The 72,089-nt window shown below is 35.9% G+C and overlaps 2 protein-coding genes across 2 annotated transcripts; one reads left to right on the top strand and one right to left on the bottom strand.

The window, feature by feature from the left end:
* Positions 1–24,021: 24,021 nt before the first annotated feature.
* LOC128245785 (uncharacterized) lies at positions 24,022–35,323 on the bottom strand. Its single transcript, XM_052964018.1, has 8 exons — positions 34,311–35,323; positions 33,736–33,818; positions 32,790–32,879; positions 31,392–31,509; positions 30,999–31,067; positions 30,539–30,679; positions 29,997–30,345; positions 24,022–29,592 (listed from the first exon to the last, which is right to left on the bottom strand). The coding sequence occupies exons 1-8, from the start codon at positions 34,485–34,487 to the stop codon at positions 29,528–29,530; spliced, it is 1,092 nt and encodes a 363-aa protein (XP_052819978.1). The 5' UTR covers positions 34,488–35,323; the 3' UTR covers positions 24,022–29,527.
* Positions 35,324–42,061: 6,738 nt separating this feature from the next.
* LOC128245532 (uncharacterized) lies at positions 42,062–53,364 on the top strand. The gene is made up of 8 exons (XM_052963729.1): positions 42,062–43,074; positions 43,567–43,649; positions 44,506–44,595; positions 45,876–45,993; positions 46,318–46,386; positions 46,706–46,846; positions 47,040–47,388; positions 47,793–53,364. The coding sequence occupies exons 1-8, from the start codon at positions 42,898–42,900 to the stop codon at positions 47,855–47,857; spliced, it is 1,092 nt and encodes a 363-aa protein (XP_052819689.1). The 5' UTR covers positions 42,062–42,897; the 3' UTR covers positions 47,858–53,364.
* The last annotated feature ends 18,725 nt before the right edge of the window (positions 53,365–72,089 follow it).

The raw sequence follows: 72,089 nt of genomic DNA, 5'->3' as shown, positions 1-72,089 counted from the left end.
ATCAGGGACCGTGATTACGAACAGTTTCAAGTCAAATTCTTTCTCAGACTCAAAAAAGCACTTATTTTAATTCGTTTTACAAAAATAATATGAACAACTGTATAATATCGAATAGTAATTAAATTCAGAAAATGTTCAACAAAACACGCCTCTGACAGTGAGGGATGACTGAATACCCATGTATCACGAAACAAGCTCCTGAACTAAGAACGATGTTCTTACACGAGGACGTAGCGGGAGTGGACGTAACTCTGCTGTACCATGTTGTCAAGGCCAACGTTCAATAACTATCGTGTGTGGTAATGTGTAGCGTTGTAATCGACACGCACGCTACTTATAGCACGGATAAGCTCCGCCCCTTTGTTTACGTTTCGAATAATGTTAACCTATTATAAACTTGTTACACAATCTTTCGTTGACATAATATAAAATGAATGCAATTGTAAGCACTTCACAAACACTTTCAGATCATTGAGGATCTATTGTCTGTTTCCTCGTCCGTGTGGAGCTATTCCATTTAAACACTTTGTATTTAATTGGCAGTTTATTATAGATTCTGCTCACTTTAAAATTATATTCGTGAAATAAGTCAAAAATAAATAATGAAGTGTCCAATCCTTTCCTTTCACTTGTCACATTTTTATAGCAAACAGACAAAACAAAAACGTCTGCGTATATTGTGGATATAACCTTTATAAAGGTACCGAGTACAGGACATTCTTCCTTCTTGTCAGAGAACTGGACATGTCCTTAACGAAGACAATACCACCGCCAAAGCTTAAAAGAGGGATTATTTCATTAAAGTGAATGAAAGTCATGCGACTTTGGTTACAACGGTCTCCTAGTTTGACGGAAATAAAAGATTATAAGTATCTTCCATGGCCGAGAGTGTAAGATAGGTTCATTCCGACCCGAGCGTAGGGTGTTTTGCAGAAACGAGGTTTATAGAATGCCCATTTATAATGTGAGATACCCATTTTTTCAAAACTGTGGGGTAATACTCAAATACATAGGAAAACTTATCTCTAACTCTGATCAACAATAAGGACAACAACAACAACAACAGCAGCAACAACAACAACAACACAAAGATTATAACGAATTGGATCAATAGTTGGAAGCCCAAATGTCACCAAAATACTCAGGGCAGATCTCAATCTGAGTCTTAGTTTATTTTACCACAAACGAGCATCATACTTCAAAACACTGTATGCTGGTACCCATTTAAAACCTTTTTTTCTCATAGTTGGTTAGATAATAACCTTAAGTCTCTATTAAAAAGAAAAAATAATTTTAGAGCAAAAAGTGTACTTTTGCTCCAAACAATGAGTTGTACACGATTACATTTTTTGGCTGTAGAATATGTTTTCATTGAAATATTTGCAACGTTTATAATTTACATAATTATATAACATGTATAATATCTTAAATCGTTGTATGCCGTCATGAGGTAAATTAAGTTGAGATTGAGATTAAGAATTTTTCTTGAGTATTTTCCCTGAGCAGACAAGCAAATGTTCAAGTCAAATATTCGTCTCGAAAAATTACCAAATAACTTAGCGTAATAGTATCCACGGACTTCCCACTTTGCTTTAGGCAGATAGAACTATGTCGGACGAGGATTTTTGACTTTTCAAAGTGTAACACTGTTTCTGGCTATCAGTCTGTGGCGGCGCCAGCTCGGGGTGTCACGGGCTCGTGCGGGCATCTCAAACATATTAAACACAAAATGTCTATTAAGACGTATTTATATGTCGACCATAACACATTTAAAGGTACTCGCTCATGTTTTTGCCCCCCCCCCCCCAAAAAAAAGAGTTTTTTTTCTTGGTATTACATCTGAAAACACTTATCTTGTCATTATTTTTACTGTATGATATCGAAATTACAGAACAAATACAGTAATGGTATTAAAAGTATTTTGGTTTTAGTGGGGTGCGAACTCACGCCGGTAAAGCCAAGACAAATTAAAAGCCCCCGCCTACATAAGGCCACTGGGACTTTTCCAAAAGTAGTAGATATTTTGAACTTTTACCAATACATAGATAACATCACGTGATAATGTCAATGAACCAACACGCAACAATAAAACTGTTATTATTTGCGTATAAGCGTTGTGAACGCTGATGAAAATCGCTGTTCTCGAAGACAAATACCAACATTAAATTTTGCTGAAGGGTTCCAGCTTTTGGTATCTTAGTTTTAACACTCCTAATGATTTGCCACAATTATCATGTCACACAAAATCAAGTCGATTTTGCAAAAACATGAGCGAGTACCTTTAAAAACCTGAAAACATTTACATTGATAAATAAAACTACTGCCTTTGCTGACATTTTCTGTACACCAGTGTGTTGCTGTTCTGTACTAGCACACAGTTCTGTGTAAACGTGACAAATGAAATTCGCAAACAGTTGGCAACTTGCATCAAAATAACAACTCGAGTGTGTCCGGCTGATGGATCGCCCAAACAATTGGAAGCCATGGAACTACTTGAAACGCTGGTTCTGCCATCAGGTACTTTGGGTTTACTGCAATGACTTAAAACAGGACAATATAATATATGTATGAGGCACCAATTTAGATTTCTAAATAAATTTTCTATTTATTCTATAGTCGACCAGTTTTCTCGCGTATTGAGATTGATTTCTATTGTTTTACGAACCCCAACACCATATATGGGAGCACAGTTCCAATGGTGTACTAATCCTAAATAACGTTAGAAAAAGAAAATGTTTCTAATAAGAAAAAGAAAATTGATTGAACGTAATCGCTATGTTTTCGATAAAGCTACCACATCCGATGCAGGAGTACTAACAATGTTGTGAAAATATATGCTTAAAATTTCTTTTTAAATCACATACCATTCAGTTTTTAAACTGGTCGAACCATGTCATTTGTTAAGAATTCACTGATCAGTATCTTCCTAATTTGCGTAGTTTGCCCTGCACTGCAATGCAATGTACTTTACTGTACTGAATAGTAATGTGATGTAACAGTTCAATAATCTACCCATAACAATGATACAAAAACATGAATAAAAGAAAGTAACATAATTTGATAAAATCAAATAACTAGACGCTGAAAACGGCGACATGTCGAGTTCGATGAAAGAGCCATTTACGCAGGTATTATGCTCTTCCAAGCAATTGTATCACAGAATAACATGGATTTGAACAAAACGTGTAACATGTGACAAGTGATACTTTGATCTTTCAGATACAGAACTGTGTCTTGTGCCACGTCTCCCCATCATGATGAACCTTCAGGGCAAGTTGTTTTGAATACTTGTATAATATAATGCATGGTTAAGATAAATCCCGGACAAGGATCATTTCAACCTTTGACTCTAAGCGTGACATTGACCTCTGGGTTTCATGCGCGACATGCCACTTCATCATGGTGAGTTTTCAAGGCATTTCAAACTGCAGCTTGCTGATACAAATGTTTAGACACTTTTGTATACCGAATCCTAAAATCATTAAATATGAAAAAGAGCATATTTGCTCTCATTTTTTAATAAGTTGAAACAATAGAGCCTTTATTTCAGCTTTTGGTTTTATCATTGTACTTAGTATTTTGATTACTTTTCACGCGAGATTTAATTGTTCGATGTCTGGCAACTGTAGACATCAACGAGTCCCTTGAACGCGCCTCCGAAAATTGGAACTTATTTTATAATAATGTGTAAAACATTTCCATACATTTTAGCACTGGGAAACTTCTTTGACATTTAGATGATGTTCTCATCATATGAGCAATCATTTTGGATCGCATTTTACACGAAATTGGACCGTCCCAGGACTAAAGTACATATGTAAGCGTATAATATTATAATTATAACTATTTCCAACTAGCCACCAATATTTCTTTTCATTCACATATCTATTACAATTTATATATTGTAAGTTGAGTTGAGTTGAGTTGAGTTGATAAACACAATAACTTTCCATGATAAGATTTCATAAACGCTAAGGGTCAAAACGATTCACCTTAATGCTCAAAGGTTTGCCAAGGTTGTTCCTTACCTACAGGCTATCTGTATTTTCATCATCATCGTCATCATCATCATCATCATCATCATCATCATCATCATCATCATCATCATCATCTGCCATCTGAAGAGAAGGTTACCCCCAAGATGTTTATGAGTGCTGCTTATAGGAACACCAGCGTTGATAGTGAGGATTCCTGAAGCAGAGTTGGATAAGACTACCTGTTGTTTACGGTCAGAAAGGAAAATGTGTCAATGTTTGTTTTTGAGTTAGTTGTTTAGCTAGTTTGAACCATAATTTAGTTGTTATGTTAGTTGTTTTGTTTTCAGAGTTAATTTTGTTTATATTTTATGTTCGTATTCCTTTTTTATTTTTTCGAATTATATTTGTTGTTTCGTTGCGATAGTTTCTGAATTGTTCCAAAGTCAGTGCATTATTGGAACGTTTAGCTTTTTGTTGTAATTTGTTACGTTTCCTGATTCGTTGTTTTACCTCTTTGTTTATCCAAGGGACGTCGCCTGGACGAATAGTTACGTTTTTATTTTGAATGTTGTCAGAGGCTGATTTTAAGATTGAGTTAGCGATTGTGTCTGCGGTAGCATTTAGATTTTGATTGTTTTCGATGAACAACCAGCCGAAGATGATCTGAGTTTATCGTTATATTTTACATAATCGCCATATAACCATATTTTGCACTGAAAGTAAGTCTGCTTAGGTTTTGTGAATTTTAAGACAGCAACAGTCGGACAGTGAAACAGGACAAGATTTGGAACAAAAGGATTTGCGACGAAACTTGAAAGAACTTGATTGGAGTGTTTAATGAACATAAATGTCCAGATAATTGCAGTATACTGACGGGAAAATATCAGTGCATATCAGATGGTAGTATAAGGAAATGTCCAGACAAATTGCAATGTACTGACGGGAAAATACCAAGAAATATCAGATAGTTATATGAGGAAATATCCAGACAATTGCGATATACTGACGGGAAAATACCAAGAAATATCAGATAGTTGTATGAGGAAATGTCCAGACAATTGCGATATACTGACGGGAAAATACCAAGAAATATCAGATAGTAGTATGAGGAAATGTTCAGACAATTGCAATATACTCACGGGAAAATATCAGTGCATATCAGATGGTAGTATAAGGAAATGTCCAGACAAATTGCAATATACTGACGGGAAAATATCAGTGCATATCAGATGGTAGTATAAGGAAATGTCCAGACAAATGCAATGTACTGACGGGAAAATACCAAGAAATATCAGATAGTTGTATGAGGAAATGTCCAGACAATTGCGATATACTGACGGGAAATTACCAAGAAATATCAGACAGTAGTATGAGGAAATGTCCAGACAAATGCAATATACTGACGGGAAATTACCAAGAAATATCAGACAGTAGTATGAGGAAATATCCAGACAAATGCAATATACTGACGGGAAATTACCAAGAAATATCAGACAGTAGTATGAGGAAATATCCAGACAAATGCAATGTACTGACGGGAAATTACCAAGAAATATCAGATAGTAGTATTAGGAAATGTCCAGACAATTGCAATATACTGACGGGAAAATACCACAAAATATAAGATAGTATTATAAGGAAATGTCCGTGTGCTCATGCAATATGTATAAGTGGAACCGTTACAGGATCGAGCGCATGGTCCGTGTGCCCATGCAATATGTATACGTGACACCGATTAGGGATCGAACGCATCGCCATTCATATAGCATGGCTACACGAACCATGAACTCGATCCTGTAACGGTGTCACGTATACATATTGCATGAGCACACGGGCGATGCGTTCGATCATGTAACGGTGTCACTTATACATATTTATAAAGTAGAATCAAGAAAACTTCCAGCTAACACATTACATTTATCGATGTCTGATCTCAAAACAAGACGCTTTCATTGCATGCTTGAAACTCATTTAAAATTAAGTTTGTTTGTATTTAATCGCCACAATTAGGTTGGTGCGGAAATGGTTAATTTTTGCTCCAAATATGTGTTTGGAGAGGCTGGATTTGTGCGACAGGAGTCACATAATCAATGCGTACAATATAGAGGTTGAGTGTACATGTTGAAAGTAGCCCGCAATGTACATGTTGTCAGTAGTCTGCAGTGAACATGTTGTCAGTAGCCCGCAGTGTACATATTGTCAGTAGCATGCAGTGTACATGTTGTCAGTAGCCTGCAATGTACATGTTGTCAGTAGCCGGCGGTGTACATGGTGCCAATGGCCTGCAGCGTACATGTTGTCAGTAGCCTGCAGTGTACATGTTGTCAGTAGCCCGCAGTGTACATGTTGTCAGTAGCCCGCAGTGAACATGTTGTCAGTAGCCCGCATTGTATATGTTGTCAGTAGCCTGCAAAGTACATGTTGTCAGTAGCTGCAGTGTACATGGTGTCAGTAGCATGATGTGTACATGCTGTCAGTGGCCTGCAGTGTAGATGTTGTCAGTAGCCCGCAGTGTACATGTTGTCAGTAGCCTGCAGTGTACATGTTGCCTTTGGCCTGCATTGTACATGTTGTCAGTAGCCCGCATTGTACATGGTGTCAGTGGCCCGCAACGTACATGTTGTCAGTAGCTGCAGTGTACATGTTGTCAGTAGCCCGCAGTGTACATGGAGTCAGTAGCCCGCAGTGTACATGTTGTCAGTAGCCCGCAGTGTACATGTTGTCAGTACCCCGCAGTGTACATGTTGTCAGTAGCCCTCAGTGTACATGTTGTAAGTAGCCGGCAGTGTACATGGTGTCAGTAGCCCGCAGTATACATGTTGTCAGTAGCTGCAGTGTACGTGTTGTCAGTAGCCTGCAGTGTACATGGTGTCAATAGCCCGCAGTGTACAGGTTGTCAGCGGCCCGCAGTGTACATGTTGTCAGTAGCTGCAGCGTACATGGTGTCAGTAGCCCGCAGTGTACATGGTGTCAGTAGCCTGCAGTGTACATGGTGTCAATAGCACGTAGTGTACATGATGTCAGTGGCCCGCAGTGTATATGTTGTCAGTAGCCCGCAGTATACATGGTGTCAGTAACTCGCAGGGTACATGGTGTCAGTAGCCCGCAGTGTACATGGTGTCAATAGCCCGCAGTGTACATGGTGTCAGTAGCTGCAGTGTACATGGTGTCAGTAGCCCGCAGTGTACATGGTGTCAGTAGCCGGCAGTGTACATGTTGTCACTAGCCGGCAGTGTACATGTTGTCAGTGGCGCGCAGTGTACATGTTGTCAGTACCTTCAGCGTACATGGTGTCAGTAGCCCGCAGTGTACATGGTGTCAGTAGCTCGCAGTGTACATGGTGTCAATAGCCCGCAGTGTACATGGTGTCAGTGGCCCGCAGTGTACATGGTGTCAGTAGCTGCAGCGTACATGGTGTCAGTAGCCCGCAGTGTACATGGTGTCAATAGCCCGCAGTGTACATGGTGTCAATAGCCCGCAGTGTACATGGTGGCAGTGGCCCGCAGTGTATATGTTGTCAGTAGCTGCAGCGTACATGTTGTCAGTAGCCCGCAGCATACATGGTGTTAGTAGCCCGCAATGTACATGGTGTCAGTGGCCCGCAGTGTACATGGTGTCAGTAGCTGCAGCGTACATGGTGTCAGTAGCCCGCAGTGTACATGGTGTCAGTAGCTGCAGCGTACATGGTGTCAGTAGCCCGCAGTGTACATGGTGTCAATAGCTGCAGTGTACATGTTGTAAGTAGCCCGCAGTGTACATGGTGTCAATAGCCCGCCGTGTATATGTTATCAATAGCTGCAGTGTACATTGTGTCAGTAGCCCGCAGTTTACATAGTGTCAGTAGCCCTAAGTGTACATGCTTTCAGTATCCCGCAGTGTACATGGTGTTAGTAGCCCGCAGTGTACATGGTGTCCGTAGCCCGCAGTGTACATGGTGTCAGTAGCCCGCAGTGTACATGTGGTCAGTACCTCGCAGTGAACATGTTGTCAGTACCCCGCAGTGTACATGTTGTCAGTACCCCGCAGTGTACATGTTGTCAGTAGCCTGCAGTGTACATGGTGTCAGTAGCCCGCAGTGTACATGGTGTCAGTAGCACGCAGTATACATGGTGTCAGTAACTCGCAGTGTACATGGTGTCAGTAGCCCGCAGTGTACATGGTGTCAGTAGCCTGCAGTGTACATGGTGTCAGTACCCCGCAGTGTACATGGTGTCAGTATCTCGCAGTGTACATGTTGTCAGTAACCTCAGTTTACATGGTGTCAGTAGCCAGCAGTGTACATGTTGTCAGTAGCTGCAGTGTACATGGTGTCAGTAGCCCGCAGTGTACATGGTGTCAGTTGCCCGCAGTGTACATGGTGGCAGTAGCTGTAGTGTACATGTTGTCAGTAGCCCGCAGTGAAGATGTTGTCAGTAGCCCGCAGTGTACATGTTGTCATTTGCCTGCCGTGTACATGGTGTCTGTAGCCCGCAGTTTACATGTTGTCAGTAGCCCGCAGTGTACATGTTGTCAGTGGCCTGCAGTGTACATGTTGTCAGTAGCCTGCAGTGTATATGTTGTCAGTAGCCTGCAGTGAAGATGTTGTCAGTAGCCCGCAGTGTACATGTCGTCAGTGGCCTGTAGTGTACATGTTGTCAGTGGCCTGCAGTGTACATGTTGTCAGTGGCCCTCAGTGAAGATGTTGTCAGTAGCCTGCAGTGTAGATGTTGTCAGTGGCCTGCAGTGTAGATGTTGTCAGTAGCCCGCAGTGTACATGTCGTCAGTGGCCTGAAGTGTAGATGCTGTCAGTGGCCCTCAGTGTAGAATTTGTCAGTGGCCCGCAGTGTAGATGCTGTCAGTGGCCCGCAGTGTAGATGCTGTCAGGGTCCTGCAGTTTAGATGATGTCAGTGGCCTGCAGTGTAGATGCTGTTAGTGGCCCGCAGTGTAGATGCTGTCAGTGGCCCGCAGTGCAGATGCTGTCAATGGCCCGCGGTGTAGATACTGTCAATGGCCTGCATTGTAGATGTTGTCAGTGGCCTGCAGTGTAGATGCTGTCAGTAGCCCGCAGTGCACATGTTTTTTTAGTGGCCTGCAGTGTAGATGCTGTCAGTGGCCTGCAGTTTAGATGTTGTCTTTGGCCTGTAGTGTACATGTTGGCAGTGGCCCGCAGTGTACATATTGTTAGTGGCCTGTAGTGTAGATGCTGTCAGTGGCCTGCAGTGTAGATGTTGTCAATGGCCCGAAGTGTAGATGTTTTCAGTGGCCCGCAGTGTAGATGCTGTCAGTGGCCCACAGTGTAGATGTTCTCAGTAGCCCGCAGTGTACATGCTGTCAGTGGCCTGCAGTGTAGATGATGTCAGTAGCCCGCAGTGTACATGTCGTCAGTGGCCTGCAGTGTACATGTTGTCTTTGGCCTGTAGTGTACATGCTGTCAGTAACCCGCAGTGTTCATGTTGTCAGTAGCCTGCAGTAAACATGTTGTCAGTGGCCTGCAGTGTACATGTTGACAGTGGCTTGCAGTGTACATGTTGGCAGTGGCCTGCAGTGTACATGTTGTCAGTGGCTTGCAGTGTACATGTTGACAGTGGCCTGCAGTGTACATGTTGTCAGCGACCTGCAGTGTACATGTTGTCAGTAGCATGCAGTGTTGTCTTTGGCATACAGTGTACATGTTTTCAGTAGCCCGCGGTGTACATGTTGTCATAAGCCCGCAGTGTACATGTTGTCAGTAGCCTTCAGTGTACATGATGTTAGTGGCCTGCAGTGTACATGATGTCAGTAGCCTGCAGTGTACATTTACATGTTGGCAGTGACCTGCAGTGTACATGTTGTAAGTAGCCGTCAGTGTACATGTTGTCAGTAGCCGGCATTGCACATGTTGTCAGTAGCCGGCGGCAGTGTACATGTTGTCAGTAGCCGGCGGCAGTGTACATGTTGTCTGTAGCCTGCAGTGTACATGTCGTCAGAAACTGCAGTGTACATTGTCTGAAGCCTGCAGTCTACATGTTTTCAGTAGCCGGGAGTGTACATGCTGTCTGTAGCCCGTAGTGTACGTGTTGTTTGTAGCCTGCAGTGTACATGTTGTCAGTAGCCTGTTGTGTACATGTTGTCTGTAGCCCGCAATGTACATGGTGTCAGTATCCTGCAGTGTACATGTTGTCAGTAGCTGCAGTGTACATGTTGTCTGTAGCCTGCAGTGTACATGTTGTCAGTAGCCTGCAGTGTACATGGTGTCAGTAGCCTGCAGTATACATGTTGTCAGTGGCCTGCGGTGAACATGTTGTGTTTGGCCTGCAGTGTACATGATGTCAGTGACCTGCAGTGTTCTTGTTGTCAGTAGCTGCAGTGTACATGTTGTCTGTAGGCTGCAGTGTACATGTTGTCATTGGCCTGCAGTGTACATGTTGTCAGTGGCCTGCGGTGAACATGTAGTCTTTGGCCTGCAGTGTACATGTTGTCAGTGGCCTGCAGTGTTCTTGTTGTCAGTAGCTGCAATGTACATGTTGTCTGTAGGCTGCAGTGTAGATGTTGTCATTGGCCTGCAGTGTACATATTGTCAGTGGCCTGCAGTGTTCTTGTTGTCAGTAGCTGCAGTGTACATGGTGTCTGTAGCCTGCAGTGTACATGTTTTCAGTATGCAGTGAACATGTTGTCTGTAGCCTGCAGTGTATTGTACCCACGAATGTGCGTAACCGTTACTTTCCATTAATAATAAGTTGCACCAATAAGATCATGGTTGGCTATTTTAAGCACCGTAAGATCTTAATACCAGCTCAACCCGGATAGCATTTTTGTTTTTCGTTTCATGTGGTATGAAATCGAGAAGAAACGTTGTTTGGAGCTGACATAAAAAATAAATAAGAAATTTCAACTTTCATAAGGCTGAGGTTTTACAAAAATGCTAGAAAGAAATGCATGCGGTAGTTATTCAGCAGAAAATACTACAGGATGAATTTTATAACTAAACCCGTCCCTGCATTTTTAATGAAAAACACTTTCGATTAGTCCTTCATACATAAATACACCCAAAACTAGCTCAATCTGATAGTCTGTGTCAGGTTTTCCAGTTTCACTGCCTGTCACCCAAGTGCCTGTGCGTCTGTATTTTCTAAGGCGTTTTGGCCCAAAATGCCATTCTTTGAGGTTTTTCAACTGAACCTTGACCCAAATGGCATTCTAAGCATCAAATTGGGCAGTTCTACACATGTTTGCACACATTTCAAGTTCTCGCAGTCAAATTTTCACCAAATTTGGACATTTTCGGTGCTCGTAAGATTGCAGACGACTCATTTTTAAAAAAAAAAAAATAGGCGAAAGTTGTGAAAACCAGGAAATTGCATATTTTGATCAACCGGACAAGATAAATGCATTTAATTGTGAAAATTTGCCAGAAATAGTGAAATGCAATACATTTCTTACCAAAAATAACACTTTTTAAACAAAGCAGTTTGGTCCCTTTTAGGTTACACACCACCATTGTTATTTCCTATATAATTCATTGTAAAAGTATAATTTTCAGACAACATTTAAAGGCACTTCGAGCGAATGCAGGCTATGATAACCACATATATTCTTAAAGTACAAGCTTTAAATTAACTTTTAAGCCAATAAAAAAGGGGGGTCAAGTTATTCCTAAAAAAAATCACTCCACTTGAAAAACAAACTCTAAAAATTGCACCGTCCGCCATGACAGATCTTCCAAAATGACCTTTCCACTATAGGGCAGCGGTTTATGCTTTAATCTCTACTCTAAATGATAAATCAAGCAAGAATAGATACTTAAGGTATACAAGTTTCAGGAATAATGATAGTTTTGGTTTACAGGGTATTGAGCATGTGAAAACATGTCTATCAATCATAAGAACATGTTTTTTTATTGAGAATTTTCCACACAACGGAAGTACATATGACGTAATGGTGACGTCATTCCTATAACTAAACCCGTCCCTGCATTTTTAATGAAAAACACTTTCGATTAGTCCTTCATACATAAATACACCCAAAGCTAGCTCAATCTGATAGTCTGTGTCAGGTTTTCCAGTTTCACTGCCTGTCACCCAAGTGCTGTGCGTCTGTATTTTCTAAGGCGTTTTGGCCCAAAATGCCTTTCTTTGAGGTTTTTCAACTGAACCTTGACCCAAATGGCATTCTAAGCATCAAATGGGGCAGTTCTACACATCTTTGCACACATTTCAAGTTCTCGCAGTCAAATTTTCACCAAATTTGGACATTTTCGGTGCTCGTAAGATTTCAGACGACTCATTTTTTTTAAAAAAATAGGCGAAAGTTGTGAAAACCAGGAAATTGCATATTTTGATCAACCGGACAAGATAAATGCATTTAATTGTGAAAATTTGCCAGAAATAGTGAAATGCAATACATTTCTTACCAAAAATAACACTTTTTAAACAAAGCAGTTTGGTCCCTTTTACTAAACCCGTCCCTGCATTTTTAATGAAAAACACTTTCGATTAGTCCTTCATACATAAATACACCCAAAGCTAGCTCAATCTGATAGTCTGTGTCAGGTTTTCCAGTTTCACTGCCTGTCACCCAAGTGCCTGTGCGTCTGTATTTTCTAAGGCGTTTTGGCCCAAAATGCCATTCTTTGAGGTTTTTCAACTGAACCTTGACCCAAATGGCATTCTAAGCATCAAATGGGGCAGTTCTACACATCTTTGCACACATTTCAAGTTCTCGCAGTCAAATTTTCACCAAATTTGGACATTTTCGGTGCTCGTAAGATTGCAGACGACTCATTTTTTAAAAAAAAATAGGCGAAAGTTGTGAAAACCAGGAAATTGCATATTTTGATCAACCGGACAAGATAAATGCATTTAATTGTGAAAATTTGCCAGAAATAGTGAAATGCAATACATTTCTTACCAAAAATAACACTTTTTAAACAAAGCAGTTTGGTCCCTTAAAAGGGACCAATTATTTTTAAAAATGAGTCGTCTGCAATCTTACGAGCACTGAAAATGTCCAAATTTGGTGAAAATTTGACTGCGAGAACTTGAAATGTGTGCAAAGATGTGTAGAACTGCCCAATTTGATGCTTAGAATGCCATTTGAGTCAAGGTTCAATTGAAAAACCTCAAAGAAAGGCATTTTGGGCCAAAACGCCTTAGAAAATACAGACGCACAGGCACTTGGGTGACAGGCAGTGAAACTGGAAAACCTGACACAGACTATCAGATTGAGCTAGCTTTGGGTGTATTTATGTATGAAGGACTAATCGAAAGTGTCTTTCATAAAAAATGCAGGGACGGGTTTAGTTATAGGGACCAAACTGCTTTGTTTAAAAAGTGTTATTTTTCGTAAGAAATGTATTGCATTTCACTATTTATAGCAAATTTTCACAATTGCATGCATTTATCTTGTCCGGTTGATCAAAATATGCTATTTCCTGGTTTTCACAACTTTCGCCTATTTTTTTTTTAAAAATGAGTCGTCTGCAATCTTACGAGCACTGAAAATGTCCAAATTTGGTGAAAATTTGACTGCGAGAACTTGAAATGTGTGCAAAGATGTGTAGAACTGCCCCATTTGATGATTAGAATGCCATTTGAGTCAAGGTTCAGTTGAAAAACTTCAAAGAAAGGCATTTTGGGCCAAAACGCCTTAGAAAATACAGACGCACAGGCACTTGGGTGACAGGCAGTGAAACTGGAAAACCTGACACAGACTATCAGATTGAGCTAGCTTTGGGTGTATTTATGTATGAAGGACTAATCGAAAGTGTCTTTCATAAAAAATGCAGGGACGGGTTTAGTTATAGGGACCAAACTGCTTTGTTTAAAAAGTGTTATTTTTCGTAAGAAATGTATTGCATTTCACTATTTCTGGCAAATTTTCACAATTGCATGCATTTATCTTGTCCGGTTGATCAAAATATGCTATTTCCTTGTTTTCACAACTTTCGCCTATTTTTTTTTTAAAAATGAGTCGTCTGCAATCTTACGAGCACTGAAAATGTCCAAATTTGGTGAAAATTTGACTGCGAGAACATGAAATGTGTGCAAAGATGTGTAGAACTGCCCAATTTGATGCTTAGAATGCCATTTGAGTCAAGGTTTAGTTGAAAAACCTCAAAGAAAGGCATTTTGGGCCAAAACGCCTTCGAAAATACAGACGCACAGGCACTTGGGTGACAGGCAGTGAAACTGGAAAACCTGACACAGACTATCAGATTGAGCTAGCTTTGGGTGTATTTATGTATGAAGGACTAATCGAAAGTGTCTTTCATAAAAAATGCGGGGACGGGTTTAGTAAAAGGGACCAAACTGCTTTGTTTAAAAAGTGTTATTTTTCGTAAGAAATGTATTGCATTTCACTATTTCTGGCAAATTTTCACAATTGCATGTATTTATCTTGTCCGGTTGATCAAAATATGCTATTTCCTGGTTTTCACAACTTTCGCCTATTTTTTTTTTTTTAAAAATGAGTCGTCTGCAATCTTACGAGCACTGAAAATGTCCAAATTTGGTGAAAATTTGACTGCGAGAACTTAAAATGTGTGCAAAGATGTGTAGAACTGCCCCATTTGATGCTTAGAATGCCATTTGAGTCAAGGTTCAGTTGAAAAACCTCAAAGAAAGGCATTTTGGGCCAAAACGCCTTAGAAAATACAGACGCACAGGCACTTGGGTGACAGGCAGTGAAACTGGAAAACCTGACACAGACTATCAGATTGAGCTAGCTTTGGGTGTATTTATGTATGAAGGACTAATCGAAAGTGTCTTTCATAAAAAATGCAGGGACGGTTTTAGTTATAGGAATGACGTCACCATTACGTCATATGTACTTCCGTTGTGTGGAAAATTCTCAATAAAAAAAAATGTTCTTATGATTGATAGACATGTTTTCACATGTTCAATACACTGTAAATCAAAAATATCATTATTCCTGAAACTTTTTACCTTAAGTATCTATTCTTGCTTGATTTATCATTTAAAGTAGAGATTAAAGCATAAACCGCTGCCTTATAGTTGAAAGGTCATTTTGGAAGAACTGTCATGGCGGACGGTGCAAATTTTAGAGTTTGTTTTTCAAGTGAAGTGATTTTTCTTAGGAATAACTTGACCCCCCTTTTTTATTGGCTTAAAAGTTAATTTAAAGCTTGTACTTTAAGAATATATGTGGTTATCATAGCCTGCATTCGCTCGAAATGCCTTTAAATGTTGTCTGAAAATTATAATTTTATATTGAATTATATAGGGAATAACAATGGTGGTGTGTAACCTATATTTACCTTCCAGGTGGCACCGCGGTGCTCAGTGAATGCGGTGGTTTTGTTTCTGCGCCGAATTGGTCTTACCCCGGGGTGCAGGGGAATATTGCGTGGATTTGACCAGTAGTTTGTATCTACGCATGGAGGGGTTTTACCAAGGATTGGCTGGACTGAAAGTCAAAGTCTCCGCTATTCTCCAGACCTGGCTGGGGGCTGGTTACAATTGACTGGTGCATTATATTGTGGCTACTTGTGAAAATGACATCTTGTTTTGACTTCTTTATACAGATCTATTATACAACAGGCAGTGTGGAGTACGAAACAAGTGTGCACAACTTCAAAACATACATTCTTTAAATGTTTCCGAAAAAAAGAAATACGAATCTAATGTTTATTTTATCTCGACGCTCATTTTTCGACATCTTTTTCTTAATTTTATACCCTTCTCCTGGCGCTTATTTTTGAAAAAAAATCCCGAAAAATGAAAAATAAAAAACTCTCACCTTAATAGCAATCAACCTGCCAGTTGTGTAAAATAGGGTTTGTTTGGCTAACTGGTAAATAAATCTATGTTAGGTTGATATTAACCAAGGAGCAAATATTGGCTTATGTTACATTCATGTCAATGTAGGATTGAAATGTTTCAGCGCTCAGATAACTGGTATATTAGAATGGAATGATTTGGTGATAAGGCTTACTCAACTTTTTGTACTATTGTCTACATCTGACAAGATTGCTGTATATTGATGATTGAATGTCTTTATCTTGTATTGCGCCTCATGCCAGGTTGTATTTGAGTTCATCTGATTTTAATACAAGCCACCAGAATTTCTAGCAAAATTACTTAATAATATTCAATGAAGGTGCAGTTCGAATAACACTGCTACATGTATTTTGCATGCATATAAAAAAGATTGCAAAAATCATACCATTTAAACAACAATGATTATACTCTACCTTCTATACTTCAATTACTGTTGGGCCGAAGGCCAAGTGACTGTTAAAACATAGAGAAACACATCTTTTTAATAAAAATATATTTTGTACATTGAAGAGCAGTGATCTTGAAGAGCTTGTATTGTTCTTGTTGTTTGATCAAAGTGTGGTATGATAATGTTAATGCTAATGGTAAGTGTATTTCTGAATAATGAGTTATGAAGTTCCATTGTTGGAGTATTGTTATTACTTGGATGAGACTCTATTATCAAAGTAAAAACAGTAAAAACAAAGCACATGGTTTTATGTGGCCTGGGTACCATGCGGACACATCACAATCAGATAGTTCAGTGGCATCTTCTTTCAGGGTCATTCTTTCATTTCTGCTCTTTACTTGGACATTTCTTCTCCAATCTTTACAAAACTTGGCAGCAATGCAATTGGTTCAATATCTCAAATCATTGTGATTGCCAGTCAGATGGCCATTTTCATTCTAGAGTTACGGCCCTTGAATTGCCAGAATGATGGGCACTCCTGAAAGGTGCCACCTCAACTCGCTGCAATCATGGATGACATTAAGAATTACCGCAGTCTACATTTCTTGCATTTATGTGACACAAATTGGACTAACAAGTCTTATTTGCTAGAAGATAATTTTCAATAAAAAACGTGTTTGTATCTCATTATTTATGGAGGCTAAAACAGAATCGTGATCAAAGTCATTCTATATTTAAAAATGTTTTTTTTTGTTTCTAGATATATGTACTTTCACAAATAAACTGCCAACAGTCAAGTACAGGGTCTCTTGGAATGTTCTACTATATGTTAGCATTCTTTAACATTATCATGCGTGTATGAAAAGTTATGTGTGAAAGTATCTTTTAATGATTTAAACACGAAGAAAATTCAAGAGTGCCAAATGGGTGAATTCAAAAAAATGAATCCTTTTCCATTTTTGTTCATAAACTTTTATAACAGAGGTCCATGAGCTTAACTTTAAGCTGATCAAGTGTGTATTGTGGAAAGTGTTGCTGCTGGAAAGTTTTATTTTGATAGCTTCACTTGTTCAACAATGCCGAAGGAAAAAGTCGCCAAAATGTCCTGAGTGTACTGATTTTCGCGTGACATTTCAACTTCGCTGTCATTTTAAAGTTTGAATAATACTCAAGATATATGGCAAATTTTCTGCTGCTATTCATTTATTAGCATGTCTGCCACCAATAGATTTGTATTTTATCAGCCATCTTGGATTGAACAATTTAAGGGAGTCTTGAAATGAACATGACCGTTAAATAATTTTGAGGGTGCAGATATGCACTAACCTCACCTTTATAGGTTTTACAATTTGAGAATAATTTTATGTATGAATGTATTTTCTTACATCAATGTAATATTTGAACTTTGAAATAAAACAACAATTAGGCAGGATTTTTCATTTATGAATAAGCTATAGCCCAATATGTTACTTGACTCAGCATTGTCCTGAGTGTACGATTGGAACACAATTACCATTATTTTTTTAGTTCTTATTATTTTATTACACCAGACTTAATTTCCAAATAGCATATAACCATACTGATTTATTTATCCCTTATCTGATGACAGTGATGTGTATTGATTTTTTTTGGAACTTAACTGCTGTTCTGAGTGTACGCCCTTTTTGACACCATTGATTGACAGAGGTGCCAATGCCATGATATAAACATGGCATTTCCAGTTTTTGAAAGTTGGCTACCCTGAAGTTTTCTGTACCACAAAAAGTGATTATCCATTCTGTATTAAGAATTACAGGTAAGATTGTTTTTTAAATGTACAAAATAAATGCATAAAAGGATGATTTTTATTTTCTCTTGAGGATATATCTGCACTGACCAGAATTAAATGTAAACAGACACATACCTCTTTAAAAAATGTTATTATATTTAAGATGTAATTTATTTGTAAGAAGTTACCCTGTACATTTGAAAAGCAGACCAGTAGTACAGACATAAAAGTACATGGTAAGCTTCTTTCACATAACAGCTGAACCAATCACATATAATTTATACACTTGCAGATAATGATTTCATGTGAATGTATGGATAGGCTAATTGTAAAATTCACCTTTATATATAGATTAAGGAGCAGAAATGTTGAATTAAGTAAGAGTGGGGAGAATAATACCAAGCATGTTTCAAAAGAGTCTAAGAGGAGAAGATTAAGGGAATATAGGTTGAGGTTAATATCAGACCCTACAAAGATTTGCCGAATTAATAGCCAATAATTTTCCGAGGTTGAGAACGACAATAACAGGGAAAAGGTAAGAGGAAGAAGAAAGCTTTATAAGAAATATAATGAGCTGATTAGAAGTAAGGAGAGAATCCAAAAAAAAAAGGAAATGAAGAAACAGGAAAGCAAATAAACAACAGAATAATGAAAAAGTAAAGGTGGGAAAGAAATCAGAAGAAAACGCAGGTGCCTTTGACAGGAGCAATGTTTTGATAGTATTTTGTGATTGTTTTTCTCAAATGAATATTAAGAGATGTTACTAGTTTGTCACTATTGTATATCAAATTATTAAAGCAGAATTTTGAATGTCTACTTAGAACTCCATTTACTTAGGTATACAATGGACTTTACTATCTAAAGATAAGATTTAAAGGCAAATTTCATTAAAACAATACATGTTCCCAATGAATAACAGACAGTTTATTATGTGCAAATCGATAGAATATTTGATTTCTTATGGATACTTGTCGACCGAAAAGCTTGAAATCGTGATTACTATTCGTTGTCCTGAGTTTTATCATGTTAATAACAATATTTAATGTTATATGATGGAACAAATCATGTTAATTTAAAACAAAGATAAAAGCTTGTTTTCCCTCAAATAGATAAAGCCAGTTCACAATCTACATCAGTACAAATATTGAACTTCCTGAAATTGCAAAAACTGACATTTCTGTCATTTTAGCCTTTTTATTTTTAAATACTTTACTGTTAGGCGGTCAATTCTTGTGTGTGTTTTGTTCTGTTTTATATTTTGCTTTCTTATCTTACATGAACTTATTTCATTCATGAGCAGGCTGTACTCTCTCAATAAATTGTATATAAATGACACGAGCGTTGCTTCATAATTTCTTCCTTGTAATGTCAAGAACAACACTTGGTCAAGGAGAGAGGATTGTCTGCCTTTAACCCTAAGACTATGGGTTTGGTTTCCATTAGAGTGAAGAAGATACAGTACAATTGTAGAGTGTATGAATATCTTGAGTTGGTTCCAACTGGTTGCCATACCCGTGATTCGCCCTCTCACTAGCAAAGCAAAAGTGTCTTTTGCATGCAAAAAGCTGTCAATACACAAGGAAGAAATACCAGTTTTTCTGCACCTTTTTATTTAAAATTAAACATGGAATCCTTCATAAAAACCATTGTTTTTGATATTATTCATCATTTTCGATAAATTGAAATGATTGTGGTTAATCTTATTTTGGAGTAAGACCTTTAATTGCCATATTTTGCGGAACTCTATTTGCCAACAAAAGCAAATGAAAGACAAAAAAGGCGTTCCTAGGGCGTCCTAGTCACAGACAAGGATCTTTCAACATTAATTATTATATCGTTATTTGTTAGTCACTTTCCATTAAAAGTTAAGGATTAAATGTACATGGATATTTTATTATTGTTTCTATTGTGAAGGACTACCAGGCAATTGCATTCAGGAATTTTCCAAACAGAAGCAGTTTACAACCACTGACCACATTGTGACATGGCAACATTTGCCATTCTAGTATAATAGCAGTCTTATTCTCCTTCAAATTAATTCTTAAGTATTGTTGGTTCTATATAAATCATAAGTAAAAAAACAAGTGCCTAGTCTATATAGTTATTGTCTTTTAATATCGCAAGAAAAAAATGTAGAATTGCTGATTGCGACATCAGAAGTAGAAGTGGTAATGCCAATCAATGTTGTTGTAGTAAGTGGTAGTGCTGATCACTCTCAGAAGAAATGGTTATCAGTGCCACAGTAGTAGAAGTGGTAATGCCAATCAATGTTGTTGTAGTTAGTGGTAGTGCTGATAACTCAGAATAAATGGTTATCAGTGCCACTGAGTGAGTAGTAGAAGTGGTAATGCCAATCAATGTTGTTGTAGTTAGTGGTAGTGCTGATCTCTCAGAAGAAATGGTTATCAGTGCCACAGTAGTAGAAGTGGTAATGTCAATCAATGTTGTTGTAGTTAGTGGTAGTGCTGATCTCTCTCAGAAGAAATGGCAATCAGTGCCACAGTAGTAGAAGTGGTAATGCATATTTATGTTGTTGTAGTTAATGGCAGTGCTGATCTCTCTCAGAAGAAATGGTAATAAGTGTCGTAGTAGTAGAAGTGGTAATGCTAATCAATGTTGTAGTGGTTAGTGGTAGTGCTGATCTCTCTAAGAAGAAATGGTAATCAGTGTCGCAGTAGTAGAAGTGGTAATGCCAATCAATGTTGTAGTAGTTAGTGGTAGTGCTGATCACTCTCAAAAGAATTATAATGATTGTGTCGCAGTAGTAGAAGTGGTAATGCCAATCAATGTTGTTGTAGTAAGTGGTAGTGCTGATCACTCTCAGAAGAAATGGCAATCAGTGTCACAGTAGTAGAAGTGGTAATGCCAATCAATGTTGTAGTATTTAGTGGTAGTGCTGATCTGTCTCAAAAGAATTGTAATCAGTGTCACAGTAGTAGAAGTGGTATGCCAACCAATGTTGTAGTAGTTAGTGGTAGTGCTAATCTCTGAGATGAAATAGTAATCAGTGCCACAGTAGTAGAAGTGGTAATGCCAACCAATGTTGTTGTAGTTAGTGGTAGTGCTAATCTCTGAGATGAAATAGTAATCAGTGCCACAGTAGTAGAAGTGGTAATGCCAATCAATGTTGTAGTATTTAGTGGTAGTGCTGATCTCTCTCAAAAGAATTGTAATCAGTGTCACAGTAGTAGAAGTGGTATGCCAACCAATGTTGTAGTAGTTAGTGGTAGTGCTAATCTCTGAGATGAAATAGTAATCAGTGTCACAGTAGTAGAAGTGGTAATGCCAATTAATGTTGTAGTATTTAGTGGTAGTGCTGATCACTCTCAAAAGAATTGTAATCAGTGTTGCAGTAATAGAGTGGTAATGCCAATCAATGTTGTTGTAATAAGTGGTAGTGCTGATCACTGCCAGAAGAAATGGTAATCAGTGCCACAGTAGTAGAAGTGGTAATGCCAATCAATGCTGTTGTAGTAAGAGGTAGTGCTGATCACTCTCAAAAGAATTGTAATCATTGTGTTGCAGTGGTAGAAGTGGTAATGCCAATCAATGTTGTTGTAGTTAGTGGTAGTGCTGATCTCTCTTAAAAGAATTGTAATCAGTGTCGCAGTAGTAGAAGTGGTAATGCCAATCAATGTTGTTGTAGTTAGTGGTAGTGCTGATCTCTCTTAAAAGAATTGTAATCAGTGTCGCAGTAGTAGAAGTGGTAATGCCAACCAATGGTGTAGTAGCTAGTGGTAGTGCTGATCTCTCTCAGAAGAATTGTAATCAGTGTCGCAGTAGTAGAAGTGGTAATGCCAATCAATGGTGTAGTAGCTAGTGGAAGTGCTGATCTCTCTCAAAAGAATTGTAATCAGTGTCGCAGTTGTAGAAGAGGTAATGCCAATCAATGGTGTAGTAGATAGTGGTAGTGCTGATCTCCCACTGGAGAAATTGTAATCAGTGTTGCAGTAGTAGAAGTAATGCCAATCAAATGTTACTGTCTTAGGAAAAGAAGTGGTGATCAATGCCGCAGTAGTAGTAAAAGTAGAAGTAGTAGTGCCTATTATTGTTGTAGTAGATAGCGGCAATGCTGATCACTTTCACAGGAGAAGAAGTGGTGATCAATGCCGCAGTAGTAGTAGTAGTAGAAGTAGTAGTGCCTATTATTGTTGTAGTAGATAGCGGCAATGCTGATCACTTTCACAGGAGAAGAAGTGGTGATCAATGCCGCAGTAGTAGTAGTAGTAGTAGTAGTAGAAGTAGTAGAAGTAGTAGTACCTATCATTGTTGTAGTAGATAGTGGCAATGCTGATCCCTTTCACAGGAGAAGTGATGATCAATGCCGCAGTAGTAGTAGTAGTAGAAGTGGTAGTACCTATCATTGTTGTAGTAAATAGTGGCAATGCCGATCCCTATCGCAGGAGAAGAAGTGATGATCAATGCCGTAGTAGTAGTAGTAGTAGTAGTAGTAGAAGTGGTAGTACCTATCATTGTTGTAGTAGATAGTGACAATGCTGATCCCTATCACAGGAGAAAAAGTGGTGTTCAATGCCGCAGTAGTAGTAGTAGTAGTAGTAGAAGTAATAGTACCTAGCATTGTTGTAGTAGAAATAGTGACAATGCTGATCCCTATCACAGGAGAAAAAGTGGTGATCAATGCCGCAGTAGTAGAAGTAGTAGAAGTAGTAGTACCTATCATTGTTGTAGTAGATTGTGGCAATGCTGATCCCGATCGCAGGAGAAAAAGTGGTGATCAATGCCGCAGTGGTAAATCTAATGCCAATCATTGTTGTAGTAGTAACTGGGCTATTGCCGATAGTATCATAGGAGTAGAAGTGGCAGTCAATGCCACAGTAGTAGTGCCAATCATTGTTGTCGTAGTAGTAAGAGTGGTAGTGCTGATCAGTGTCATGGGGGGAGGAAGTTGTTCAATTCATTGTCGTCAAAGTTAAAAAAAGTAGTGCTGATCAATGTCTCTTTAATAGAAGTGATGATCAGTGCCGCAGTAGTAGAAGTAGTAGTACCAATCAATGTGGTTGTAGTTAAATGCGAAGTATCCATTACTGTCACGCTGTTGCAGAAGTAGAAATGGTAATGCGGACACTGCTGCAGAAGTAGAAATGGTAGTGCCGACACTTCTGCAGTTGTAGAAATGGTGAAACGGATTGCTGTTGCATTTTCTGCCATATTAAACTCTCAACACTGTTAGCATTTCAAAAACCCTCGTCTTTGTGGTGTACAATTTACCTTTAAAACAGAAATGGCTTTAATTTGTTAAGAAATGCAACTTTGCACCGTTTTCTGGTTATACTTCAATCTACCTCAAATCGTTTACTTTTTGGTTTCATTATTTATGGACCAGATTTTATTAAAAAGTATTTTATCAGTAAACTGATTGATCAGTACCTCTTTTACAGCACTCAACTTGTAGGAAGTGCTATGTGCCTTAAATGTAAGGTTCCTGAAACTAATGAATTTCGCCTTCCTTCAAAAACACAAAATGTTATATAATTCATTGTATAGGTTCAATGAAGGATATGTTTTATATATTTTATAGAAATCTACATCGTTGACTTATGTTGATAATTATCCGAGTTCAAATTAATTTCTTTATACAACTTCAAAGATTTTAAACAAGTTCCTTTCCAGAGTTAAGAGCACACACACACTCCATTTAATAGTATACCATCATTATTTGATGAAATTCTAACATTTTTTACAGAACAGACATTTTTTCTTGATAACCCGGAGTCACATTGGCCCATTGTCATTGCTATTGTTTATTAACCTGGAATAAAGGCCTTATTGTTCATGCTCAGTCGAAGATAAAAAAAAACACAATCAGTTCAGAGCAATCCACTTCTAGTTTTTTCCTCCGTCTTTATTCAACAACAGTATAAGTATCATGTATGGACTCTTTTTTCCAAATTTTAACTCAGGGAAAATACAACTATTAGCATGATGAATCAAACCAATTGAAAGTCAAAACCTACGCAGGTTTTAATGAAACAGATATGCTATAATTATTGTTGTGCACTGACTGAATGGTTGGATGGGATTCTTAAATAGGGAGTTTATTTCGATGTCAGACTTTTAAATAAGGACAAGCAAATATTTATTATGGGGTAAAAACAACAAAGACATTTATTGCTTCTAGTTTAACATACAACATGGTTTAACATTATCAGTGGCTGTGATAAGCCCAAAATATAAACATCATTATTAAGTATGTGTATAGGCGATCATAAGGCAAAAACACATATATCATAAATCATTAAGTATATCAAAAGCCAAAAGGCAAAAACACAAACATCATAATTCATTAAGTATATCAAAAGCAATAAGACAAAAACACAAACATCATAATTCATTAAGTATATCAAAAGCAATAAGGCAAAAACACAAACATCATAATTCATTAAGTATATCAAAAGCAATAAGACAAAAACACATACATCATAATTCATTAAGTATATCAAAAGCAATAAGGCAAAAACATATACATCATTAGTCATAAAGTATATCAGCGGCCACCAGGCTAAAATACACACATCATAATTCAATAAGTTTTTCAGCGGCCACCAGCCCAAAAATTCATTTATTTATTAAATATTAAGTACACAATAAGTGTAGCAAATTGTGAAAATATTTGTATTACAAAATATGACAAAACAATCAAACTTGTATGAAAGATATACAAGTATTTCAAATAACATACAATTTCTGATTGATGAATGCACAACTTTCTATACAAGCAAGTAAAATGCATAAGATAAATACATGAATTAAACATTAACTAAAGTCATTATAATCTGGATATAAAAAATGTTTTGGCAAATACGTCCAAATCAGGATGCCCCAAACTATAAATCTTTAAAAGCCAAAAGTAAATTTGTATTACTTCTTTTTGTTGTACTATATCCATAAATAAATTTGTATAACTAACTTTAGTTGTAAGATATTAATAATAAGAGGCAGTATATTTATTTGTACATCTATGTCTCCCTCGAGAAGTCGAGAGTTACTTGGGCTAGCCCTTGAGAAAGCGGTGGGTTAAATGGGGGACAGCAGGTCAGGGGTCGGGAAAGGGGTGGGGGGGGGGTGGACAAAGGCGGGACATCAGGCCAGGACATTTTCTTTCAGAATAAGGTCAGAATCAGGGGCCCCTGATTTTTAGAACAAGGTAGACAAAGTAAGGGAACAGGACTGGGAATCAGGTCTGGATAGGAATGACAGATTGATGTACAAATAGATTTATTTAAAAACAAAATGTTTTAATTAGCAACAAGGTCAAAACAAAAAATAAATTCCTCAAATTACTATTTCACTCATACAGCTCCATTTTTGTCATTGCAAACTAAAATCTGATAATTGTGCTTGAAAAACATAATGCCGTTTAATTAAAATGCCAAAACAATAACACAGACTGGTTTGCCAAACTGACCCTATATAACAGCACCTAAACAAGTAATAATATAATTATCTGAATTATTCAGATGTGAACATAAGCCAAGTAAAACTATGGTACTTTTTTGTAAATTCAAGATTCAATATTGCTTTTGAAAATAATTTTCATTCAAACTGTTTAAGTTGTAATGAAAACACAGTTAATTATCTAAATAAGTTTGAATAAAGATTAAATAAGAGCACCACAGGGAAAAATACAATGCTTGACTGTTCTTTTTCATCAAAAAGGGAAATAACTCTTACACTATTATTTTAGCAAGAGTTACCTTGCTATACATTAGCACAAATACACTTTTTATCATCAAGAATTTCATATATTCACTCAATTGTCATACCACATAAGTCAATCATATTCAACACTTTAATCATCAAGAATTTCGTCTATTCACTCAATTGTCATACCACATAAGTCAATCATATTCAACACTTAAGTAAATCAAATTCAACACTTTTATCATCAAGAATTTCGTATATTCACTCAATTGTCATACCACATAAGTCAATCATATTCAACACTTAAGTAAATTATATTCAACACTTTTATCATCAATAATTTCATATATTCACTCAATTGTCTACCACATAAGTCAATCATATTCAACACTTTTATCATCAAGAATTTCATATATTCACTCAATTGTCTACCACATAAGTCAATCATATTCAACACTTTTATCATCAAGAATTTCATATATTCACTCAATTGTCTACCACATAAGTCAATCATATTCAACACTTTTATCATCAAGAATTTCATATATTCACTCAATTGTCATACCACATAAGTCAATCATATTCAACACTTTTATCATCAAGAATTTCATATATTCACTCAATTGTCTACCACATAATTCAATCATATTCAATCAGCTGCTTCCTGAAGTCAAATGCTGTACATATGAACATTGTCAGGGAAAATAGATCACAAGGATTGAAGCATATTGCACAAGTATAATATAACGAGCAATGGTAAGTAACATTTGTTCCAACCTAAAACATTTCAGTTTAAAAGATATCTTATACTATATTATTTAACTCGAGAATGAGAAAGCATTTTAATTTGGGTCAACATTAATAATGAGTAGGTTTCCAAACTTTTTAGTTTTAGCATAAGTATAGAACTTTCCTTGAATAACTTTGACAAATAAATTATATTATTTCTACAATAATAAAAGAAGGACTCTATACCAAATAGGACAAACACGGGTTAAAGTTTATTATAAACAGTTGCAGTAACAGCAACAACTAAATAAATGGTTTATTATCAACAGTTGCAAACAACAACTAAATAAATGGTTTATCATCAACAGTTGCGATAACAGCAACAACTAAATAAATTGTTTATAATCAACAGTTGCAGTAACAGCAACAACTAAATTAATGAGAACTATTGATAAGTGTTCAAAATTCTAAATCAGCATTGTCATGCAGTACACAAAATAATGCATACAGTCCCAACAGTAATAGCAACAGTAGAACATAAACACTCAATAATGTAAATACCCTACAGCATTTACATGGTTTTAATAGTTTACAAACTACATTTATACGCTTACAGAAGCATCAGAACAACATTACAAACACTTTTACAGAAAATTACAATAACTGAGGGAAATGCTGCGAATCATTCAAAAACAAAACACGTTGATAATTACCAACAAAAATAGAGAGCGCCACAAAGTGGACGCCAACACTCGCCTATTGTTCAGTGTAAAAAGAGGCATAATTCACCACCAATAACCAGAATTATGGCCTTGCTATTCATGTGTGTTTAATAGCTTACCACATGTGTACCAAGTTTCATTTTGATAGCTTGAACATTTTATATGCTTTGACATAATAATTACGACACCAAGGCTATGAGAATAGCTAGACTTGTTTCTTTGAAACAGTCCTGCTGAAATCAAATATGTACATAATTCAAACAAGACTTTTTTTGAATTTTTAAGTTTTAATATTTTTTTTGTATTTTTTTATGTAAGTAAAACACAAAAAGGTCTAAGTATTTGGTAAAACACAAAAGGGTCTAAAATAATGACCATAATTATAATTCAATGCAAAAACAAAAAAAATGTTCAGAATAAAATAATATATATATATATAAAACTGCTTTTGAAGTTATTTTGAATATGTTTTTTGTTTGTTTTACCAATTAATTACACCTTTTTGTACAATATAAAACAAATAAATGCTTCAAAATAAATGAAACAAATAAACATACATAACAGGTTGCACAAAAATATTTTTTATTTGGTTTTATTTTTTTATAAAAGTTACTAGAACGTAACAAAATATTAAAAAAAAACTATATACATCCTCCAATCATCATCATCATCCTCATCATCATCACCTTTAACACCACCAACTGCAAGTTGTCAGCATACCGAAAAAATAAATAAAACTGCACAAAAGCAGAAAAAATCAAAAGAACGATTGCAACATTCCCTCACAACAAGTTCACTGAATGCAATCAGTGATAATACAGTATCATATTGAAACGTTCATTCCCAACGAACATTGACTATTGTGTATAATGCTCTCGTAAATGGTTAATAGGCTTGCCTTTCTACCATATACCTTGTGAACAAAAACATGGTTCATACAATTTTCCTTTTTCTGATAATTCTGCTGTATGGTAACTTACATAATAATATTTCTACTGGGAATAAGCTCAGTTTCAGGTAGGTTATATATAGAAAAACCAGGTCAAATAAATGATTATTTTTTAAATTGGTTTCTTAATTTCAAGTGAATACTAAAATAATACCGACGTATGCCATTCAAAAGAAGCATACTGTTCAGGTTAGATGACCAACAAAAAATCAGTTGTGTCAATGCCGACTCGTTAAAGGTTTCTTAATATTATATTCTGACAGCCAAAAATAAATTCCAACTATTTTTCATGTTCTTAAGTTAAAGCTTTCTTTTAGAAGTAAAATATAAAATAAGTCTTTTTGAATGCTTTAAAATTTTCAAAAAGCAAGATCTTGTAAATTTATGACAACTAAGCAGGTGAATTTTTCCCTTTCCTGCAGTACTAGATTTTTGATATATTACATACTTCAATCTATTTGTACATCTATGTCCATCAGAGAAGATGGTATGATTTGGGCCGGCCCTTAAGTGTAGAAAAGAAGGTTGACAGTGGACAGCAGGTCAGGAATTGGGCCAGGATTTGGGAAAGGCATGTGTTGGGCAGGATAAAGGGTGAGATGGAAAATGATGGGACAGTAGGCCAGGACAAATTGTTTGGATATAAGTAGGAATACAGGGGCCCCTTATTTCAAGGACAAGTGGGGCAGGTCAAGGACTAAGGCTAAAATAGAATTAAAATAGAATGGACATATAGATGTACAAATGGATATATAACTATAAATATATTGAAATTGTTCAATGACCAAACAACGTTAAAAGAGTGAATCCAGTATAAATGACGAAACTGTACAAACCATACACAGCTTGTATGTATAAAACTTCATCAAAGATGGCACTTGACCATAGTAAAATAATTAATTGGTAGATGTAAGTGGTCAAGTTTAAATGCTTGAATAATAACCCTGACTGAATTTCAGAAAAAAATGTTACCAAAATAGAACTGATGTAAAATAAGACTATAAAATATGAAAATCATACAATAAAGAGTTCTATCTTGCTGGCAACATGATTCTGGCAACATGTCTACCAAGTTTCATTAGAATGTATCAACGGTATTTCAGTAAAGGTTAAAGTTTTTGCAAAATAACAAAATCGACACAAGGCTATGAACAATCTTTTCCAGTAAAAAAAATCACTGTTGGAATGAAATAGAATTGTATTTTTTCAAAAGGCAAACCTGTATATAACCCCAAAAAATATTAACACATTCACTTATAAAAATCGTCAGTTTTTGTTAGTGGGAATGTCCTTTTGAGATGTTCACAATCAGGGCGTTGTTCGACGGTGGCCCAAGGAGACCGGCATGACACAACACAGCTCTAACCATTGTAGAGCACTGTAATGTTCGTATGACAACCGATGCTGATGTGGTAGAAGGTGGAGAAGTGTGGAGCGATGTTGAGATGATATGTTGGGCGAGATATTAGCGATTTAGAAGAACGATGTAAAACGAAGCTGAGCAGGTTATGTTGGCTGAGATGCAGAAGAGGGAGTTTGGTCGAGGGGTGGGGGAGGGGCAGGCATTTTCTATTTTCACCTCCAAGCTGCTTTCTTCTTTGCCTGCCCCCCATCGTCATCATGACGTTTTTGTTTTGATGCTGAAAATATATAAAAACAAAGAGTAAGAGGAGGTGTTTAAAAAAGGACATATCAGAGAGTTACTTAGAAGTTAAATGTGAACAACACATAGACAGATAAAAAATTAAAATAAAACCCATCACTACTTGAAGCTCACCCATCTTATTTCCAGTGCTCATGTTTTGTTTAACTATTTAAGGTGCCATTCAACATGAAACTATAAGATAATCAAACAGGGACCTCACATAATTAAGGATCTTGTCTAGAGACTGGATAAGAGTGCAAGTTGAATTCAATATGATGTTACATTTTAAATATACTGAAAAGTGCTGTCATTAATTTCAATTCTTACTTTTGTTATATTGAAAATATTTTCCCTGCATTAAAGGTAATTTAGTATACTATAAAGATGGTGTGTACTTACAAACTTTTCCCCGACCTCGAGCTGCCCCACCCTCGACCGTCTGCCCACCAGCTGATGCTGTGCTGGGGGCAGCTGTCTGCCCACCAGCTGATAATGTGCTGGGGGCAGTGGCAGCAGAGCTGCAGGCTGATGTTGTAGTTCGTGTTGCAGTTCGTGTTGTACTGCCTGCAGGTGCTGCCGTGCTGCGGGAAGAAGTTGACTTACTGCGCGCAGTTGTTGGTTCTGTCCTGCGCACAGTTGTTGTTGCTGTAGTAACTCTTCCCGCAGCGAAGCCAGGTCTCGTTCTGCCCACAGCTGCAAAAAGGCTCCTGTGGGCAGTGGCAGGGGCAGGAGCCATTGGCCTTGGGATCTGAAATAAGGAAAGATAAGATTAATGGGAAAGTTAAAGAAGTTTTAACTTAGGCAGTCATATCCTTAAAATTATGTCTGAAAAGGTGATTATTAAATTTTTGGAAGAGACATTTTTCTTTCATATGTAAACTAAAACAATTAAAACAGATTATCTATAAAGTGTTAATAAATATCATTAGAAGTCATCTTACCCTGCTCTGATCTGCCATTACAGTTGAAGGGGCTGTACACGCATTGGCCCCTTCTTTAAGAGACCTGACTTGCTCCCTCAATTCTGCAATCTCAGCTCTCATGCGTTCATTCTCCGCCCTCATCTCTGCCATGGTCTGAATCTGAAAAAATATATATAGGTTTACAACTCTTTTACAATTACAATATATTTTGTTAACAATCAGTAATGTTTGAAAAATATGAGATGAGCTGGCCCATCCTTTGGCCAAGTTAAATAGATCAAGATAAGTTGTTAGTGTCTTCACAAGCACCCTGTTGTTATAATGACCTCAGGGGCTTCCATGCCTAACCTTAACCTGGGTGTGTCGCCAAAGCTAAACACTTTGTTGACAGTAATACAAGTATAAAGCTGTCATTATATTTGTTATTATAGTCAAGGTAAAGGTGAATCCCTTTATACATAATGTACCATTTACTCACTTCCACTCTCTGTTCACGGCATTTTCGCTCCAACTTCTTCCTCAATGCCTCCTTCTCCTCTTGTCGCATCTGATGGTAGAAAGGCAGGATTTTATAAATAGGTTAAACTTGTGTCATAACAAAGACTGAAAATACTATAAGCTTACTGAAAATTGAACAAGAATGAAAATTAATTAAAAACTGATGGAACAAAATCAATAATGTACAATGTTTCCATGTGAGGTGATATTATGACAAATAACGGGGCCATTATGAAATGACCTTTATAAACATTATTATATCTTAAAATTGTTGTAAAAAGATAAAAGTTGAAATCCAGCATTCTCAGTAGTTGAAATGTGCTTGTAATAAGTTATCATTGACAAAAATAGCCCAATAAGACTTTACATGTACCTTGTTGTGTTGTGTGACTCTGGTCTTACATGCCGGTCTCCATCTGATCTGAAGATGTGGTAACTTCAGGTGGGCCACCGTCTTCATAAGTTCAAATTGTATGGGACGAACCCTGAGCCTGAAATACATTTAAAAACAGTTTAATAATATTCCAACACAAATACAAATAAGGAGGCATTTAACCTTAACTTTTCTGTCAGGGGATCTTGTGTCAAATACCCATATTTCAAGAACCCCCGCATTTTTAAGGTCAGAAATATTTTAACCACATAAAATCTCTTTGACATTTATTTCAGGCATTTTGTTTCATATTATATAGAAATTTGACAGAAAAATTTCATTTTATGACGAGGTGGGTGTGTCAGCTTATTTATACTCGCCCCGGGCCTTGCCCATTCCGCGAGTGCTCCATTAAGATTTTAAGTCATTTTAGGTTTGTGGAGCATATTGCACAGACAGAATGTAACCCTGGTTAGGGTTACCCTGGTTCTTTTACGTGCACCTGTGTATACACTGTCACACGGGGCCCCCATTTAACGTCCCTCCGGACCACGGATCCGCCACACATGACGAAAAGCAGTTTAAATCTTATATCAAGGTACTATCATGTACTCACAGTTTGTGCAACTAAAGGGTGAAAATGTTGCAAATATTTCAGTAATAAACTCATTTGCATGTAAAATGCAAAAGCCGGTTGTCTTGTAACTCAAGGGAAAATAAGAGCTATCACAGGAGTGAAACATGGCCCTAAATTCCACCTGGACACAGGAATGTCACCTGAATCTTTTAAATAAGACCACCCCTCAGAGGTTATTGTTTTGTTAAGAATCACATTGGGTAGGAAGATAGGCTGGTTTGATGACAAGAGAGTTTTAGTTTTTGTACACTGCACTTCCTTTTAAAATTATACCCTGGACAAGGAAAATTGCAACAGACGGATCGTCCACTGAGTGACTCCAATATACACTTTGTTAATCAGGGAGTAAAATTCTATTACTTTTACATACATATTACCCCTGGGACATGTGTAATAAGTTTCATTTGATGGCTTGAATGGATTTGATTTTAAGCTAGGCCAGAGTTCATTTTACATGCATAACCACTCCAACTCCACATCATTTCATTGAAAATCAGTCAATACACCTCATTTCTGAACCTCATATATATCATTTCTGAACCTCATATATATCATTTCTGAACCTCATATATCAGTTTGTGCTCAATATCCAATTGGAGGCCAATGGTTACAAACCACTGACCAAACCAAGCTTGATGTAACACCTTATCATCCAAAAGTGTGAAGCCGACCGGACTCAACAAAGTAATCAAAGTGTATCTGCCGTTCTTCACAAGCAAGAATGAATACACAGATATTTTACAATGCAGTTAATTTCTCACCCTGACTGCTTCACCTCCCGAAGGCAATCGAGAATACCCTCACACAAGTTTTCCGAATCTCCAACATGGAGGTTGTGGTTTTTGCACAATCTGCAATAAAAGAAAACTGTAAAATATCTTTTGTGAAAGATCTATTACTAGGTACTTGCGTCTTTCCACAGCAGAATGTCAGATTTGATAAATGTACTGATGTTTTATGACTGAACACAGTATGGAAAGATACATGTCACTTATTATTATAAGTACATGGACAGTACTCGTATGTAGTTCTTATTTATTTTCTTCAGATTTTATCATGAGGTTTTGGATGACAAATTGCCAAAATCTGGTACAAAGTATGTTGGTCCAGTTTAAATCATTATGTAAAAGGTTTGTCAGTTAATGCTTTTTGTCAACATGATAATCCACATAACTAAATTATCATACATTGAGTCAAGTCACTATTGTGTGTGGTCAACAACAACAAAATGATATATTTTCAGACTGTGCTAGAAGGACTCGTTATATCATTCATGCATCTCAAGAGAATGATCTGTTTTGACCAATAAAAGTCTCCCTTTTTACTGAACACTCAAATGGTTATCTCTTTAAACACATCCACTATACCTGTGGTAAAATAAGCACAAGCCCACAAGCCTTGCACTAGTGAATTGCATAATTGGCTTGATCAAAAATTCTAGATTATATACTGAATCTTGTTTTAACCATTTGATGCCAAGCACTAGTACACTATTTCTGTCTGCTTTCTTAGATTTTATGAGCAAAACAGATCTGTGTATTCTGTAGTTTTCTTCAGAGACATCACATGTTGGCATAATTGAAAGTGGGTGCAATTTTTTGAGCTTAACTACTTTTTTACTTTTAAAGTACCCACCAATTAGTAAGTTCACTGCAACATACAGAAAAAAAAGATAATTGTGGAAGAATCACTAAAAGAATCACGTACTGAATAAAGTCTCTCTCCCGGCAAATAAATGTATAGAGAAATGTTGGATCGTTCTCCTCCTCTAGGGTGAACCTCATTTCAGGCTGAAAAAAGGACAAACTTGAATATGAAAAAGACTGAAAAAGTTTATTAAAAAAATCAGTTCCACCAGTTCTTACAATGTAAAGTCATTTGTTCTGAAACTGCAATATACAACGATACAATTCTGTTACAATACTATCTGTTACAATGTAAAGCTGCTGTTTTTGTGGTCTGCTTAAATGCCCATTTTATTCCTAACATGCATAACCACAACAATTGTATTTAGCCACTCATAGCTCAGCTTTTAACCAAAAAAAAAACATGGGCCAAGTCATGTAGAGAAACATTTCCTGCTGAGAAAAGACCTATTACTATTAGAACTATTTCAATTTACTACATGTATATCACTCAATTTTGTTGTCATGCAGACATTGTAGAACTTTTGTCAATGCCAAATTGATATAATAAAGCACAAAAAACACTTCGTACATTAATAAATCCAATATCATTGAATTCTTAAACTATACCATATCATACTACCAAATTCAACTTACAATGCCAACCTCGACGATCTCTCTTGTAACTCTTATCTTTGTTACCCTGAAAATACACAAATGAATATTCCTCTGAAAAATTACTGAAGTTTCAAGTAAATATAATAAGCTACAGTGGCAAGCAATAATATAAATGTATGACCAAATGTTGTGTTTTTTATCCTTGAAATTAAGCATATATACACTGATTTGTAATAAAAGATTACATGTATTATTGTTGTAGTTTCTCAAACTTCAGGGTGGTATGGCCTTAAATGCACAATAACTCAAGAGCAATTTCATCAGGAAAAAATGCACAAATGAATGAAATATATATGCATTCACTGGAATGAAAACTAATTGGCAGACATTTATTGCCTTTGAGGCAGTCTTAAAGGGACTGTGTCACAGATTTGCACCAAAAAAAGTTTTTTTCTGTAACGAATCTCAGGACATTTATCTTATAGAATGTGTTACGCTTTGATGTCATAATTGTAAAAAAAGTACCAAAATGTAAAAAAAAAAGATTGTTTTGGAGACCGGGTTCGAACGCGCGTCGCCAAAATTGAAGGCCAGCGTCTTCCTTACTGAGCTATCTAAAAGGCTTACACCAAACAGGTGACATAATTAAGCTATAAACCTACCTCGGTTATATCACATGATAACACCGACTAGCCAATCACGCGTAAGGAATGAATTCTACCTGGTAGACATAACCAGTAATCTTTTAAATACGAAATAACTGCTAAACTTAAATAAATTGTTAACTATGTGGTACTTCAATTAGTAAGATTCAATTGATTGAACACATCGATGCCAAGTTTATTCGACAATTTTTAATTTTTTTCACTATTTTATCATCTGTGAGACAGTCGCTTTAAGATTATGACCATTCGAAAGTGTGGGGATAGTAGGTACAGTTTTTAATGATGTTCAAATGATGACTGATATTTGCAGATAAATTTGTATTCTTGAAGCAGCAGGAAACAAGTAAATAGGAACTACATTTAACTTTGTTCACCTATATTCATACAATTGTGATCTTGGCCTTTGACTCTATGACCTCAAAATCCATAGGGGTCATGTACTAGTGTTTGGAATCAGACAGAAAAATCGATAATCAGTTAATGAAACCTATATATATAATTGATTATTAATCAATTTGATCATTATTTAATTATCCTTGGTCATCATACTTAAGGCATAAAGATACAGTACATGCACCAGTTTTAAGCACCAATGTTCCCTTACAATATTGTGTGTACCCGGTACATTTCTTTGCTAGATAACATTATTTATCCAGAACGCAACTTTCCTTTAGCGTTTACAAGTTACTATTACATAACATGAGACCACTAGCTCTATGGTTTAACTTATATAATTTTATTTTGTATTGTATACATGTCACTTGTGTAAAATAAAAACAAAGAAAGATATAAATTTCATTTTTAAACAAGAGGGCCAAGATGGCCCTATATCACTCAACTCAGTAAAACTTTGTGCTATAGACTTGTTGATAATTAATGGGCAATAACAGGGATTTGGCTTCTCTGATGTAAGAAAATGTAACCTCTAGAGTGTTTAACAAGGTATTTCCAATTTGGGCTCTGTGACTTAGTTTTTGACCAATTTGGGGGACTGTGACTAAGTTTTTGACCCCAGATTGACCATACTCAAACTTAACTAGAAATCATCGAAACAACCTTTCTGACAAATTTCCTGGATATTTGGGCTGAAAATGATACCTCAAGAGTATTAATAAGTTTTTTCCTTATTTAGGCTCTGTGACCTAGTTTTTGACCCCAGATGACCCATATTTGAATTTGAGCTATAAACATTGAAACAACCTTTCCGACGAATTTCCAGGATATTTGGGCTGAAAATGATACCTCAAGAGTATTAATAAGTTTTTTCCTTATTTAGGCTCTGTGACCTAGTTTTTGACCCCAGATGACCAATATTCAAACTTGAGCTAGAAAATATTGCAACAACCTTTCTGACAAATTTCCAAGATATTTGGGCTGAAAATGGTACTTTTAGAGTGTAAACAAGGTTTTTCCATATTTAAGCTCTGTGACCTAATTTTTGACCCCAGATGACCCATATTCAAACTTGAGCTAGAAATCATTAAAACAAACTTTCTGACATATTTTCACAATATTTGGGCTGAAATAACATCTAGAGTGTTAACACGGTTTGTTCATATTTATTATTAGGGCGATGTGACCTAGTTTTTGACCCCAGATATCCCATATTCATACTTGTTCGAGTAATTACTGGGACAAACGTCCTGACCAAGTTTCGTGACAATTCAGGTAAAATGTGACCCCTAGAGTGTTTACAAACTAAGTGTGGACGTATGACAGACGACGGACAATCATCATTCCTAAAAGCTCACCCTCAGTCTACGTCTAAGGTGAGCTAAATTTCACTTTTAAATCACAAAATTAATATGAGAAGTTTAGAACCAATCCATTAAGGTTCAATTACAAGGACAGTTTGTAATAATAAAGGTACTGTACATAGTAACTGACTAGATTAGAAAATGACCAGATAACTTAACAATTATACTGTAGCATTTCAACTTCAACTAGCAAAAACCAAATACTGGTTTCCCCCAATCTGAATGCAAAGTTTGAGGGCCATTGGTGCAGGCATTGTCAAGTTATCAAACAGCCTTTTGCTATCAGGGTCACTGACCTGGAACCTTGACACAATTATCCCTAATATCATTATGGGTCATCTACTGGTCAATGAAAAAAGAACATCATTTCAATTTGAATTTGACTTTATTGGTCCTTAATGAAACAAGTGGATTTTCTCATCACGTCATAGTAAAGAATCGGCCAAATATGGCAACAATTCCTCTACAGAAACATATGAGAGAAACACAAAAGGTGCCTGCTGTGCCTCAACATAACCTGCAGCACTCATCAGTGATCATTTTTCCACCTTTGATAATTTACCAATCTTAAGTTATGCTTTCAGACCAAGAATCGAACCCGAGTGTCCTAAGTGGGAAGTGAGCATAATTATCTTAACATATGATTGATATTTAGTATTTCAAAACGTTTTTGTACCTAGAACCCCAGGGCTAGGATTTTTTTCTTTTAATGAATAAAATGAAGTCCAGAAATTTAAGACCCCATGAAAGTGTCTTTTTTAAAAAAAACAACAATTTATTCATGACAAAATATTTTTTAAATAAGTTAAAAAACTTCAACCTCGATGCAAATTTGGTCTTGTCCAAATATTGAGCACTTAAGTTGCAGATTTATCAAATTTCGTCACATACCAATAGACACCCCTATCATATACTGTATGAATCTTCATTCCATTAGCTTTACAGAAATAAATGTCAGAATCCAGTATTCCTCTAACAACTAGTTTAGGACTTAGACATTGAAAGAACAAGAGCTGTCACAGAGACAGGGCGCTTGACTATTCCTCCACTTTTCAGTGTATGGATTGAAAAGTTTTGACAAAACATCATGGATCACTGTTAGATAAGGTGTCAATGCAAATCATGATGATTGTGCTGAGATATTAACATTAATTTAATGGAAAAATATTTGAGGTGGTATGCAAACATTAACATAAATTATAAGTCTAAAAAGGGGCATAATTCTGTCAAAATGCTTGATACAGTGACCTCCCCCTGTGTACAGGTTGGGGACATGATGGTGAACTAGCGTGCAATGTTTCTATAATCTAAAAGTAGTAACTGCAGAATTTTATTTCATTGCGACTTTCATCAAATTGAGCATTGATGATTTAATTCACCAAACATAATGCAGAACCTGACATTGATTTAAGTTAACTCAAATGACTTTACTCTGATCACAGAAACAGAACAGATTTTTTTTTTATTCAGACATATCAGTCTCAAGGTCTATTTTGCTATATTACTTGTACAGATTATCAGCTCAAATCTCAAATCTTTTGAAAACATTTCCATCTAAAAGCTCAACTTTACACATAGATAATTGACTTGGCATATTTTAAATACTGACAATTAAGCCAACATATTTATACTGAATTTTGGATAGGTTTCCAGGCCTTTACTCAAATAACCACAGGTCTGACTATTGGACCATTCTCAAAGCAAGTAATGTAATCTTTTTCCCAATCTTCAGAAAAATCCCAATTAAAAAAAACTTTTTTATGAAAGTCTTTTTACATGAGCTGGTTCGTTCAACATCCTTATAAATTATGTTAAGTTCGATATATTAAATGCATGGAAGCAAATTACAAAAACTGATCAGGAGTCTTATATAGAAAGAAATGTCATAATCTGGAATAACGAGTCCATTAAACTTAATGCTATGTATTAGGGACAAATATTTTAGATAGTCGTGTTGATTTACTTGATATTTTGATTGAAATGTTTCAAAATCATACCATGTTTTTGACTGAAAATCAGATAGTTGCCATATAAATTTTATCCCTATTTCATACCAAGCTTCATAAAACAGGCTTTCGTTATTAAGTTTAATGGACTCGTTATTCCAGATTATGACATTTCTTTCTATATAAGACTCCTGATCAGTTTTTGTAATTTGCTTCCATGCATTTAATATATCGAACTTAACATAATTTATAAGGATGTTGAACGAACCAGCTCATGTAAAAAGACTTTCATAAAAAAGTTTTTTTTAATTGGGATTTTTCTGAAGATTGGGAAAAAGATTACATTACTTGCTTTGAGAATGGTCCAATAGTCAGACCTGTGGTTATTTGAGTAAAGGCCTGGAAACCTATCCAAAATTCAGTATAAATATGTTGGCTTAATTGTCAGTATTTAAAATATGCCAAGTCAATTATCTATGTGTAAAGTTGAGCTTTTAGATGGAAATGTTTTCAAAAGATTTGAGATTTGAGCTGATAATCTGTACAAGTAATATAGCAAAATAGACCTTGAGACTGATATGTCTGAATAAAAAAAAAATCTGTTCTGTTTCTGTGATCAGAGTAAAGTCATTTGAGTTAACTTAAATCAATGTCAGGTTCTGCATTATGTTTGGTGAATTAAATCATCAATGCTCAATTTGATGAAAGTCGCAATGAAATAAAATTCTGCAGTTACTACTTTTAGATTATAGAAACATTGCACGCTAGTTCACCATCATGTCCCCAACCTGTACACAGGGGGAGGTCACTGTATCAAGCATTTTGACAGAATTATGCCCCTTTTTAGACTTATAATTTATGTTAATGTTTGCATACCACCTCAAATATTTTTCCATTAAATTAATGTTAATATCTCAGCACAATCATCATGATTTGCATTGACACCTTATCTAACAGTGATCCATGATGTTTTGTCAAAACTTTTCAATCCATACACTGAAAAGTGGAGGAATAGTCAAGCGCCCTGTCTCTGTGACAGCTCTTGTTCTTTCAATGTCTAAGTCCTAAACTAGTTGTTAGAGGAATACTGGATTCTGACATTTATTTCTGTAAAGCTAATGGAATGAAGATTCATACAGTATATGATAGGGGTGTCTATTGGTATGTGACGAAATTTGATAAATCTGCAACTTAAGTGCTCAATATTTGGACAAGACCAAATTTGCATCGAGGTTGAAGTTTTTTAACTTATTTAAAAAATATTTTGTCATGAATAAATTGTTGTTTTTTTTAAAAAAGACACTTTCATGGGGTCTTAAATTTCTGGACTTCATTTTATTCATTAAAAGAAAAAAATCCTAGCCCTGGGGTTCTAGGTACAAAAACGTTTTGAAATACTAAATATCAATCATATGTTAAGATAATTATGCTCACTTCCCACTTAGGACACTCGGGTTCGATTCTTGGTCTGAAAGCATAACTTAAGATTGGTAAATTATCAAAGGTGGAAAAATGATCACTGATGAGTGCTGCAGGTTATGTTGAGGCACAGCAGGCACCTTTTGTGTTTCTCTCATATGTTTCTGTAGAGGAATTGTTGCCATATTTGGCCGATTCTTTACTATGACGTGATGAGAAAATCCACTTGTTTCATTAAGGACCAATAAAGTCAAATTCAAATTGAAATGATGTTCTTTTTTCATTGACCAGTAGATGACCCATAATGATATTAGGGATAATTGTGTCAAGGTTCCAGGTCAGTGACCCTGATAGCAAAAGGCTGTTTGATAACTTGACAATGCCTGCACCAATGGCCCTCAAACTTTGCATTCAGATTGGGGGAAACCAGTATTTGGTTTTTGCTAGTTGAAGTTGAAATGCTACAGTATAATTGTTAAGTTATCTGGTCATTTTCTAATCTAGTCAGTTACTATGTACAGTACCTTTATTATTACAAACTGTCCTTGTAATTGAACCTTAATGGATTGGTTCTAAACTTCTCATATTAATTTTGTGATTTAAAAGTGAAATTTAGCTCACCTTAGACGTAGACTGAGGGTGAGCTTTTAGGAATGATGATTGTCCGTCGTCTGTCATACGTCCACACTTAGTTTGTAAACACTCTAGGGGTCACATTTTACCTGAATTGTCACGAAACTTGGTCAGGACGTTTGTCCCAGTAATTACTCGAACAAGTATGAATATGGGATATCTGGGGTCAAAAACTAGGTCACATCGCCCTAATAATAAATATGAACAAACCGTGTTAACACTCTAGATGTTATTTCAGCCCAAATATTGTGAAAATATGTCAGAAAGTTTGTTTTAATGATTTCTAGCTCAAGTTTGAATATGGGTCATCTGGGGTCAAAAATTAGGTCACAGAGCTTAAATATGGAAAAACCTTGTTTACACTCTAAAAGTACCATTTTCAGCCCAAATATCTTGGAAATTTGTCAGAAAGGTTGTTGCAATATTTTCTAGCTCAAGTTTGAATATTGGTCATCTGGGGTCAAAAACTAGGTCACAGAGCCTAAATAAGGAAAAAACTTATTAATACTCTTGAGGTATCATTTTCAGCCCAAATATCCTGGAAATTCGTCGGAAAGGTTGTTTCAATGTTTATAGCTCAAATTCAAATATGGGTCATCTGGGGTCAAAAACTAGGTCACAGAGCCTAAATAAGGAAAAAACTTATTAATACTCTTGAGGTATCATTTTCAGCCCAAATATCCAGGAAATTTGTCAGAAAGGTTGTTTCGATGATTTCTAGTTAAGTTTGAGTATGGTCAATCTGGGGTCAAAAACTTAGTCACAGTCCCCCAAATTGGTCAAAAACTAAGTCACAGAGCCCAAATTGGAAATACCTTGTTAAACACTCTAGAGGTTACATTTTCTTACATCAGAGAAGCCAAATCCCTGTTATTGCCCATTAATTATCAACAAGTCTATAGCACAAAGTTTTACTGAGTTGAGTGATATAGGGCCATCTTGGCCCTCTTGTTTAAAAATGAAATTTATATCTTTCTTTGTTTTTATTTTACACAAGTGACATGTATACAATACAAAATAAAATTATATAAGTTAAACCATAGAGCTAGTGGTCTCATGTTATGTAATAGTAACTTGTAAACGCTAAAGGAAAGTTGCGTTCTGGATAAATAATGTTATCTAGCAAAGAAATGTACCGGGTACACACAATATTGTAAGGGAACATTGGTGCTTAAAACTGGTGCATGTACTGTATCTTTATGCCTTAAGTATGATGACCAAGGATAATTAAATAATGATCAAATTGATTAATAATCAATTATATATATAGGTTTCATTAACTGATTATCGATTTTTCTGTCTGATTCCAAACACTAGTACATGACCCCTATGGATTTTGAGGTCATAGAGTCAAAGGCCAAGATCACAATTGTATGAATATAGGTGAACAAAGTTAAATGTAGTTCCTATTTACTTGTTTCCTGCTGCTTCAAGAATACAAATTTATCTGCAAATATCAGTCATCATTTGAACATCATTAAAAACTGTACCTACTATCCCCACACTTTCGAATGGTCATAATCTTAAAGCGACTGTCTCACAGATGATAAAATAGTGAAAAAAATTAAAAATTGTCGAATAAACTTGGCATCGATGTGTTCAATCAATTGAATCTTACTAATTGAAGTACCACATAGTTAACAATTTATTTAAGTTTAGCAGTTATTTCGTATTTAAAAGATTACTGGTTATGTCTACCAGGTAGAATTCATTCCTTACGCGTGATTGGCTAGTCGGTGTTATCATGTGATATAACCGAGGTAGGTTTATAGCTTAATTATGTCACCTGTTTGGTGTAAGCCTTTTAGATAGCTCAGTAAGGAAGACGCTGGCCTTCAATTTTGGCGACGCGCGTTCGAACCCGGTCTCCAAAACAATCTTTTTTTTTTACATTTTGGTACTTTTTTTACAATTATGACATCAAAGCGTAACACATTCTATAAGATAAATGTCCTGAGATTCGTTACAGAAAAAAACTTTTTTTGGTGCAAATCTGTGACACAGTCCCTTTAAGACTGCCTCAAAGGCAATAAATGTCTGCCAATTAGTTTTCATTCCAGTGAATGCATATATATTTCATTCATTTGTGCATTTTTTCCTGATGAAATTGCTCTTGAGTTATTGTGCATTTAAGGCCATACCACCCTGAAGTTTGAGAAACTACAACAATAATACATGTAATCTTTTATTACAAATCAGTGTATATATGCTTAATTTCAAGGATAAAAAACACAACATTTGGTCATACATTTATATTATTGCTTGCCACTGTAGCTTATTATATTTACTTGAAACTTCAGTAATTTTTCAGAGGAATATTCATTTGTGTATTTTCAGGGTAACAAAGATAAGAGTTACAAGAGAGATCGTCGAGGTTGGCATTGTAAGTTGAATTTGGTAGTATGATATGGTATAGTTTAAGAATTCAATGATATTGGATTTATTAATGTACGAAGTGTTTTTTGTGCTTTATTATATCAATTTGGCATTGACAAAAGTTCTACAATGTCTGCATGACAACAAAATTGAGTGATATACATGTAGTAAATTGAAATAGTTCTAATAGTAATAGGTCTTTTCTCAGCAGGAAATGTTTCTCTACATGACTTGGCCCATGTTTTTTTTTTGGTTAAAAGCTGAGCTATGAGTGGCTAAATACAATTGTTGTGGTTATGCATGTTAGGAATAAAATGGGCATTTAAGCAGACCACAAAAACAGCAGCTTTACATTGTAACAGATAGTATTGTAACAGAATTGTATCGTTGTATATTGCAGTTTCAGAACAAATGACTTTACATTGTAAGAACTGGTGGAACTGATTTTTTTAATAAACTTTTTCAGTCTTTTTCATATTCAAGTTTGTCCTTTTTTCAGCCTGAAATGAGGTTCACCCTAGAGGAGGAGAACGATCCAACATTTCTCTATACATTTATTTGCCGGGAGAGAGACTTTATTCAGTACGTGATTCTTTTAGTGATTCTTCCACAATTATCTTTTTTTTCTGTATGTTGCAGTGAACTTACTAATTGGTGGGTACTTTAAAAGTAAAAAAGTAGTTAAGCTCAAAAAATTGCACCCACTTTCAATTATGCCAACATGTGATGTCTCTGAAGAAAACTACAGAATACACAGATCTGTTTTGCTCATAAAATCTAAGAAAGCAGACAGAAATAGTGTACTAGTGCTTGGCATCAAATGGTTAAAACAAGATTCAGTATATAATCTAGAATTTTTGATCAAGCCAATTATGCAATTCACTAGTGCAAGGCTTGTGGGCTTGTGCTTATTTTACCACAGGTATAGTGGATGTGTTTAAAGAGATAACCATTTGAGTGTTCAGTAAAAAGGGAGACTTTTATTGGTCAAAACAGATCATTCTCTTGAGATGCATGAATGATATAACGAGTCCTTCTAGCACAGTCTGAAAATATATCATTTTGTTGTTGTTGACCACACACAATAGTGACTTGACTCAATGTATGATAATTTAGTTATGTGGATTATCATGTTGACAAAAAGCATTAACTGACAAACCTTTTACATAATGATTTAAACTGGACCAACATACTTTGTACCAGATTTTGGCAATTTGTCATCCAAAACCTCATGATAAAATCTGAAGAAAATAAATAAGAACTACATACGAGTACTGTCCATGTACTTATAATAATAAGTGACATGTATCTTTCCATACTGTGTTCAGTCATAAAACATCAGTACATTTATCAAATCTGACATTCTGCTGTGGAAAGACGCAAGTACCTAGTAATAGATCTTTCACAAAAGATATTTTACAGTTTTCTTTTATTGCAGATTGTGCAAAAACCACAACCTCCATGTTGGAGATTCGGAAAACTTGTGTGAGGGTATTCTCGATTGCCTTCGGGAGGTGAAGCAGTCAGGGTGAGAAATTAACTGCATTGTAAAATATCTGTGTATTCATTCTTGCTTGTGAAGAACGGCAGATACACTTTGATTACTTTGTTGAGTCCGGTCGGCTTCACACTTTTGGATGATAAGGTGTTACATCAAGCTTGGTTTGGTCAGTGGTTTGTAACCATTGGCCTCCAATTGGATATTGAGCACAAACTGATATATGAGGTTCAGAAATGATATATATGAGGTTCAGAAATGATATATATGAGGTTCAGAAATGAGGTGTATTGACTGATTTTCAATGAAATGATGTGGAGTTGGAGTGGTTATGCATGTAAAATGAACTCTGGCCTAGCTTAAAATCAAATCCATTCAAGCCATCAAATGAAACTTATTACACATGTCCCAGGGGTAATATGTATGTAAAAGTAATAGAATTTTACTCCCTGATTAACAAAGTGTATATTGGAGTCACTCAGTGGACGATCCGTCTGTTGCAATTTTCCTTGTCCAGGGTATAATTTTAAAAGGAAGTGCAGTGTACAAAAACTAAAACTCTCTTGTCATCAAACCAGCCTATCTTCCTACCCAATGTGATTCTTAACAAAACAATAATCTCTGAGGGGTGGTCTTATTTAAAAGATTCAGGTGACATTCCTGTGTCCAGGTGGAATTTAGGGCCATGTTTCACTCCTGTGATAGCTCTTATTTTCCCTTGAGTTACAAGACAACCGGCTTTTGCATTTTACATGCAAATGAGTTTATTACTGAAATATTTGCAACATTTTCACCCTTTAGTTGCACAAACTGTGAGTACATGATAGTACCTTGATATAAGATTTAAACTGCTTTTCGTCATGTGTGGCGGATCCGTGGTCCGGAGGGACGTTAAATGGGGGCCCCGTGTGACAGTGTATACACAGGTGCACGTAAAAGAACCAGGGTAACCCTAACCAGGGTTACATTCTGTCTGTGCAATATGCTCCACAAACCTAAAATGACTTAAAATCTTAATGGAGCACTCGCGGAATGGGCAAGGCCCGGGGCGAGTATAAATAAGCTGACACACCCACCTCGTCATAAAATGAAATTTTTCTGTCAAATTTCTATATAATATGAAACAAAATGCCTGAAATAAATGTCAAAGAGATTTTATGTGGTTAAAATATTTCTGACCTTAAAAATGCGGGGGTTCTTGAAATATGGGTATTTGACACAAGATCCCCTGACAGAAAAGTTAAGGTTAAATGCCTCCTTATTTGTATTTGTGTTGGAATATTATTAAACTGTTTTTAAATGTATTTCAGGCTCAGGGTTCGTCCCATACAATTTGAACTTATGAAGACGGTGGCCCACCTGAAGTTACCACATCTTCAGATCAGATGGAGACCGGCATGTAAGACCAGAGTCACACAACACAACAAGGTACATGTAAAGTCTTATTGGGCTATTTTTGTCAATGATAACTTATTACAAGCACATTTCAACTACTGAGAATGCTGGATTTCAACTTTTATCTTTTTACAACAATTTTAAGATATAATAATGTTTATAAAGGTCATTTCATAATGGCCCCGTTATTTGTCATAATATCACCTCACATGGAAACATTGTACATTATTGATTTTGTTCCATCAGTTTTTAATTAATTTTCATTCTTGTTCAATTTTCAGTAAGCTTATAGTATTTTCAGTCTTTGTTATGACACAAGTTTAACCTATTTATAAAATCCTGCCTTTCTACCATCAGATGCGACAAGAGGAGAAGGAGGCATTGAGGAAGAAGTTGGAGCGAAAATGCCGTGAACAGAGAGTGGAAGTGAGTAAATGGTACATTATGTATAAAGGGATTCACCTTTACCTTGACTATAATAACAAATATAATGACAGCTTTATACTTGTATTACTGTCAACAAAGTGTTTAGCTTTGGCGACACACCCAGGTTAAGGTTAGGCATGGAAGCCCCTGAGGTCATTATAACAACAGGGTGCTTGTGAAGACACTAACAACTTATCTTGATCTATTTAACTTGGCCAAAGGATGGGCCAGCTCATCTCATATTTTTCAAACATTACTGATTGTTAACAAAATATATTGTAATTGTAAAAGAGTTGTAAACCTATATATATTTTTTCAGATTCAGACCATGGCAGAGATGAGGGCGGAGAATGAACGCATGAGAGCTGAGATTGCAGAATTGAGGGAGCAAGTCAGGTCTCTTAAAGAAGGGGCCAATGCGTGTACAGCCCCTTCAACTGTAATGGCAGATCAGAGCAGGGTAAGATGACTTCTAATGATATTTATTAACACTTTATAGATAATCTGTTTTAATTGTTTTAGTTTACATATGAAAGAAAAATGTCTCTTCCAAAAATTTAATAATCACCTTTTCAGACATAATTTTAAGGATATGACTGCCTAAGTTAAAACTTCTTTAACTTTCCCATTAATCTTATCTTTCCTTATTTCAGATCCCAAGGCCAATGGCTCCTGCCCCTGCCACTGCCCACAGGAGCCTTTTTGCAGCTGTGGGCAGAACGAGACCTGGCTTCGCTGCGGGAAGAGTTACTACAGCAACAACAACTGTGCGCAGGACAGAACCAACAACTGCGCGCAGTAAGTCAACTTCTTCCCGCAGCACGGCAGCACCTGCAGGCAGTACAACACGAACTGCAACACGAACTACAACATCAGCCTGCAGCTCTGCTGCCACTGCCCCCAGCACATTATCAGCTGGTGGGCAGACAGCTGCCCCCAGCACAGCATCAGCTGGTGGGCAGACGGTCGAGGGTGGGGCAGCTCGAGGTCGGGGAAAAGTTTGTAAGTACACACCATCTTTATAGTATACTAAATTACCTTTAATGCAGGGAAAATATTTTCAATATAACAAAAGTAAGAATTGAAATTAATGACAGCACTTTTCAGTATATTTAAAATGTAACATCATATTGAATTCAACTTGCACTCTTATCCAGTCTCTAGACAAGATCCTTAATTATGTGAGGTCCCTGTTTGATTATCTTATAGTTTCATGTTGAATGGCACCTTAAATAGTTAAACAAAACATGAGCACTGGAAATAAGATGGGTGAGCTTCAAGTAGTGATGGGTTTTATTTTAATTTTTTATCTGTCTATGTGTTGTTCACATTTAACTTCTAAGTAACTCTCTGATATGTCCTTTTTTAAACACCTCCTCTTACTCTTTGTTTTTATATATTTTCAGCATCAAAACAAAAACGTCATGATGACGATGGGGGGCAGGCAAAGAAGAAAGCAGCTTGGAGGTGAAAATAGAAAATGCCTGCCCCTCCCCCACCCCTCGACCAAACTCCCTCTTCTGCATCTCAGCCAACATAACCTGCTCAGCTTCGTTTTACATCGTTCTTCTAAATCGCTAATATCTCGCCCAACATATCATCTCAACATCGCTCCACACTTCTCCACCTTCTACCACATCAGCATCGGTTGTCATACGAACATTACAGTGCTCTACAATGGTTAGAGCTGTGTTGTGTCATGCCGGTCTCCTTGGGCCACCGTCGAACAACGCCCTGATTGTGAACATCTCAAAAGGACATTCCCACTAACAAAAACTGACGATTTTTATAAGTGAATGTGTTAATATTTTTTGGGGTTATATACAGGTTTGCCTTTTGAAAAAATACAATTCTATTTCATTCCAACAGTGATTTTTTTTACTGGAAAAGATTGTTCATAGCCTTGTGTCGATTTTGTTATTTTGCAAAAACTTTAACCTTTACTGAAATACCGTTGATACATTCTAATGAAACTTGGTAGACATGTTGCCAGAATCATGTTGCCAGCAAGATAGAACTCTTTATTGTATGATTTTCATATTTTATAGTCTTATTTTACATCAGTTCTATTTTGGTAACATTTTTTTCTGAAATTCAGTCAGGGTTATTATTCAAGCATTTAAACTTGACCACTTACATCTACCAATTAATTATTTTACTATGGTCAAGTGCCATCTTTGATGAAGTTTTATACATACAAGCTGTGTATGGTTTGTACAGTTTCGTCATTTATACTGGATTCACTCTTTTAACGTTGTTTGGTCATTGAACAATTTCAATATATTTATAGTTATATATCCATTTGTACATCTATATGTCCATTCTATTTTAATTCTATTTTAGCCTTAGTCCTTGACCTGCCCCACTTGTCCTTGAAATAAGGGGCCCCTGTATTCCTACTTATATCCAAACAATTTGTCCTGGCCTACTGTCCCATCATTTTCCATCTCACCCTTTATCCTGCCCAACACATGCCTTTCCCAAATCCTGGCCCAATTCCTGACCTGCTGTCCACTGTCAACCTTCTTTTCTACACTTAAGGGCCGGCCCAAATCATACCATCTTCTCTGATGGACATAGATGTACAAATAGATTGAAGTATGTAATATATCAAAAATCTAGTACTGCAGGAAAGGGAAAAATTCACCTGCTTAGTTGTCATAAATTTACAAGATCTTGCTTTTTGAAAATTTTAAAGCATTCAAAAAGACTTATTTTATATTTTACTTCTAAAAGAAAGCTTTAACTTAAGAACATGAAAAATAGTTGGAATTTATTTTTGGCTGTCAGAATATAATATTAAGAAACCTTTAACGAGTCGGCATTGACACAACTGATTTTTTGTTGGTCATCTAACCTGAACAGTATGCTTCTTTTGAATGGCATACGTCGGTATTATTTTAGTATTCACTTGAAATTAAGAAACCAATTTAAAAAATAATCATTTATTTGACCTGGTTTTTCTATATATAACCTACCTGAAACTGAGCTTATTCCCAGTAGAAATATTATTATGTAAGTTACCATACAGCAGAATTATCAGAAAAAGGAAAATTGTATGAACCATGTTTTTGTTCACAAGGTATATGGTAGAAAGGCAAGCCTATTAACCATTTACGAGAGCATTATACACAATAGTCAATGTTCGTTGGGAATGAACGTTTCAATATGATACTGTATTATCACTGATTGCATTCAGTGAACTTGTTGTGAGGGAATGTTGCAATCGTTCTTTTGATTTTTTCTGCTTTTGTGCAGTTTTATTTATTTTTTCGGTATGCTGACAACTTGCAGTTGGTGGTGTTAAAGGTGATGATGATGAGGATGATGATGATGATTGGAGGATGTATATAGTTTTTTTTTAATATTTTGTTACGTTCTAGTAACTTTTATAAAAAAATAAAACCAAATAAAAAATATTTTTGTGCAACCTGTTATGTATGTTTATTTGTTTCATTTATTTTGAAGCATTTATTTGTTTTATATTGTACAAAAAGGTGTAATTAATTGGTAAAACAAACAAAAAACATATTCAAAATAACTTCAAAAGCAGTTTTATATATATATATATTATTTTATTCTGAACATTTTTTTTGTTTTTGCATTGAATTATAATTATGGTCATTATTTTAGACCCTTTTGTGTTTTACCAAATACTTAGACCTTTTTGTGTTTTACTTACATAAAAAAATACAAAAAAAATATTAAAACTTAAAAATTCAAAAAAAGTCTTGTTTGAATTATGTACATATTTGATTTCAGCAGGACTGTTTCAAAGAAACAAGTCTAGCTATTCTCATAGCCTTGGTGTCGTAATTATTATGTCAAAGCATATAAAATGTTCAAGCTATCAAAATGAAACTTGGTACACATGTGGTAAGCTATTAAACACACATGAATAGCAAGGCCATAATTCTGGTTATTGGTGGTGAATTATGCCTCTTTTTACACTGAACAATAGGCGAGTGTTGGCGTCCACTTTGTGGCGCTCTCTATTTTTGTTGGTAATTATCAACGTGTTTTGTTTTTGAATGATTCGCAGCATTTCCCTCAGTTATTGTAATTTTCTGTAAAAGTGTTTGTAATGTTGTTCTGATGCTTCTGTAAGCGTATAAATGTAGTTTGTAAACTATTAAAACCATGTAAATGCTGTAGGGTATTTACATTATTGAGTGTTTATGTTCTACTGTTGCTATTACTGTTGGGACTGTATGCATTATTTTGTGTACTGCATGACAATGCTGATTTAGAATTTTGAACACTTATCAATAGTTCTCATTAATTTAGTTGTTGCTGTTACTGCAACTGTTGATTATAAACAATTTATTTAGTTGTTGCTGTTATCGCAACTGTTGATGATAAACCATTTATTTAGTTGTTGTTTGCAACTGTTGATAATAAACCATTTATTTAGTTGTTGCTGTTACTGCAACTGTTTATAATAAACTTTAACCCGTGTTTGTCCTATTTGGTATAGAGTCCTTCTTTTATTATTGTAGAAATAATATAATTTATTTGTCAAAGTTATTCAAGGAAAGTTCTATACTTATGCTAAAACTAAAAAGTTTGGAAACCTACTCATTATTAATGTTGACCCAAATTAAAATGCTTTCTCATTCTCGAGTTAAATAATATAGTATAAGATATCTTTTAAACTGAAATGTTTTAGGTTGGAACAAATGTTACTTACCATTGCTCGTTATATTATACTTGTGCAATATGCTTCAATCCTTGTGATCTATTTTCCCTGACAATGTTCATATGTACAGCATTTGACTTCAGGAAGCAGCTGATTGAATATGATTGAATTATGTGGTAGACAATTGAGTGAATATATGAAATTCTTGATGATAAAAGTGTTGAATATGATTGACTTATGTGGTATGACAATTGAGTGAATATATGAAATTCTTGATGATAAAAGTGTTGAATATGATTGACTTATGTGGTAGACAATTGAGTGAATATATGAAATTCTTGATGATAAAAGTGTTGAATATGATTGACTTATGTGGTAGACAATTGAGTGAATATATGAAATTCTTGATGATAAAAGTGTTGAATATGATTGACTTATGTGGTAGACAATTGAGTGAATATATGAAATTATTGATGATAAAAGTGTTGAATATGATTTACTTAAGTGTTGAATATGATTGACTTATGTGGTATGACAATTGAGTGAATATACGAAATTCTTGATGATAAAAGTGTTGAATTTGATTTACTTAAGTGTTGAATATGATTGACTTATGTGGTATGACAATTGAGTGAATAGACGAAATTCTTGATGATTAAAGTGTTGAATATGATTGACTTATGTGGTATGACAATTGAGTGAATATATGAAATTCTTGATGATAAAAAGTGTATTTGTGCTAATGTATAGCAAGGTAACTCTTGCTAAAATAATAGTGTAAGAGTTATTTCCCTTTTTGATGAAAAAGAACAGTCAAGCATTGTATTTTTCCCTGTGGTGCTCTTATTTAATCTTTATTCAAACTTATTTAGATAATTAACTGTGTTTTCATTACAACTTAAACAGTTTGAATGAAAATTATTTTCAAAAGCAATATTGAATCTTGAATTTACAAAAAAGTACCATAGTTTTACTTGGCTTATGTTCACATCTGAATAATTCAGATAATTATATTATTACTTGTTTAGGTGCTGTTATATAGGGTCAGTTTGGCAAACCAGTCTGTGTTATTGTTTTGGCATTTTAATTAAACGGCATTATGTTTTTCAAGCACAATTATCAGATTTTAGTTTGCAATGACAAAAATGGAGCTGTATGAGTGAAATAGTAATTTGAGGAATTTATTTTTTGTTTTGACCTTGTTGCTAATTAAAACATTTTGTTTTTAAATAAATCTATTTGTACATCAATCTGTCATTCCTATCCAGACCTGATTCCCAGTCCTGTTCCCTTACTTTGTCTACCTTGTTCTAAAAATCAGGGGCCCCTGATTCTGACCTTATTCTGAAAGAAAATGTCCTGGCCTGATGTCCCGCCTTTGTCCACCCCCCCCCCCACCCCTTTCCCGACCCCTGACCTGCTGTCCCCCATTTAACCCACCGCTTTCTCAAGGGCTAGCCCAAGTAACTCTCGACTTCTCGAGGGAGACATAGATGTACAAATAAATATACTGCCTCTTATTATTAATATCTTACAACTAAAGTTAGTTATACAAATTTATTTATGGATATAGTACAACAAAAAGAAGTAATACAAATTTACTTTTGGCTTTTAAAGATTTATAGTTTGGGGCATCCTGATTTGGACGTATTTGCCAAAACATTTTTTATATCCAGATTATAATGACTTTAGTTAATGTTTAATTCATGTATTTATCTTATGCATTTTACTTGCTTGTATAGAAAGTTGTGCATTCATCAATCAGAAATTGTATGTTATTTGAAATACTTGTATATCTTTCATACAAGTTTGATTGTTTTGTCATATTTTGTAATACAAATATTTTCACAATTTGCTACACTTATTGTGTACTTAATATTTAATAAATAAATGAATTTTTGGGCTGGTGGCCGCTGAAAAACTTATTGAATTATGATGTGTGTATTTTAGCCTGGTGGCCGCTGATATACTTTATGACTAATGATGTATATGTTTTTGCCTTATTGCTTTTGATATACTTAATGAATTATGATGTATGTGTTTTTGTCTTATTGCTTTTGATATACTTAATGAATTATGATGTTTGTGTTTTTGCCTTATTGCTTTTGATATACTTAATGAATTATGATGTTTGTGTTTTTGTCTTATTGCTTTTGATATACTTAATGAATTATGATGTTTGTGTTTTTGCCTTTTGGCTTTTGATATACTTAATGATTTATGATATATGTGTTTTTGCCTTATGATCGCCTATACACATACTTAATAATGATGTTTATATTTTGGGCTTATCACAGCCACTGATAATGTTAAACCATGTTGTATGTTAAACTAGAAGCAATAAATGTCTTTGTTGTTTTTACCCCATAATAAATATTTGCTTGTCCTTATTTAAAAGTCTGACATCGAAATAAACTCCCTATTTAAGAATCCCATCCAACCATTCAGTCAGTGCACAACAATAATTATAGCATATCTGTTTCATTAAAACCTGCGTAGGTTTTGACTTTCAATTGGTTTGATTCATCATGCTAATAGTTGTATTTTCCCTGAGTTAAAATTTGGAAAAAAGAGTCCATACATGATACTTATACTGTTGTTGAATAAAGACGGAGGAAAAAACTAGAAGTGGATTGCTCTGAACTGATTGTGTTTTTTTTTATCTTCGACTGAGCATGAACAATAAGGCCTTTATTCCAGGTTAATAAACAATAGCAATGACAATGGGCCAATGTGACTCCGGGTTATCAAGAAAAAATGTCTGTTCTGTAAAAAATGTTAGAATTTCATCAAATAATGATGGTATACTATTAAATGGAGTGTGTGTGTGCTCTTAACTCTGGAAAGGAACTTGTTTAAAATCTTTGAAGTTGTATAAAGAAATTAATTTGAACTCGGATAATTATCAACATAAGTCAACGATGTAGATTTCTATAAAATATATAAAACATATCCTTCATTGAACCTATACAATGAATTATATAACATTTTGTGTTTTTGAAGGAAGGCGAAATTCATTAGTTTCAGGAACCTTACATTTAAGGCACATAGCACTTCCTACAAGTTGAGTGCTGTAAAAGAGGTACTGATCAATCAGTTTACTGATAAAATACTTTTTAATAAAATCTGGTCCATAAATAATGAAACCAAAAAGTAAACGATTTGAGGTAGATTGAAGTATAACCAGAAAACGGTGCAAAGTTGCATTTCTTAACAAATTAAAGCCATTTCTGTTTTAAAGGTAAATTGTACACCACAAAGACGAGGGTTTTTGAAATGCTAACAGTGTTGAGAGTTTAATATGGCAGAAAATGCAACAGCAATCCGTTTCACCATTTCTACAACTGCAGAAGTGTCGGCACTACCATTTCTACTTCTGCAGCAGTGTCCGCATTACCATTTCTACTTCTGCAACAGCGTGACAGTAATGGATACTTCGCATTTAACTACAACCACATTGATTGGTACTACTACTTCTACTACTGCGGCACTGATCATCACTTCTATTAAAGAGACATTGATCAGCACTACTTTTTTTAACTTTGACGACAATGAATTGAACAACTTCCTCCCCCCATGACACTGATCAGCACTACCACTCTTACTACTACGACAACAATGATTGGCACTACTACTGTGGCATTGACTGCCACTTCTACTCCTATGATACTATCGGCAATAGCCCAGTTACTACTACAACAATGATTGGCATTAGATTTACCACTGCGGCATTGATCACCACTTTTTCTCCTGCGATCGGGATCAGCATTGCCACAATCTACTACAACAATGATAGGTACTACTACTTCTACTACTTCTACTACTGCGGCATTGATCACCACTTTTTCTCCTGTGATAGGGATCAGCATTGTCACTATTTCTACTACAACAATGCTAGGTACTATTACTTCTACTACTACTACTACTACTACTGCGGCATTGAACACCACTTTTTCTCCTGTGATAGGGATCAGCATTGTCACTATCTACTACAACAATGATAGGTACTACCACTTCTACTACTACTACTACTACTACTACTACGGCATTGATCATCACTTCTTCTCCTGCGATAGGGATCGGCATTGCCACTATTTACTACAACAATGATAGGTACTACCACTTCTACTACTACTACTACTGCGGCATTGATCATCACTTCTCCTGTGAAAGGGATCAGCATTGCCACTATCTACTACAACAATGATAGGTACTACTACTTCTACTACTTCTACTACTACTACTACTACTACTGCGGCATTGATCACCACTTCTTCTCCTGTGAAAGTGATCAGCATTGCCGCTATCTACTACAACAATAATAGGCACTACTACTTCTACTACTACTACTACTGCGGCATTGATCACCACTTCTTCTCCTGTGAAAGTGATCAGCATTGCCGCTATCTACTACAACAATAATAGGCACTACTACTTCTACTTTTACTACTACTGCGGCATTGATCACCACTTCTTTTCCTAAGACAGTAACATTTGATTGGCATTACTTCTACTACTGCAACACTGATTACAATTTCTCCAGTGGGAGATCAGCACTACCACTATCTACTACACCATTGATTGGCATTACCTCTTCTACAACTGCGACACTGATTACAATTCTTTTGAGAGAGATCAGCACTTCCACTAGCTACTACACCATTGATTGGCATTACCACTTCTACTACTGCGACACTGATTACAATTCTTCTGAGAGAGATCAGCACTACCACTAGCTACTACACCATTGGTTGGCATTACCACTTCTACTACTGCGACACTGATTACAATTCTTTTAAGAGAGATCAGCACTACCACTAACTACAACAACATTGATTGGCATTACCACTTCTACTACTGCGACACTGATTACAATTCTTTTAAGAGAGATCAGCACTACCACTAACTACAACAACATTGATTGGCATTACCACTTCTACCACTGCAACACAATGATTACAATTCTTTTGAGAGTGATCAGCACTACCTCTTACTACAACAGCATTGATTGGCATTACCACTTCTACTACTGTGGCACTGATTACCATTTCTTCTGGCAGTGATCAGCACTACCACTTATTACAACAACATTGATTGGCATTACCACTCTATTACTGCAACACTGATTACAATTCTTTTGAGAGTGATCAGCACTACCACTAAATACTACAACATTAATTGGCATTACCACTTCTACTACTGTGACACTGATTACTATTTCATCTCAGAGATTAGCACTACCACTAACTACTACAACATTGGTTGGCATACCACTTCTACTACTGTGACACTGATTACAATTCTTTTGAGAGAGATCAGCACTACCACTAAATACTACAACATTGATTGGCATTACCACTTCTACTACTGTGGCACTGATTACTATTTCATCTCAGAGATTAGCACTACCACTAACTACAACAACATTGGTTGGCATTACCACTTCTACTACTGTGGCACTGATTACTATTTCATCTCAGAGATTAGCACTACCACTAACTACTACAACATTGGTTGGCATACCACTTCTACTACTGTGACACTGATTACAATTCTTTTGAGACAGATCAGCACTACCACTAAATACTACAACATTGATTGGCATTACCACTTCTACTACTGTGACACTGATTGCCATTTCTTCTGAGAGTGATCAGCACTACCACTTACTACAACAACATTGATTGGCATTACCACTTCTACTACTGCGACACAATCATTATAATTCTTTTGAGAGTGATCAGCACTACCACTAACTACTACAACATTGATTGGCATTACCACTTCTACTACTGCGACACTGATTACCATTTCTTCTTAGAGAGATCAGCACTACCACTAACCACTACAACATTGATTAGCATTACCACTTCTACTACTACGACACTTATTACCATTTCTTCTGAGAGAGATCAGCACTGCCATTAACTACAACAACATAAATATGCATTACCACTTCTACTACTGTGGCACTGATTGCCATTTCTTCTGAGAGAGATCAGCACTACCACTAACTACAACAACATTGATTGACATTACCACTTCTACTACTGTGGCACTGATAACCATTTCTTCTGAGAGATCAGCACTACCACTAACTACAACAACATTGATTGGCATTACCACTTCTACTACTCACTCAGTGGCACTGATAACCATTTATTCTGAGTTATCAGCACTACCACTAACTACAACAACATTGATTGGCATTACCACTTCTACTACTGTGGCACTGATAACCATTTCTTCTGAGAGTGATCAGCACTACCACTTACTACAACAACATTGATTGGCATTACCACTTCTACTTCTGATGTCGCAATCAGCAATTCTACATTTTTTTCTTGCGATATTAAAAGACAATAACTATATAGACTAGGCACTTGTTTTTTTACTTATGATTTATATAGAACCAACAATACTTAAGAATTAATTTGAAGGAGAATAAGACTGCTATTATACTAGAATGGCAAATGTTGCCATGTCACAATGTGGTCAGTGGTTGTAAACTGCTTCTGTTTGGAAAATTCCTGAATGCAATTGCCTGGTAGTCCTTCACAATAGAAACAATAATAAAATATCCATGTACATTTAATCCTTAACTTTTAATGGAAAGTGACTAACAAATAACGATATAATAATTAATGTTGAAAGATCCTTGTCTGTGACTAGGACGCCCTAGGAACGCCTTTTTTGTCTTTCATTTGCTTTTGTTGGCAAATAGAGTTCCGCAAAATATGGCAATTAAAGGTCTTACTCCAAAATAAGATTAACCACAATCATTTCAATTTATCGAAAATGATGAATAATATCAAAAACAATGGTTTTTATGAAGGATTCCATGTTTAATTTTAAATAAAAAGGTGCAGAAAAACTGGTATTTCTTCCTTGTGTATTGACAGCTTTTTGCATGCAAAAGACACTTTTGCTTTGCTAGTGAGAGGGCGAATCACGGGTATGGCAACCAGTTGGAACCAACTCAAGATATTCATACACTCTACAATTGTACTGTATCTTCTTCACTCTAATGGAAACCAAACCCATAGTCTTAGGGTTAAAGGCAGACAATCCTCTCTCCTTGACCAAGTGTTGTTCTTGACATTACAAGGAAGAAATTATGAAGCAACGCTCGTGTCATTTATATACAATTTATTGAGAGAGTACAGCCTGCTCATGAATGAAATAAGTTCATGTAAGATAAGAAAGCAAAATATAAAACAGAACAAAACACACACAAGAATTGACCGCCTAACAGTAAAGTATTTAAAAATAAAAAGGCTAAAATGACAGAAATGTCAGTTTTTGCAATTTCAGGAAGTTCAATATTTGTACTGATGTAGATTGTGAACTGGCTTTATCTATTTGAGGGAAAACAAGCTTTTATCTTTGTTTTAAATTAACATGATTTGTTCCATCATATAACATTAAATATTGTTATTAACATGATAAAACTCAGGACAACGAATAGTAATCACGATTTCAAGCTTTTCGGTCGACAAGTATCCATAAGAAATCAAATATTCTATCGATTTGCACATAATAAACTGTCTGTTATTCATTGGGAACATGTATTGTTTTAATGAAATTTGCCTTTAAATCTTATCTTTAGATAGTAAAGTCCATTGTATACCTAAGTAAATGGAGTTCTAAGTAGACATTCAAAATTCTGCTTTAATAATTTGATATACAATAGTGACAAACTAGTAACATCTCTTAATATTCATTTGAGAAAAACAATCACAAAATACTATCAAAACATTGCTCCTGTCAAAGGCACCTGCGTTTTCTTCTGATTTCTTTCCCACCTTTACTTTTTCATTATTCTGTTGTTTATTTGCTTTCCTGTTTCTTCATTTCCTTTTTTTTTTGGATTCTCTCCTTACTTCTAATCAGCTCATTATATTTCTTATAAAGCTTTCTTCTTCCTCTTACCTTTTCCCTGTTATTGTCGTTCTCAACCTCGGAAAATTATTGGCTATTAATTCGGCAAATCTTTGTAGGGTCTGATATTAACCTCAACCTATATTCCCTTAATCTTCTCCTCTTAGACTCTTTTGAAACATGCTTGGTATTATTCTCCCCACTCTTACTTAATTCAACATTTCTGCTCCTTAATCTATATATAAAGGTGAATTTTACAATTAGCCTATCCATACATTCACATGAAATCATTATCTGCAAGTGTATAAATTATATGTGATTGGTTCAGCTGTTATGTGAAAGAAGCTTACCATGTACTTTTATGTCTGTACTACTGGTCTGCTTTTCAAATGTACAGGGTAACTTCTTACAAATAAATTACATCTTAAATATAATAACATTTTTTAAAGAGGTATGTGTCTGTTTACATTTAATTCTGGTCAGTGCAGATATATCCTCAAGAGAAAATAAAAATCATCCTTTTATGCATTTATTTTGTACATTTAAAAAACAATCTTACCTGTAATTCTTAATACAGAATGGATAATCACTTTTTGTGGTACAGAAAACTTCAGGGTAGCCAACTTTCAAAAACTGGAAATGCCATGTTTATATCATGGCATTGGCACCTCTGTCAATCAATGGTGTCAAAAAGGGCGTACACTCAGAACAGCAGTTAAGTTCCAAAAAAAATCAATACACATCACTGTCATCAGATAAGGGATAAATAAATCAGTATGGTTATATGCTATTTGGAAATTAAGTCTGGTGTAATAAAATAATAAGAACTAAAAAAATAATGGTAATTGTGTTCCAATCGTACACTCAGGACAATGCTGAGTCAAGTAACATATTGGGCTATAGCTTATTCATAAATGAAAAATCCTGCCTAATTGTTGTTTTATTTCAAAGTTCAAATATTACATTGATGTAAGAAAATACATTCATACATAAAATTATTCTCAAATTGTAAAACCTATAAAGGTGAGGTTAGTGCATATCTGCACCCTCAAAATTATTTAACGGTCATGTTCATTTCAAGACTCCCTTAAATTGTTCAATCCAAGATGGCTGATAAAATACAAATCTATTGGTGGCAGACATGCTAATAAATGAATAGCAGCAGAAAATTTGCCATATATCTTGAGTATTATTCAAACTTTAAAATGACAGCGAAGTTGAAATGTCACGCGAAAATCAGTACACTCAGGACATTTTGGCGACTTTTTCCTTCGGCATTGTTGAACAAGTGAAGCTATCAAAATAAAACTTTCCAGCAGCAACACTTTCCACAATACACACTTGATCAGCTTAAAGTTAAGCTCATGGACCTCTGTTATAAAAGTTTATGAACAAAAATGGAAAAGGATTCATTTTTTTGAATTCACCCATTTGGCACTCTTGAATTTTCTTCGTGTTTAAATCATTAAAAGATACTTTCACACATAACTTTTCATACACGCATGATAATGTTAAAGAATGCTAACATATAGTAGAACATTCCAAGAGACCCTGTACTTGACTGTTGGCAGTTTATTTGTGAAAGTACATATATCTAGAAACAAAAAAAAACATTTTTAAATATAGAATGACTTTGATCACGATTCTGTTTTAGCCTCCATAAATAATGAGATACAAACACGTTTTTTATTGAAAATTATCTTCTAGCAAATAAGACTTGTTAGTCCAATTTGTGTCACATAAATGCAAGAAATGTAGACTGCGGTAATTCTTAATGTCATCCATGATTGCAGCGAGTTGAGGTGGCACCTTTCAGGAGTGCCCATCATTCTGGCAATTCAAGGGCCGTAACTCTAGAATGAAAATGGCCATCTGACTGGCAATCACAATGATTTGAGATATTGAACCAATTGCATTGCTGCCAAGTTTTGTAAAGATTGGAGAAGAAATGTCCAAGTAAAGAGCAGAAATGAAAGAATGACCCTGAAAGAAGATGCCACTGAACTATCTGATTGTGATGTGTCCGCATGGTACCCAGGCCACATAAAACCATGTGCTTTGTTTTTACTGTTTTTACTTTGATAATAGAGTCTCATCCAAGTAATAACAATACTCCAACAATGGAACTTCATAACTCATTATTCAGAAATACACTTACCATTAGCATTAACATTATCATACCACACTTTGATCAAACAACAAGAACAATACAAGCTCTTCAAGATCACTGCTCTTCAATGTACAAAATATATTTTTATTAAAAAGATGTGTTTCTCTATGTTTTAACAGTCACTTGGCCTTCGGCCCAACAGTAATTGAAGTATAGAAGGTAGAGTATAATCATTGTTGTTTAAATGGTATGATTTTTGCAATCTTTTTTATATGCATGCAAAATACATGTAGCAGTGTTATTCGAACTGCACCTTCATTGAATATTATTAAGTAATTTTGCTAGAAATTCTGGTGGCTTGTATTAAAATCAGATGAACTCAAATACAACCTGGCATGAGGCGCAATACAAGATAAAGACATTCAATCATCAATATACAGCAATCTTGTCAGATGTAGACAATAGTACAAAAAGTTGAGTAAGCCTTATCACCAAATCATTCCATTCTAATATACCAGTTATCTGAGCGCTGAAACATTTCAATCCTACATTGACATGAATGTAACATAAGCCAATATTTGCTCCTTGGTTAATATCAACCTAACATAGATTTATTTACCAGTTAGCCAAACAAACCCTATTTTACACAACTGGCAGGTTGATTGCTATTAAGGTGAGAGTTTTTTATTTTTCATTTTTCGGGATTTTTTTTCAAAAATAAGCGCCAGGAGAAGGGTATAAAATTAAGAAAAAGATGTCGAAAAATGAGCGTCGAGATAAAATAAACATTAGATTCGTATTTCTTTTTTTCGGAAACATTTAAAGAATGTATGTTTTGAAGTTGTGCACACTTGTTTCGTACTCCACACTGCCTGTTGTATAATAGATCTGTATAAAGAAGTCAAAACAAGATGTCATTTTCACAAGTAGCCACAATATAATGCACCAGTCAATTGTAACCAGCCCCCAGCCAGGTCTGGAGAATAGCGGAGACTTTGACTTTCAGTCCAGCCAATCCTTGGTAAAACCCCTCCATGCGTAGATACAAACTACTGGTCAAATCCACGCAATATTCCCCTGCACCCCGGGGTAAGACCAATTCGGCGCAGAAACAAAACCACCGCATTCACTGAGCACCGCGGTGCCACCTGGAAGGTAAATATAGGTTACACACCACCATTGTTATTCCCTATATAATTCAATATAAAATTATAATTTTCAGACAACATTTAAAGGCATTTCGAGCGAATGCAGGCTATGATAACCACATATATTCTTAAAGTACAAGCTTTAAATTAACTTTTAAGCCAATAAAAAAGGGGGGTCAAGTTATTCCTAAGAAAAATCACTTCACTTGAAAAACAAACTCTAAAATTTGCACCGTCCGCCATGACAGTTCTTCCAAAATGACCTTTCAACTATAAGGCAGCGGTTTATGCTTTAATCTCTACTTTAAATGATAAATCAAGCAAGAATAGATACTTAAGGTAAAAAGTTTCAGGAATAATGATATTTTTGATTTACAGTGTATTGAACATGTGAAAACATGTCTATCAATCATAAGAACATTTTTTTTTATTGAGAATTTTCCACACAACGGAAGTACATATGACGTAATGGTGACGTCATTCCTATAACTAAAACCGTCCCTGCATTTTTTATGAAAGACACTTTCGATTAGTCCTTCATACATAAATACACCCAAAGCTAGCTCAATCTGATAGTCTGTGTCAGGTTTTCCAGTTTCACTGCCTGTCACCCAAGTGCCTGTGCGTCTGTATTTTCTAAGGCGTTTTGGCCCAAAATGCCTTTCTTTGAGGTTTTTCAACTGAACCTTGACTCAAATGGCATTCTAAGCATCAAATGGGGCAGTTCTACACATCTTTGCACACATTTTAAGTTCTCGCAGTCAAATTTTCACCAAATTTGGACATTTTCAGTGCTCGTAAGATTGCAGACGACTCATTTTTAAAAAAAAAAAATAGGCGAAAGTTGTGAAAACCAGGAAATAGCATATTTTGATCAACCGGACAAGATAAATACATGCAATTGTGAAAATTTGCCAGAAATAGTGAAATGCAATACATTTCTTACGAAAAATAACACTTTTTAAACAAAGCAGTTTGGTCCCTTTTACTAAACCCGTCCCCGCATTTTTATGAAAGACACTTTCGATTAGTCCTTCATACATAAATACACCCAAAGCTAGCTCAATCTGATAGTCTGTGTCAGGTTTTCCAGTTTCACTGCCTGTCACCCAAGTGCCTGTGCGTCTGTATTTTCGAAGGCGTTTTGGCCCAAAATGCCTTTCTTTGAGGTTTTTCAACTAAACCTTGACTCAAATGGCATTCTAAGCATCAAATTGGGCAGTTCTACACATCTTTGCACACATTTCATGTTCTCGCAGTCAAATTTTCACCAAATTTGGACATTTTCAGTGCTCGTAAGATTGCAGACGACTCATTTTTAAAAAAAAAATAGGCGAAAGTTGTGAAAACAAGGAAATAGCATATTTTGATCAACCGGACAAGATAAATGCATGCAATTGTGAAAATTTGCCAGAAATAGTGAAATGCAATACATTTCTTACGAAAAATAACACTTTTTAAACAAAGCAGTTTGGTCCCTATAACTAAACCCGTCCCTGCATTTTTTATGAAAGACACTTTCGATTAGTCCTTCATACATAAATACACCCAAAGCTAGCTCAATCTGATAGTCTGTGTCAGGTTTTCCAGTTTCACTGCCTGTCACCCAAGTGCCTGTGCGTCTGTATTTTCTAAGGCGTTTTGGCCCAAAATGCCTTTCTTTGAAGTTTTTCAACTGAACCTTGACTCAAATGGCATTCTAATCATCAAATGGGGCAGTTCTACACATCTTTGCACACATTTCAAGTTCTCGCAGTCAAATTTTCACCAAATTTGGACATTTTCAGTGCTCGTAAGATTGCAGACGACTCATTTTTAAAAAAAAAATAGGCGAAAGTTGTGAAAACCAGGAAATAGCATATTTTGATCAACCGGACAAGATAAATGCATGCAATTGTGAAAATTTGCTATAAATAGTGAAATGCAATACATTTCTTACGAAAAACTCATTTGGTGTTGTTTTTTAATAAAAAATGACAATTTACTCAAAGATATTGAGACTAATAATTATAGATTTAGACAAGTATAATGTGTAAGGAAACTTCTAATGAGTGGGTTTTATCCACAGCCTAGGAGGTAAAGTGAAGCATGATCTGCCTTGAACAAATACAATTTTAAGACAACATCTGTCAACTTAGTGCACCAGTCAATTGTACCCCCCCCCCACCCCAGGTCCGGGGGAATACTGGGGTTAACCAGGGGATATGGGCCGTGTTTTTACCTATCAGGTGGCCCTGCAGTGCTGGTTGAATGCAGTGGTTTTATCTTCGCTTAAAATATAGAGGGGAATGGACCTTACCTAGAGTCCCTTGGGTGTGGGGGCATTTGGCAGGGATTTTGCCATTGGATCGTCCGCGCAGGGTGGGGATTTTAGCCGGGGTTGGCTGTACTGAAAGTCAAAGTCCCCACTATTCCCCAGACCTGGGGAGGCCGTGGTTACAATTGTCTGGTGCATATCCACATGAACGTTGTATTGGTACTCGTAACAATTGAGCTTACTGCGTGGATAGTCACCGCCCCACCTCAACCCCACAGAACTGTTTACACAAAAAAAATCTGCAGCCCAAACCCAATAATGCTGAAGTAAAAGCATGCATAGATTTCAGCTGGTAAAGCTGACTGGGTGCCAAGCTCACACCCATCCTACCACAATCCACAAAAGTCTGCACAATATGCAATCAATGATTTTACAGAATAGTAATGTTGTTTTAATGGCAAGGCATGGTGTGAAAAATAACACGGCAAAGTATGACTTAAAACTTACATTTCATAGGGTATTCCTATAACTGTTGAGAAAATGTTGACATTTAGTCCATGCATGCATTTAATCCGATGTAATGATTCATGCATGCCATGGACCGTATGATCATTTCAATGACTGTCAAGTACATTTTCTGTGTGCTCACGATTTTTCTAGAGGAAATAGAGTGCTTCAACTATAAGAAAACATCTAAATATTCATAAAACGAACATTTTTTGAGGTTAAAATAAATATTTTCTCTTAAACAAGCACATTTAATTTAACACAATCCAGTTCCTTGTTGTTACAATGGGCCTTCTTTACGCGGATTGAAAACGGTGTTAATCGCCGGCAGCCGCATCGCACTTTCGTATATCCTTACTACTATTTACGAGGTCTATCTCGAAGCTTGCCGGAGATGGCCGAGTTGTTACGATTGCTGCCTGTGGTAATGATCTGATGAAGTGTTTTCTTCCGATCACGATTTACCTGTTTCCTCAAATATATCACAATTACCAATTGAACAACATGTGGATGTGTGTTCATACTCGACAAGCCGGTATCTGGATTTTGAACATGTTCGGGGCGCCGGTTCAACTGCTATCAATACTGAATACATTAATTCATGTACTCGCACCATAAATAAGAAAGATATGGAGTCGACAAAAATGGGACGGTTGGACCGACTGTCGTAGAGACGGACGTAACGACGGGAGTGAATATAAATTCCCTTATTATCCCCACCTCACTTTGGCAGCGGAAATATGCTGAACACATTGTTTTTGCGACCAAAACGTTAACTAATCAGCGACTGTTGTTGTTTTTTTTAAAAAGGTGCAAATAAATATTAAAAATAAAACAAAATGCAGCAAAGTTAACCATATCCCACCCTGTATCAAACTAAAGACCCGTGAAGAAAATATTGTGACACGTTTAAAGTTTTAATTCTTCAGTTTGTGTAGGAGATTGAGGTGGTAAAATGCTCTAAACGGGATTGTGTATATCCTTTTTGTATGTAAACGTGTACCCCCTTTTATTTTAATGATCGAACAGTTGTTTTCGTCTGTAAATTGTTTGGTAAGTTTTTATTCATTTTAACTTATATAACGTTTCATTAAATATGAAACATTTTTCGTCTACGTTTTATGGTTCAAAGTGAAGTGTTCTGTTTCGTTTAAGGGGAAGTAACTACAAAGGATTTGAAAGAAGTAGTTCTGCAAGTTGATATTTTCACTACTTATTTTGCAGTGAAAATGTCAAATTCATATTTTCCCTGTTGTTATATTACTGACACTGTATCGGAAAGCATGAAAGAAATAACATACATATGATATCCATTTAAAATGAAATTTAATTATTTTACGAAAAATGTACTATTAATTCGTTATATTCTTATAAGTACAAACGTGTCTAACTTTAATGATTATGCCCCATTCTTACCTCACTAAAAGGACGAAAACTATTAGAAGGGATAATAGGGTAAAGATATGTCGATCTTAGTATTGTTTTGCTTACCCAATATAATGCATGGCTGCCGGTATTTCAAAGAACATTTTATACAGATAGAAGCGTGCATAGTTTCTACTCATTAGAAAACATACGTTTTCCTTATTTCAACTGCATTAATATAGATACAGCTAAGTTTTTAAGACGATTGCATTTCTAGACTTTAGAATAGAAACTGAACAAAACATGCTCGGTCCCTATAATATTTCTGAATGTATTCACATCGTATGTTTTTGTACAAAAGACATTCAAGAGGTGATACTCATCTAACTTATTGCATGCTTTACATTAGCGATCCTTTCTATGAATATTTGTCCATCTTCCGGTGTATTTTAGAACTCAAAGACGACCATTCTTATTCGGTTTGTTTATCAACATGGCAATTTTACAGACATCATGATGTAGGCCTACCAAACGTATTTAAATTCTGAGAAACATTATTTCAGTTGCGTGTAGCGTTACGAAAGTGACGTGTACACTTTTTCCAATCACAATTTTGAACACTTGTTTTTTTATGTAGTATGAGATATTCGCTCTATGACGAAAAGTGTGCATGTTCTACCTTAAACAACTGTTACAATAAACCAAACTGATACAAATGGTTTTTATACCCCCGAATGTTTGTCTTTCAACAATACGAATACAAACTTAACGGATGGCGTCTTTTTTTATCAAAGTCATGCCATACGTTTCTTTGATAATGGAGTATCAACATTCACGATATTCAAATCAAACGCTGTATGGTATATATTACCCGTGAGAATGGGCGCATGTGTAGCAAGGCCCTTAACTAATGATTCACGACTTGTCGAGTTATGCCCCTTATTGGCCAATAAGAACAGACGAGCGTTGGTGTTGGCTCCGCGGCTCTCTTGTTTTAACATATTATATATTCAACTGACGAGAAAAGAAACAATATGCAATTACGAGATACATATCTGCTTTTAAAACTACACATGTAATCAATATATTACACTAGTATTTAAACATATTTGATTAGTTCTATTACAGCATGCTTTTGACGTATCTGTGATTGCGGAAACGCGACGTCATTTTGGAATACAGTTTTCAATGTTGTACCACGGGGGGTCACGTGATCAAAATGGATCAGCGACAACATTATTTTTGTGAAATAAAACTATAAAATATGTTTGATAAAAACAGCCTTTATAAACATACAATTGTATAAACTGATTATAGAAAAAAGAAACATCAAGATACCAAACAAGCGCATGTTTTTTCCCGCACATTTACGAGCCATTTAACCTTTGTTCAGATCTCACCATTCACTTTCATTATATTTCAGTGTGTGTATACCACGTGATAAATTAGGCAACGTTTTGCTTAAAATAAAGACATCAAACAAAGAAAACCTTTATTTTACTACACGTACCATTTTAAATAAAACAAAGAGCATTCTATGTCGCTTTAAGATCCCCGCTTTCTAGTTTGATAAGGTGATAAATTTAAAAAAACACTTCGACAAACCTGTTACCAAAATACTGTTTTGACAATGCTCCCTCAGACGGCCGTGATGTGGTTTTCAATCAAACTCTGGTAAAAGACCGAAAGTGAGGCTCCTTATGCGGCGTAAACTGAGCTATGTTGCATTTAAAATGGTGAAGAAAAGGTGAAGTTATCTTTGTTTAAAGTATTCATTCGTAGCAAAATACATGTTTTGCCTTCCGACTTAGCATTAATGACGCAATTCAATACGTGGTATACACACAATGTGTATATATATTTATAATATTCGTACTATAACATGTTGTGTTTAATTACACATGCTTACTAATTTTAAGTTATATCAAGTTCTTATATTTATATGATCCTGTCGGTTAAAGCTGCACTCTCACAGATTGACCATGTTTAGATCTTTTATATTTTTGTCTTGGAAAGATCATTTCTTTGCACAAATATCCGAAAACCAATGATATAAAATTGCTGACAAAAAAATTCGTAGATTTTCATATTTCCGTTCAAAATTTAATGTTTTATGACTAAAAGCTGCACTCTCACAGATTGAACGTTTTAAACTTTTATATGTTTTGCATTTGAACGAGCAATGCGAAAATCCAGTCATATTATAAAACTGCTGTCAAAAGTTAGAGCGCAGAATTTATGTTGAAGTTCAAAAAATTTAATGATGTTTAAGCATTTTGCCTAAATCGCTAGTAACGGTTTAACCTTAATTTTGGAACGGAAATATAAAAATTTGCGATCTGATCTTTTGTCAGCAGCCTTTACTCACTGGTTTCCAGATATTTACGCAAATTTGCTCATTCAAAGACAAGAAATAAAAAAAGTTGCAAAAACGGTAAATCTGTGAGAGTGCAACTTACGATAGAACAAACCATGGTATGACGTGTACGTAATCATAACCTCACTGAATTACGGTATAACATACCCTGGTATGACGTGTACGTAATCATAACCTCACTGAATCACGGTAGAACTAACCCTGGTATGACGTGTACGTAATGCAATCTCACCGAATCACTGTAGAACATACCCTGGTATGACGTGTACGTAATGCAATCTCACCGAATCACTGTGGAACTTACCATGGTATGACATGTACGTAATGCAATCTCACTAAATCACGGTAGAACATACCCTGGTATGACGTGTACGTCATGCAATCTTACCGAATCACAGTAGAACATAGCCTGGTATGACGTGTACGTAATCATAACCTCACTGAATCACGGTAGAACATACCCTGATATAACGTGCACGTAATCATAACCTCACTGAATCACGGTAGAACAAAGCCTGGTATGACGTGTACGTAATGCAATCTCACTGAATCACTGTAGAACATACTCTGGTATGACGTGTACGTAATGCAATATCACCGAATCACTGTAGAACTTACCCTGGTATGACATGTACGTAATGCAATCTCACCGAATCACTGTAGAACTTACCCTGGTATGACGTGTACGCAATGCAATCTCACCGAATCACTGTAGAACAAACCCTGGTATGACGTGTACGTAATCATAACCTCACCGAATCACTGTAGAACAAACCTTGGTATGACGTGTACGTAATGCAATCTCACCGAATCACTGTATAACGTACCCTGATATGACGTGTACGTAATGCAATCCCACCGAATCACTGTAGAACTTACCCTGATATGACGTAGGCGTAATTATAACCTCATTGAATCACTGTAGAACATACCCTGGTATGACGTGTACTTAATGCAATCTCACCGAGTCACTGTAGAGCATACCCTGGTATGACGTGTACGTAATCATAACCTCACTGAATCACTGTAGAAAATAACCTGGTATGACGTGTACGTAATCATAACCTCACTGAATTACGGTAGAAAATACCCTGGTATGACGTGAAAGTAATCATAACCTCACTGGATTACGGTAGGACAAACCCTGGTATGATGTGTATGTAATCATATACTCACTGAATTACGGTAGAACATACCCTGGTATGACGTGTACGTACTCATTACAACACTGAATTACTGTAGCACATAACCTGGTATGACGTGTACGTAATCATAACCTCACTGAATTACGGAAGAACATACCCTGGTATGACGTGTACGTAATCATAACCACACTAATTACGGTAGAACATACCCTGGTATGACGTGTACGTAATCATAACCTCACTGACTTACGGTAGAACAAACCCTTGTATGACGTGTTCGTAATCATAACCGCACTGAATCTCTGTAGAACATACCCTAGTATGACGTGTACGTAACCATAACCGCGCCGAATCACTGTAAAACACACCCTGATATGACGTGTACGTAATCATAACCTCACTGAATCACGGTAGAACATACCCTGGTATGACGTGTACGTAATCATAACCTCACTGAATCACTGTAGAATTTACCCTGGCATGACGTGTACGTAATGCAATCTCACTGATTCACAGTAGAACCTACCCTGGTATGACGTGTACGTAATGCAATCTCAGTGATTCACTATAGAACATACCCTGGTATGACGTGTACGTAATCATAACCCCACTGATTCAGGGTAGAACATACCCTGGTATGACGTGTACGTAATGCAATCTCACTGAATCATTGTAGAACATACCATGATATGACGTGCACGTAATCATAACCTCACTAAATCATGGTAGAACATACCCTGGGATGACGTGTACGTAATGCAATCTCACTGAATCACGGTAGAACATACCCTGGTATGACGTGTGCGTAATGCAACCTCACTGAATCACGGTAGAACATACCCTGGTATGACGTGTGCGTAATGCAATCTCACTGAATCACAGTAGAACAAACCCTGATATGACGTGTACGTAATGCAATCTCACTGAATCACTGTAGAACATACCCTGGTATGACGTGTACGTAATGCAATCTCACTGAATCACTGTAGAACATACCATGGTATGACGTGTACGTAATGCAATCTCACTGAATCACGGTACAACTTACCCTGGTATGACGTGTACGTAATGCAACCTCACTGAATCACAGTAGAACATACCCTGGTATGACGTGTACGTAATGCAATCTCACTGAAACACAGTAGAACATACCCTGGTATGACGTGTACGTAATGCAATCTCACTGAATCATGGTAGAACATACCCTGATATGACGTGCACGTAATCATAACCTCACTGAATCATGGTAGAACATACCCTGGGATGACGTGTACGTAATGCAAACTCACTGAATCACGGTAGAACATACCCTGGTATGACGTGTGCGTAATGCAACCTCACTGAATCACGGTAGAACATACCCTGGTATGACGTGTGCGTAATGCAATCTCACTGAATCACAGTAGAACAAACCCTGATATGACGTGTACGTAATGGAATCTCACTGAATCACTGTAGAACATACCCTGGTATGACGTGTACGTAATGCAATCTCATTGAATCACTGTAGAACATACCATGGTATGACGTGTACGTAATGCAATCTCACTGAATCACGGTACAACTTACCCCGGTATGACGTGTACGTAATGCAACCTCACTGAATCACAGTAGAACATACCCTGGTATGACGTGTACGTAATGCAACCTCACTGAATCACAGTAGAACATACCCTGGTATGACGTGTACGTAATGCAATCTCACTGAATCACAGTAGAACATACCCTGGTATGACGTGTACGTTATGCAATCTCACTGAATCACAGTAGAACATACCCTGGTATGACGTGTACGTAATGCAACCTCACTGAATCACAGTAGAACATACCCTGGTATGACGTGTACGTTATGCAATCTCACTGAATCACTATAGAACTACAATAATACACCAAATACTGATATCCTTTATACGGAGTGATGTTTAAAAAATTGAAATTAATTGGATTTGCATGACATCATCATCAATGTTTACATGTATTATTTGTAAGGTACTCTTTCACTTTAACGGCAGATTTTATTTTTTCGTCGATGAATAAACGCCGTTTTATACTGTATACATTTGTTATATTCAAGTGTTTCGATATGAAATGTTAGTGTACTCGTATATATAGTGACATGTAACTGAATTTTCTGTGACAATGTTCTCATCATGTAAATCATACCAGGGGACATAGGGCCCGTGCCCCCTCCCCAGCTGGCCGGCAAGTAATGTTTTTTGGGGGCACATCTTTATTGATTTAACTGTACAAATAAGTTGCTTTGCCCCAATTCAG

The sequence above is a fragment of the Mya arenaria genome, chromosome 2 (assembly GCF_026914265.1).
Source record: "Mya arenaria isolate MELC-2E11 chromosome 2, ASM2691426v1".
Classification (NCBI taxonomy): domain Eukaryota; kingdom Metazoa; phylum Mollusca; class Bivalvia; order Myida; family Myidae; genus Mya; species Mya arenaria.
This window is presented reverse-complemented; position numbering and strand designations above follow the sequence as displayed.

Coding starts and splice junctions, on each gene's coding strand:
- LOC128245785 (XM_052964018.1), bottom strand. CDS start 34,487: ATGCTTAATTTCAAGGATAAAAAACACAACATTTGGTCATACATTTAT. Junction 31,510..32,789: donor CGGGAGGTGAAGCAGTCAGG/GTGAGAAATTAA, acceptor AATGTATTTCAG/GCTCAGGGTTCGTCCCATAC. Junction 29,593..29,996: donor TCGAGGTCGGGGAAAAGTTT/GTAAGTACACAC, acceptor ATATATTTTCAG/CATCAAAACAAAAACGTCAT.
- LOC128245532 (XM_052963729.1), top strand. CDS start 42,898: ATGCTTAATTTCAAGGATAAAAAACACAACATTTGGTCATACATTTAT. Junction 43,075..43,566: donor AGATCGTCGAGGTTGGCATT/GTAAGTTGAATT, acceptor TCCTTTTTTCAG/CCTGAAATGAGGTTCACCCT. Junction 46,847..47,039: donor TAATGGCAGATCAGAGCAGG/GTAAGATGACTT, acceptor TCCTTATTTCAG/ATCCCAAGGCCAATGGCTCC.